This window comes from Gorilla gorilla, chromosome 23 (assembly GCF_029281585.2).
Source record: "Gorilla gorilla gorilla isolate KB3781 chromosome 23, NHGRI_mGorGor1-v2.1_pri, whole genome shotgun sequence".
Taxonomy (NCBI): Eukaryota; Metazoa; Chordata; class Mammalia; order Primates; family Hominidae; genus Gorilla; species Gorilla gorilla.
In genome coordinates, this window is record NC_086018.1 from 7,649,378 (window position 1) to 7,721,466 (window position 72,089).

Here is a 72,089-nt window from a genome sequence, read left to right on the forward strand (position 1 = left end):
GAAGTCACAATGCCCCCTTAGGCAGACCACAGGCAAGGGCTTGTCACCTGGGTGACCAGGGTAGGGATATGATGTCACAATGTCCCTAAGGCAGATCAAAGACAAGTGCCTGTCACCTGGGTACCCAGAGCACAGTTATGATGTCACAATGACCCCTTAGGCAGATCACAGACAAGGGCCTGTCACCTGGCTGACCAGTGCAAAGTTATGAAGTCACAATGCCCCCTTAGGCAGATCACAGACAAGGGTCTGTCACCGGGGTGACCAGTGCAGAGTTATGATGTCACAATGCCCACTTAGGCAGATCACAGACAAGGGTCTGTCACCTGGGTGACCAATGCAGAGCTATGATGTCACAATGCCTCCTTAGGCATATCAGAGACAATGCTCTGTCACCTTGGTGACCAGTGGGGCGTTATGATGTCACAATTCCCCCTAAGGCAGATCACAGACAAGGGTCTTTCACCTGTGTGACCAGTGCAGTTTTAGGATGTCACAATGACCCCTTTGGCAGATCACAGACAAGGGTCTGCCACGTGGGTGACCAGGGCAGAGTTATGATGTCACAATACCCACTTAAGCAGAATAAAGACAAGGGCCAGTCACCAGGGTGTCCCATGCAGTGTTATGATGTCACAATGCACCATTACGCAGATCACAGAGAAGGGTCTTTCAACTGGGTTGCCCCGTGTAGGGTTATGATGACACAATGCCTGCTTAGGCAGATCAAAGACAAGTGTCTGTCACCTGGGTGACCAGTGCAGAGTTATGATGTCACAATGACCCCTTAGGCAGTTCATCATCAAGGATCTATCACCGGGGTGACCAGTGCAGAGTTATGATGTCACAATGACCCCTTAGGGAGATCACAGACAAGGGTCTGTCACCTTGGTTACCCGTGCAGAGTTATGATGTCACAATGCCCCCTTAGGCAGATCAGAGACAAGGGTCTGTCGCCTGGGTGACCAGTGCAGAGTTATGATGTCACAATGCCCCCTTAGGCAGATCACAGACAAGGGTCTGTCACCGGGGTGACCAGTGCAGAGTTATGATGTCACAATTCCCCCTTAGGCAGATCACAGGTAAGGGCCTGTCACCTGGGTGCCCAGTGCAGAGTTTTGATGTCACAATGCCCCCTTAGGCAAATAACAGACAAGGGCTTGTCACCTGGGTGCCCAGTACAGAGTTATAATGTCACAATGCTCCCTTATGCACAACACAGACAAGAGCCTGTCACCTGGATGCCCAGTGCAGAGTTATGATGTCACAATGCCCCTTAGGCAGATAACAAAAGAGGGCCTGTCACCTGGGTGCCCAGTGCAGAGCTATGATGTCTCAATGCACACTTAAGCAGATCAGAGACAGGGGTCTGTCACCAGGGAGACCCGTGCAGACTTATGATGTCACAATGCACCCTTAGGCAAATCACAGACAAGGTTCTGTCACCTGGGTGACCAGTGCAGAGTTATGATGTCACAATGACATCTTAGGCAGATCACAGACAAGTGTCTGTTGCCTGGGTGACGAGTGCAGTGTTATGATGTCACAATGCCACCTTAGGAACATCACAGACAAGGGTCTGTCACCTGGGTGACCTGTGCAGTGTTAGGATGTCACAATATCCCCGTAGGCAGATCACAGACAAGGGTCCTTCACCTGCGAGACCAGTGCAGAGTTATGATGTCACAGTGCCCCCTTAGGCAGATCACAAACAATTGTCTGTCACCTGGGTGACCAGTGCGGAGTTATGATGTCACAATGCCCCCTTAGACAGATCACAGACAAGGGCCTTTCACCACAGTGACCAGCGCAGACTAATGATGTCCCAATGCCCCGTCAGGCAGATCACAGACAAGGGTCTGTCACCTGGGTGACCAGTGCAGAGTCATCATGTCACAATGCCCCCTTAGGCAGATCACAGACAACGGCCTGACACCTGGGTGTCCAGTGCAGAGTTATGATGCTACAAAGCCCCCTTAGGAAGATCACAGACAAGGGCATGTCACCTGGGTGCCTAGTGCAGAGTTATAATATCAAAATGCCCCCTTATGCACATCACAGACAACGGCGTGTCACCTGGGTGCCCAGTGCAGAGTTATCATGTCACAATGCCCCCTTAAGGAGATCACAGACAAGGGCCTCTCACCAGGGGGCCATTGCAGAGTGATGATGTCACAATGCCGGCTTAGGCAGATCACAGACAAGGGGCTTTCACCTGGGTGCCCCGTGTAGAGTTATGATGTCACAATGCCCCCTTAGGCAGATCAAAGACAAGGGTGTGTCATCTGGGTGACCAGTGCAGAGTTATGATGTCACAATGATCCCTTAGTCAGTTCACCGACAAGGGTCTGTCACCGGGGTGACCAGTGCAGGGTTATGATGTCACAATGCCCCTTTAGGGAGATCACAGACAAGGGTTTGTCACCTGGGTGACCCCTGCAGAGTTACGATGTCACAATGCCCCCTTAGGCAGATCAGAAACAAGGGTCTGTCACCTGGGTGACCAGTGCAGAGCTATGATGTCACAATGCCTCCTTAGGCATATCATAGACAATGCTCTGTCACCTTGGTGACCAGTGCGGCGTTATGATGTCACAATTCACCCTAAGGCAGATCACAGACAAGGGTCTTTCACCTGTGTGACCAGTGCAGAGTTATGATGTCACAATGACCCCTTAGGCAGATCAGAGACAAGGGTCTGACACGTGGGTGACCAGAGCAGAGTTATGATGTCACAATACTCACTTAAGCAGAACAAAGGCAAGGGCCAGTCACCAGGGTGCCCCATGCAGTGTTATGATGTCACAATGCGCCCTTACGCAGATCACAGAGAAGGGTCTGTCACCTGGGTGACCAGTGCAGAGTTATGATGTCACAATGCCCCCTTAGGCAGATCACAGACAAGGACCTGACACCTGGGGGCCCAGTGCAGAGTTATGATGTCACAAAGCCCCCTTAGGCAGATCACAGACAAGGGCATGTCACCTGGGTGCCTAGTGTAGAGTTAAAATGTCAAAATGCCCCCTTATGCACATCACAGACAAGGGCGTGTCACGTGGGTGCCCAGTGCAGAGTTATGATGTCACAATGCCCCCTTAAGCAGATCATAGACAAGGGCCTGTCACCTGGGGGACCAGTAGAGAGTGATGATGTCACAATGCCCCCTTAGGCAGATCACAGACAAGGGTCTTTCACCTGGGTGCCCCTTGTAGAGTTATGATGTCACAATGCCGGCTTAGGCAGATGAAACACAATTGTCTGTCACCTGGGTGACCAGTGTAGAGTTATGATGTCACAATGCCCCCGTACGCAGTTCACCGACAAGGATCTATCACTGGCGTGACCAGTGCCGAGGTATGATGTTACAATGCCCCCTTAGGGAGATCACAGACAAGGGTTTGTCACCTGGGTTACCCGTGCAGAGTTATGATGTCACAATGCCCCTTAGGCAGATCACAGACAAGGGTCTGTCTCCTGGGTGAACAGTGCGGAGTTATGATGTCACAATGCCCCTTTAGGCAGATCACAGACAAGGGTCTGACACCTGGGTGACCAGTGCAGAGTTCTGATGTCACAATGCCCCCTTAGGCAGATCACAGACAATGGCCTGACATCTGTGTGCCCGGTGCAGTGTTATGATGTTACAAAGCCCCCTTAGGCAGATCACAGGCAAGGGCATGTCACCTGGGTGCCTAGTGCAGAGTTATAATGTCAAAATGCCCCCTTGAGCACATCACAGACAAGGGCGTGTCTCCTTGGTGCCCAGTGCAGACTTATGATGTCACAGCGCCCCCTTAAGCTGATTTCAAAAAAGGGTCACTAACCTGGGAGACTCGTGCGTTGTTATGATGTCACAATGCCCCTTAGGCTGATCTCAGACAAGGGCCTGTCACCTGGGTGAGCCGTGCAGACTTATGATGTCACAATGACCCCTTAGGCAGATTACAGACAAGGGTGTGTCACCTGAGTGACCAGTGCACAGTTATGAAGTCACAATGCCCCCTTTGGCAGATCACAGAGAAGGGTCTGTCACCTCGATGACCATTGCAGTGTTATGATGTCACCATGTCCCTTTAGGCAGAGCACAGACAAGGGTCTGTCACCGGGGTGACCAGTGCAGAGTTATGATGTCACAATGCCCCCTTAGGTAGATCACAGACAAGGGTCTTTCACCTGGGTGACCAATGCAGAGTTATGATGTCACAGCTCCCCCTTAGGGAGATCACAGTCAAGAGTCTGCCACCTGGTTGACCAGTGCAGAGTTATGATGTCACAATGTCCCTTTAGGCAGACCACAGACAACGGTCTGTCACCATTGTGTCCAGTGCAGAGTTATGATGCCCAATGCCCTCATAGGCAGATCAAAGGCTAGATTCTATCACGTTGGTGAACAGCGCAGAGTTACGATGTAACAATGCCCCCTCAGGCAGATCACAATCAAGAGCCTGTCACCTGCGTGACCAGTGCAGAGTTATGATGTCCCAATACCCACTTAAGCAGATCAGAGACAAGGGTCTGTCTACTGGGTGTCCCGTGAAGTGGTATGATGTCACAATGCCCCCTTAGGCAGATCTGAGAGAAGGGCCTGTCACCACGGTGATCCGAGCAGGGTTATCATGTCACAATGACCCCTTTGGCAGATCACAGACAAGTGTCTGTCAGCTGGGTGACCAGTGCAGGGTTATGAAGTCACAAAGCCCCCTTAGGCAGATCATAGACAAGGGTCTTTCACCTGGGTGACCAGTGCAGAGTTGTGATGTCACAATGCCCCCTTAGGCAGATCAAACACAAGTGTCTGTCACCTGGGTGACCAGTGCTCAGTTATGATGTCACAATGCCCCCTTAGGCAGATCACAGGAAAGGGTCTGCCACCTGGGTGACCAGTGTAGACTTATGATGTCACAATGCCCTCTTATGCAGATCACAGACAAGGGCCTGTTTCCTGGGTGCCCAGTGCACAGTTATGATGTCACAATGCCCCCTTAGGCAGATCACAGACAAGGTTGTGTCACCTGGGTGACCAGTGCAGAGTTATGATGCCACAATTCCCCCTTAGGCAGATCACAGAAAAGGGTCTGTCACCTGGGTGACCAGGGCAGACTTATGATGTCACAATGACCCCTTAGGCAGATCACAGACAAGGATCTGTCACCTGGGTGACCAGTGCACACTTATGATGTCACAATGCCCCCTTAGGCAGATCACAGAGAAGGGTATTACACCACGGTCACCAGTGCAGAGTTACGATGTCACAGTGCCCCCTTAGCAGATCAAAGAAAAGGGTCTGTCTCCTGGGTGACCAGTGCAGAATTATGATGTCACAATGCCCCCTTAGCCAGATCACACACAAGGGTCTTTCACCTGGGTGACCAGTGCAGAGTTATGATGTCACATTTCCCCCTTTGGCAGATCACAGACAAGGGCCTGTCTCCTGGTTACCCAGTGCAGGGTTATGATGTCTCAATGGCCCCATAGAGAGATCACAGGCAAGGGCTTGTCACCTGGGTGCCCAGTGCAGAGTTATGATTTCACAATGCCCCCTTAGTCAGATCAAAGACAAGGGTCTGTCACCTGGGTGACCAGTGCAGAGTGATGATATCACAATGAACACTAAGGCAGATGACAGACTAGGGCCTGGCGCTTGGGTGACCATTGCAGAGTTATGAGGTCACATTTCCCCGTTAGGCAGATCACAGACAAGGGCCTGTCTCCTGGGTACCCAGTGCAGGGTTATGATGTCACAATGTCCCCTTAGGCGGATCAGAGACAAGGGCTTGTCACCTGGGTGCCCAGTGCAGAGTTATGATGTCACAATGCCCCCTTAGGCAGATCATGGACAAGAGCAAGTGACCTGGTTGACCAGTGCAGAGTTATGATGTCACAATGACCCCTTAGGCAGATCACAGACAAGCGCCTGTCACCTGCGTGCCCAGTGCAGATTTATGACGTCACAATGCCCCCTTAGGCAGATCACAGACAAGGGTCTCTCACCTTGGTTACCAGTGCAGTGTTATAATGTCACAATGCCCCCTTAGGAAGATGACAGACAAGGGTCTGTCACCTGGGTGCCCAGTGCAGTGTTATGATGTCACAATGCCCCCTTAGGCAGATGAAACACAAGGGCCTGTCCTCTGGGTCACCAGTGCAGATTTATGAAGTCACAATGCCCCCTTAGGCAGACCACAGGCAAGGGCTTGTCACCTGGGTGACCAGGGTAGGGATATGATGTCACAATGTCCCTAAGGCAGATCAAAGACAAGTGCCTGTCACCTGGGTACCCAGAGCACAGTTATGATGTCACAATGACCCCTTAGGCAGATCACAGACAAGGGCCTGTCACCTGGCTGACCAGTGCAAAGTTATGAAGTCACAATGCCCCCTTAGGCAGATCACAGACAAGGGTCTGTCACCGGGGTGACCAGTGCAGAGTTATGATGTCACAATGCCCACTTAGGCAGATCACAGACAAGGGTCTGTCACCTGGGTGACCAATGCAGAGCTATGATGTCACAATGCCTCCTTAGGCATATCAGAGACAATGCTCTGTCACCTTGGTGACCAGTGGGGCGTTATGATGTCACAATTCCCCCTAAGGCAGATCACAGACAAGGGTCTTTCACCTGTGTGACCAGTGCAGTTTTAGGATGTCACAATGACCCCTTTGGCAGATCACAGACAAGGGTCTGCCACGTGGGTGACCAGGGCAGAGTTATGATGTCACAATACCCACTTAAGCAGAATAAAGACAAGGGCCAGTCACCAGGGTGTCCCATGCAGTGTTATGATGTCACAATGCACCATTACGCAGATCACAGAGAAGGGTCTTTCAACTGGGTTGCCCCGTGTAGGGTTATGATGACACAATGCCTGCTTAGGCAGATCAAAGACAAGTGTCTGTCACCTGGGTGACCAGTGCAGAGTTATGATGTCACAATGACCCCTTAGGCAGTTCATCATCAAGGATCTATCACCGGGGTGACCAGTGCAGAGTTATGATGTCACAATGACCCCTTAGGGAGATCACAGACAAGGGTCTGTCACCTTGGTTACCCGTGCAGAGTTATGATGTCACAATGCCCCCTTAGGCAGATCAGAGACAAGGGTCTGTCGCCTGGGTGACCAGTGCAGAGTTATGATGTCACAATGCCCCCTTAGGCAGATCACAGACAAGGGTCTGTCACCGGGGTGACCAGTGCAGAGTTATGATGTCACAATTCCCCCTTAGGCAGATCACAGGTAAGGGCCTGTCACCTGGGTGCCCAGTGCAGAGTTTTGATGTCACAATGCCCCCTTAGGCAAATAACAGACAAGGGCTTGTCACCTGGGTGCCCAGTACAGAGTTATAATGTCACAATGCTCCCTTATGCACAACACAGACAAGAGCCTGTCACCTGGATGCCCAGTGCAGAGTTATGATGTCACAATGCCCCTTAGGCAGATAACAAAAAAGGGCCTGTCACCTGGGTGCCCAGTGCAGAGCTATGATGTCTCAATGCACACTTAAGCAGATCAGAGACAGGGGTCTGTCACCAGGGAGACCCGTGCAGACTTATGATGTCACAATGCACCCTTAGGCAAATCACAGACAAGGTTCTGTCACCTGGGTGACCAGTGCAGAGTTATGATGTCACAATGACATCTTAGGCAGATCACAGACAAGGGTCTGTTGCCTGGGTGACGAGTGCAGTGTTATGATGTCACAATGCCACCTTAGGAACATCACAGACAAGGGTCTGTCACCTGGGTGACCTGTGCAGTGTTAGGATGTCACAATATCCCCGTAGGCAGATCACAGACAAGGGTCCTTCACCTGCGAGACCAGTGCAGAGTTATGATGTCACAGTGCCCCCTTAGGCAGATCACAAACAATTGTCTGTCACCTGGGTGACCAGTGCGGAGTTATGATGTCACAATGCCCCCTTAGACAGATCACAGACAAGGGCCTTTCACCACAGTGACCAGCGCAGACTAATGATGTCCCAATGCCCCGTCAGGCAGATCACAGACAAGGGTCTGTCACCTGGGTGACCAGTGCAGAGTCATCATGTCACAATGCCCCCTTAGGCAGATCACAGACAACGGCCTGACACCTGGGTGTCCAGTGCAGAGTTATGATGCTACAAAGCCCCCTTAGGAAGATCACAGACAAGGGCATGTCACCTGGGTGCCTAGTGCAGAGTTATAATATCAAAATGCCCCCTTATGCACGTCACAGACAACGGCGTGTCACCTGGGTGCCCAGTGCAGAGTTATCATGTCACAATGCCCCCTTAAGGAGATCACAGACAAGGGCCTCTCACCAGGGGGACCATTGCAGAGTGATGATGTCACAATGCCGGCTTAGGCAGATCACAGACAAGGGGCTTTCACCTGGGTGCCCCGTGTAGAGTTATGATGTCACAATGCCCCCTTAGGCAGATCAAAGACAAGGGTGTGTCATCTGGGTGACCAGTGCAGAGTTATGATGTCACAATGATCCCTTAGTCAGTTCACCGACAAGGGTCTGTCACCGGGGTGACCAGTGCAGGGTTATGATGTCACAATGCCCCTTTAGGGAGATCACAGACAAGGGTTTGTCACCTGGGTGACCCCTGCAGAGTTACGATGTCACAATGCCCCCTTAGGCAGATCAGAAACAAGGGTCTGTCACCTGGGTGACCAGTGCAGAGCTATGATGTCACAATGCCTCCTTAGGCATATCATAGACAATGCTCTGTCACCTTGGTGACCAGTGCGGCGTTATGATGTCACAATTCACCCTAAGGCAGATCACAGACAAGGGTCTTTCACCTGTGTGACCAGTGCAGAGTTATGATGTCACAATGACCCCTTAGGCAGATCAGAGACAAGGGTCTGACACGTGGGTGACCAGAGCAGAGTTATGATGTCACAATACTCACTTAAGCAGAACAAAGGCAAGGGCCAGTCACCAGGGTGCCCCATGCAGTGTTATGATGTCACAATGCGCCCTTACGCAGATCACAGAGAAGGGTCTGTCACCTGGGTGACCAGTGCAGAGTTATGATGTCACAATGCCCCCTTAGGCAGATCACAGACAAGGACCTGACACCTGGGGGCCCAGTGCAGAGTTATGATGTCACAAAGCCCCCTTAGGCAGATCACAGACAAGGGCATGTCACCTGGGTGCCTAGTGTAGAGTTAAAATGTCAAAATGCCCCCTTATGCACATCACAGACAAGGGCGTGTCACGTGGGTGCCCAGTGCAGAGTTATGATGTCACAATGCCCCCTTAAGCAGATCATAGACAAGGGCCTGTCACCTGGGGGACCAGTAGAGAGTGATGATGTCACAATGCCCCCTTAGGCAGATCACAGACAAGGGTCTTTCACCTGGGTGCCCCTTGTAGAGTTATGATGTCACAATGCCGGCTTAGGCAGATGAAACACAATTGTCTGTCACCTGGGTGACCAGTGTAGAGTTATGATGTCACAATGCCCCCGTACGCAGTTCACCGACAAGGATCTATCACTGGCGTGACCAGTGCCGAGGTATGATGTTACAATGCCCCCTTAGGGAGATCACAGACAAGGGTTTGTCACCTGGGTTACCCGTGCAGAGTTATGATGTCACAATGCCCCTTAGGCAGATCACAGACAAGGGTCTGTCTCCTGGGTGAACAGTGCGGAGTTATGATGTCACAATGCCCCTTTAGGCAGATCACAGACAAGGGTCTGACACCAGGGTGACCAGTGCAGAGTTCTGATGTCACAATGCCCCCTTAGGCAGATCACAGACAATGGCCTGACATCTGTGTGCCCGGTGCAGTGTTATGATGTTACAAAGCCCCCTTAGGCAGATCACAGGCAAGGGCATGTCACCTGGGTGCCTAGTGCAGAGTTATAATGTCAAAATGCCCCCTTGAGCACATCACAGACAAGGGCGTGTCTCCTTGGTGCCCAGTGCAGACTTATGATGTCACAGCGCCCCCTTAAGCTGATTTCAAAAAAGGGTCACTAACCTGGGAGACTCGTGCGTTGTTATGATGTCACAATGCCCCTTAGGCTGATCTCAGACAAGGGCCTGTCACCTGGGTGAGCCGTGCAGACTTATGATGTCACAATGACCCCTTAGGCAGATTACAGACAAGGGTGTGTCACCTGAGTGACCAGTGCACAGTTATGAAGTCACAATGCCCCCTTTGGCAGATCACAGAGAAGGGTCTGTCACCTCGATGACCATTGCAGTGTTATGATGTCACCATGTCCCTTTAGGCAGAGCACAGACAAGGGTCTGTCACCGGGGTGACCAGTGCAGAGTTATGATGTCACAATGCCCCCTTAGGCAGATCACAGACAAGGGTCTTTCACCTGGGTGACCAATGCAGAGTTATGATGTCACAGCTCCCCCTTAGGGAGATCACAGTCAAGAGTCTGCCACCTGGTTGACCAGTGCAGAGTTATGATGTCACAATGTCCCTTTAGGCAGACCACAGACAACGGTCTGTCACCATTGTGTCCAGTGCAGAGTTATGATGCCCAATGCCCTCATAGGCAGATCAAAGGCTAGATTCTATCACGTTGGTGAACAGCGCAGAGTTACGATGTAACAATGCCCCCTCAGGCAGATCACAATCAAGAGCCTGTCACCTGCGTGACCAGTGCAGAGTTATGATGTCCCAATACCCACTTAAGCAGATCAGAGACAAGGGTCTGTCTACTGGGTGTCCCGTGAAGTGGTATGATGTCACAATGCCCCCTTAGGCAGATCTGAGAGAAGGGCCTGTCACCACGGTGATCCGAGCAGGGTTATCATGTCACAATGACCCCTTTGGCAGATCACAGACAAGTGTCTGTCAGCTGGGTGACCAGTGCAGGGTTATGAAGTCACAAAGCCCCCTTAGGCAGATCATAGACAAGGGTCTTTCACCTGGGTGACCAGTGCAGAGTTGTGATGTCACAATGCCCCCTTAGGCAGATCAAACACAAGTGTCTGTCACCTGGGTGACCAGTGCTCAGTTATGATGTCACAATGCCCCCTTAGGCAGATCACAGGAAAGGGTCTGCCACCTGGGTGACCAGTGTAGACTTATGATGTCACAATGCCCTCTTATGCAGATCACAGACAAGGGCCTGTTTCCTGGGTGCCCAGTGCACAGTTATGATGTCACAATGCCCCCTTAGGCAGATCACAGACAAGGTTGTGTCACCTGGGTGACCAGTGCAGAGTTATGATGCCACAATTCCCCCTTAGGCAGATCACAGAAAAGGGTCTGTCACCTGGGTGACCAGGGCAGACTTATGATGTCACAATGACCCCTTAGGCAGATCACAGACAAGGATCTGTCACCTGGGTGACCAGTGCACACTTATGATGTCACAATGCCCCCTTAGGCAGATCACAGAGAAGGGTATTACACCACGGTCACCAGTGCAGAGTTACGATGTCACAGTGCCCCCTTAGCAGATCAAAGAAAAGGGTCTGTCTCCTGGGTGACCAGTGCAGAATTATGATGTCACAATGCCCCCTTAGCCAGATCACACACAAGGGTCTTTCACCTGGGTGACCAGTGCAGAGTTATGATGTCACATTGCCCCCTTAGGCAGATCAAACACAAGTGTCTGTCACTTGGGTGACCAGTGCTCAGTTATGATGTCACAATGTCCCCTAAGGCAGATCACAGACAAGGGTCTGCCACCTGGGTGACCAGTGCAGAGTTATGATGTCACAATGCCCTCTTATGCAGATCACAGAGAAGGGCCTGTTTGCTGGCTGCCCAGTGCATAGTTATGACGTCACAATGCCCCCTTAGGCAGATCACAGACAGGTTGTGTCACCTGGGTGCCCAGTGTAGTGTTATGATGTCACAATGCCAACTTAGGCAGGTGACAGACAAAGGCATGTCACCTTGGTGCCCAGTGCAGAGTTATAATGTCACAATGCCCCCTTATACACATCACAGGCAAGGGCCTGTCACCTGGGTGCCCAGTGCAGAGTTATGATGTCACAGTGGCCCCTTAGGCAGATCACAGACAAGGGTCTGTAACCATGGTGACCAGTGCAGAGTTATGATGTTTACAATGCCCACTTAGGCAGATCACATACAAGGGTCTGTCACCTGAGGGACCCGTGCCATGTTACAATGTCACAATGCCCCCGTAGGCAGTTCAGTGACAAGGGCCTGTCACCTGCGTGACCCGTGCAGAGTTATGATGTCACAATGCCCCCTTTGGCAGATCACAGACAATGGTCTGTCACCAGGGTGACCAGTGCAGGGTTTGATGTCACAATGCCCTCATAGGCAGATCACAGAAAAGGGTCTTTCACTTGGGTGACCAGTGCAGAGTTATGGTGTCACAATGCCCCCTTAGGCAGATCAAAGACAAGTGTCAGTCACCTGGGTGACCAGTGCACCGTTATGATGTCACAATGCCCCCTTAGGCAGATGACAGACAAGAGTCTGTCACAACGGTGACCAGTGCAGAGTTATGATGTCACAATGCCCCCTCAGGCAGATCACAGACAAGGGTCTGTCACCTGGGTGACCAGTGCAGAATTATGATGTCAAAATGCCCCCTTAGGCAGACCACACGCAAGGGCCAGTCACCTGGGTGCCCAGGGCACAGATATGATGTCACAATGCCCCCTTATGCAGATCAAAGACAAGGGCCTGTCACCTGGGTTACCAGTGCAAAGTTATGATATCACAATGCCCACTAAGGCAGATGACAGACTAGGGCCTGATGCTTGGGTGACCAGTGCAGAGTTATGATGTCACATTTCCCCCTTTGGCAGATCACAGACAAGTGCCTGTCTCCTGGGTACCCAGTGCAGGGTTATGATGTCTCAATGGCCCCATAGAGAGATCACAGGCAAGGGCTTGTCACCTGGGTGCCCAGTGCAGAGTTATGATTTCACAATGCCCCCTTAGTCAGATCAAAGACAAGGGTCTGTCACCTGGGTGACCAGTGCAGAGTGATGATATCACAATGAACACTAAGGCAGATCAGAGACAAGGGCCTGTCACCTGGGTGACCAGTGCAGAGTTATGATGTCACAATGCCCCCTTAGGCAGATCACAGACAAGGACCTGTCACCTCTGTGCCCAGTGCAGATTTATGACGTCACAATGCCCCCTTAGGCAGATCACAGACAAGGGTCTCTCACCTTGGTTACCAGTGCAGTGTTATAATGTCACAATGCCCCCTTAGGAAGATGACAGACAAGGGTCTGTCACCTGGGTGCCCAGTGCAGTGTTATGATGTCACAATGCCCCGTTAGGAATATCACACACAAGGGCCTGTCACCTGGGTCACCAGTGCAGATTTATGAAGTCACAATGCCCCCTTAGGCAGACCACAGGCAAGGGCTTGTCATCTGGGTGACCAGGGAAGGGATATGATGTCACAATGTCCCTAAAGCAGATCAAAGACAAGTGCCTGTCACCTGGGTACCCAGAGCACAGTTATGATGTCACAATGACCCCTTAGGCAGATCACAGACAAGGGCCTGTCACCTGGCTGACCAGTGCAGAGTTATGAAGTCACAATGCCCCCTTTGGCTGATCACAGGCATGCGCCTGTCACCTGCATGGCCAGTGCAGAGTTATGATGTCACAATGCTCCCTTAGGCAGATCAGAGACAAGGGCCTGTCACCTGGGTGACCAGTGCAGAGTTATGATGTCACAATGCCCCCTTAGGCAGATCACAGACAAGGACCTGTCACCTGGGTGCCCAGTGCAGAGATAGGATGTCACAATAACCCCTAAGGCTGATCAAAGACCAGGGCCTGTCACCTGGGTGCCCAATTCAGAGTTACGATATCACAATTCCACCTTAAGCAGAAAACAGACAAGGGCTTGTCACCTGGGTGCACAGTGCAGACTTACGATGTCACAATTCCCGCGTAAGCAGATAACAAACAAGGGTCTGTCACCTGGGTGACAAGTGCAGAGTTACGAAGTCACAATGCCCCCGTAGGCAGATCACAGACAAGGGCCTGTCTCCTCGGTGACCAGTGCAGAATTATGATATCACAATGCCCCTTAGACAGATCAAAGACAATGGCCTGTCACCTGGGTGACCAGTGCAGGGCTATGATGTGACCATGCCCTCCTAGGCAGATCACAGACAAGGGCCTGTCACCTGCGTGCCCAGTGCAGAGATACGATGTCACAATGCCCCTTAGGGAGATCCAAGAGAAGGACCTGTCACCTGGGTGCCCAGTGCAGAGTTACGATGTCACAATGCCCCCTTAAGCAGATCACAGACAAGGGAATGTCACCTGGGTGACCAGTGCAGATTTATGATGTCACGATGCCCCCGTAGGCAGATCACAGACAAGGGCCTGTCACCTGTGCGCCTAGTGCAGATTTATGATGACACAATGCCCCCTTAGGCAGATCACAGACAAGGGCCTGTCACCTGGGTGACCAGTGCAGAGATATGATGTCACAATGCCCCCTTAGGCAGATCACAGACAAGGGCCTGTCACCTGGCTGACCAGTGCAGTGTTATGATGTCACAATGCCCCCTTAGGCAGATCACAGACACGTGTCTTTCACCTGTGTGACCAGTGCAGAGTTATGATGTCACAATGTCACCTTAGGCAGATCACAGACAAGGGACTGTCACCAGTGTCACCAGTCCAGAGTTATGATGTCACAATGTCCCATTAGGCGGATCACAGACAAGGGCTTGTCACCTGGGTGCCCAGTGCAGAGTTATGTTGTCACAATGCCTCCTTAGGCAGATCATAGACAAGGGCAAGTGACCTGGTTGACCAGTGCAGAGTTATGATGTCACAATGACCCCTTAGGCAGATCACAGACAAGCGCCTGTCACCTGCGTGCCCAGTGCAGATTTATGACGTCACAATGCCCCCTTAGGCAGATCACAGACAAGGGTCTCTCACCTTGGTTACCAGTGCAGTGTTATAATGTCACAATGCCCCCTTAGGAAGATGACAGACAAGGGTCTGTCACCTGGGTGCCCAGTGCAGTGTTATGATGTCACAATGCCCCCTTAGGCAGATCACACACAAGGGCCTGTCACCTGGGTCACCAGTGCAGATTTATGAAGTCACAATGCCCCCTTAGGCAGACCACAGGCAAGGGCTTGTCACCTGGGTGACCAGGGTAGGGATATGATGTCACAATGTCCCTAAGGCAGATCAAAGACAAGTGCCTGTCACCTGGGTACCCAGAGCACAGTTATGATGTCACAATGACCCCTTAGGCAGATCACAGACAAGGGCCTGTCACCTGGCTGACCAGTGCAGAGTTATGAAGTCACAATGCCCCTTAGGCAGATCACAGGCAAGGGTCTGTCCCCTGGGTGAACAGCACAGTTTTATGATGTCACCATGCCCCCTTATGCATATCACAGACAAGGGCATGTCTCCTGGGTGCCCACTGCAGGGTTTCGATGTCACAATGTCCTCTTAGGCAGATCACAGACAACGGCCTGCCCCATGGGTGCCCAGTACAGAGTTATTAAGTCACAGTGCCCTCTTATTCAGATCAAAGACAAGTGTCTGTCACCATGGTGAGCCGTGCAGAGTTATGATGTCACAATGCACCCTTAGGCAGATCACAGACAAGAGTCGGTTACCTGGGTGACCACTGCAGAGTTATGATGTCACAAAGCCCCCTTACGCAGATCACAGACAATGATCTTTCACCAGGGTGACCAGTGCAGAGTTATGATGTCACAACGGTCCCTTAGGCAGATCACAGACAAGGGTCTGTCACCTGTGTTACCCGTGAACAGTTATTATGTCACAATGCCCCGTTAGGGAGATCACAGACAAGGGCATTTCACCTGGGTGCCCAGTGCAGAGTTATGATGTCACAGTGCCCACTTAAGCAGATCAAATGAAAGGGTCTGTCACCAGGGTGACCCGTGCAGAGTTATCATGTCACAATGCACCCTGAGGCAGATCACAGACAAGAGTCTGTCACCTGGGTGACCAGTGCAAAGTTATGATGTCACAATGCACCCTCAGGCAGATCACAGACAATGGTCTGTCACCTGGCTGACCAGTGCAGAGTTATGATGTCACGATGCTCACTTAAGCAGATCAAAGACAAGAGTCTGTCACCAGGGTGACCCGTGCAGAGTTAGGATGTCACAATGCACACTTAGGCAGATAACAGGCAAGGGTCTGTCACCTGGGTGACCCGGGCATAGTTATGATGTCACAATGCCCCCTTAGGCAGATCACGGACAAGGGCCTGTCAACAGGGTGACCAGTGCAGATGTATGATGTCACAATGCCCCCTTAGGCAGATCACAGACAAGGGTCTGTCACCTGGGTGACCAGTGCAGAGTTATGATGTCACAATGCCCCTTAGGCAGATCACGAACAAGGGCCTGTCACCTGGGTGACCAGTGCAGATTCAGATTGTCACCATGCCCCCTTAGGCTGGAAAAAGGCAAGTATCTGTCACCTGGGTGTCCAGTGCAGAGTTATGATGTCTCAATGCCCCCTTAGACGGATCACAGAAAAGGGTCTGTCACCTGGGTGAGCAGCGCAGCTTTACAGTGTCACAATGCCCCCTTAGGCAGATCACAGACAAGGTCTTGTCAACTGGGTGACCAGTGCATATTTATGATGTCACGATGCCCCCGTAGTCCGATCACAGACAAGGATCTGTCACATGGGTGACCAGTGCAGAGTTATGATGTCACAATGCCCCCTTAGGAAGATCAAAGACAACGTCTGTCACCTGGGTGACCAGTACAGGGTTATGATGTCACAATGCCTCCTTAGGCAGATCACAGACAAGGTTCTGTCCCCTGGGTGAACAGCACAGATTTATGATGTCACCATGCCCCCTTATGCACATCACAGACAAGGGCCTGTCTCCTGGGTGCCCACTGCAGGGTTTCGATGTCACAATGTCCTCTTAGGCAGATCACAGACAACGGCCTGCCCAATGGGTGCCCAGTACAGAGTTATTAAGTCACAGTACCCACTTATGCAGATCAAAGACAAGTGTCTGTCACCATGGTGAGCCGTGCAGAGTTATGATGTCACAATGCACCCTTAGGCAGATCACAGACAAGAGTCGGTTACCTGGGTGACCACTGCAGAGTTATGATGTCACAAAGCCCCCTTACACAGATCACAGACAACGATCTTTCACCAGGGTGACCAGTGCAGAGTTATGATGTCACAACGGCCCCTTAGGCAGATCACAGACAAGGGTCTGTCACCTGTGTTACCCGTGAACAGTTATTATGTCACAATGCCCCGTTAGGGAGATCACAGACAAGGGCATTTCACCTGGGTGCCCAGTGCAGAGTTATGATGTCACAGTGCCCACTTAAGCAGATCAAATGAAAGGGTCTGTCACCAGGGTGACCCGTGCGGAGTTATCATGTCACAATGCACCCTGAGGCAGATCACAGACAACAGTCTGTCACCTGGGTGACCAGTGCAGAGAAATGATGTCACAATGCACCCTCAGGCAGATCACAGACAATGGTCTGTCACCTGGCTGACCAGTGCAGAGTTATGATGTCACGATGCTCACTTAAGCAGATCAAAGACAAGAGTCTGTCACCAGGGTGACCCATGCAGAGTTAGGATGTCACAATGCACACTTAGGCAGATAACAGGCAAGGGTCTGTCACCTGGGTGACCCGGGCATAGTTATGATGTCACAATGCCCCCTTAGGCAGATCACAGACAAGGGTCATTCACCTGTTTGACCAGTGCAGAGTTATGATGTCACGATGCTCACTTAAGCAGATCAAAGACAAGAGTCTGTCACCAGGGTGACCAGTGCAGAGTTATGATGACACAATGACCCCTTAGGCTGATCACAGACAAGGGTCTGTCATCTGGGTGACCAGTGCAGAATTATGATGTCACAATGCCCTCTTAGGCAGATCACAGACAAGGGTCTGTCACCCGGGTGACCAGTGCAGACTTATGATGTCACATTGCCCACTCAGGCAGATGAAAGACAAGGGTCAGTCACCTGGGTGACCAGTGCAGGTTTATGATGTCACAATGCCCCCTTAGGCAGATCACAGACAAGGGTCAGTTACCTGGGTGACCAGTGAAGAGTTATAATGTCACATTACCCCCTTATGCAGATGAGAGACAAGGGTCTGTGACCTGGGTGACCAGTGCTGAGTTACGATGTCACAATGCCCCCTTAGGCGGATCACAGACAAGGGTCTGTCACCAGGGTGATCAGTGCAGTATTAGCATGTCACAATGCCCCCTTAGGCTGATCAAAGACAAGGGCGTGTCACCTGGGTAAGCCGTGCACTGTTATGATGTCACAATGGCCCCTTAGGCAGATCAGAGACAAGGCTCTGTCACCTGCGTGACACGTACAGAGTTATGATGTCACAATGTCCCCTTAGGCAGATCACAGTCAAGGGTCTGTCACCTGGTTGTCCCGTGCAGAGTTATGATGTCACAATGCCCCCATAGGGAGATCAAACCAAGGGTCTGTCATCTGGGTGACCCGTGTAAAGTTATGATGTCACAATGCCCCCTTAGGCAGATCACAGACAAGGGCCTGTCACCTGGGTGACCCATGCAGAGTTAGGATGTCACAATGACACCTTAGGCAGATCACAGACAGGGGCCTGTCACCTGGGTGACCCATGCAGGGTTATGATGTCACCATGACCCCTTCAGCAGATCACAGACAAGGGACTGTCACCTGGGTGACCTGTGCAGATTTATGATGTCACAATACCCCCTTAGGCAGATCACAGACAAGGGATTCTCACCTGGGTGACTCGTGCAGAATTATGATGTCAGAATGCCCTCTTAGGCCGATTACTGGCAAGGGCCTGTACAATGGGTGCCCAGCGCAGAGTTATGATGACACAATGCCCCGTGAGGCACATCACAGACAAGGGCCTGTCACGTGGGTGCCAAGTGCAGAGTTATGACGTCACAATGTCACCTTAGGCCGATCACAGACAAGGGCCTGCCACCTGTGTGCCCAGTGCAGAGCTATGATGTCACAATGCCCACTTAAGCAAATCAAAGACAAGTGTCTGTCAGCAGGGTGACCAGTGCAGAGTTAGGATGTCACAATGCACCCTAAGGCAGATCACAGAAAAGGGTCTGTCACCTGGGCGATCAGTGCAGTGTTATGATATCACAGTGCACCCTTAGGAAGATCAGAGACAAGGGTCTTTCACCTGGGTGACCAGGGCAGACGTATGATGTCACAATGCCTCCTTAGGCAGGTCACAGAGAAGGGTCTGTCACCTGGGTGACAAGTGCAGAGTTATGCTGTCATAATGCCCCTTTAGGCAGATCACAGACAAGGGTCTGCCACCACGGCAACCAGTGCAGAGTTATGATATCACAATGTCACCTCAGGAACATCACAGAAAAGGGTCTGTCACCTGGGTGACCAGTGCAGAGTTATGCTGTCACAATGCCCCTTTAGTCAGGTCACACACAAGGGCCTGTCACCTGGGTGAGCAGTGGAGAGTTATGATGTCACAATGCCCCCTTAGGCAGATCAGAGACAAGGGTCTGTCACCTGGGTGACCAGTGCAGAGTTATGATGTCACAAAGCCCCCTTAGGCGGAACTCAGACAAGGGTCTGTCACCTGGGTGACCCGTGCAGTGTGATGTTGTCACAATGCCCCCTTAGGCAGATTTCAGACAGGAGTATGTCACCTGGGTGCCCCGTGCAGAGTTATGATGTCACAGTGCCCCCTTTGGCAGATCACAGACAAGGGGCTGTCACCTGGGTGCCCTGTGCAGACTTATCATGTCACAATGACCCCTTAGGCAGACCAAAGTCATGGGCCTGTCACCTGGCTGAACAGTGCTGAGTTATGATGTCAGAATGCCCCCTAAGGCAGATCACAGTCAAGGACCTGTCACCTGGGTGACCAGTGCAGGGTTATGATGTCACAATGCCCCCTTTGGCAGTTCTAATGCAAGGGCCTGTCACCTGGGTGTCCAGTGCAGAGTTATGATGTCACAATGCCCCCTTAGGCAGATCACAGACAACGGCCTGTCACCTGGGTGACCAGTGCAGAGTTATGATGTCACAATTCCCCGTTAGCCAGATCAAAGGCCAGTGCCTGTCACCTGGGTGACCAGTGAAGAGTTATGTTGTCACAATGCACCCTTTGGCAGATCAAATCCCGGAGCCTGTCACCTGCGTGACCAGTTCGGGGTTATGATGTCACAAAGCCCACTCAGGCAGATCAAAAGCCAGGGCCTGTCACCTGGGTGGCCGGTGCAGAGTTATGATGTCACAATTCTCCCTGAGGTACATCAAAGCCCAGTGCCTGTCACCTGGGTGACCAGTGTAGAGTTATGATGTCACAATGCCCTCTTAGGGAGATCAAAGTCAAGGTCCTGTCACCTGGGTGACCAGCGCAGAGTTATGATGTCACAATGCCCCTTTAGGCAGATCAAAGTCAAGGGCCTGTCACATGGGTGACCTGTGCAGAGTTATGATGTCACAATGCACCCTTAGGCAGATCATAGACAAGGGTCTGTCACCTGGGTGACCCGTGCAGTGTTATGATGTCACAATGCCGCCTTAGGCAGATCACAGCCAAGGGCCAGTCAACTGGGTGCCCAGTGCTGAGTTATGATGTCACAATGCCCCCTTAGGCAGATCAAAGTCAAGGGTCTGTCATGTGAGTTACCCATGCAGAGTTATGATGTCACAATGCCCCCTTAGGCAAATCACAGACAAGAACCTGTCACCTGGGTAACCAGTGCAGCGATATGATGTCACAATGCCCCCTTAGGCAGATCACAGACTAGGGTCTGTCACCTAGCTGAGCGGTGCAGAATTATGATGTCATGATGCTCATTTAAGGAGATCAAAGAGAAGGGTCTGTCACCAGGGTGACCAATGCAGAGTTAGGATGTCACAATGCACCCTTAGGCAGATCACAGGCAAGGGTCTGTCACCTTTGTGACCCGGGCATAGTTATGATGTCACAATGCCCCCTTAGGCATATCACAGACATGGGTCTGTCACCCGGGTGACCAGTGCAGGATTATGATGTCACAATGCCCCCTTAGGCAGATCACAGACAAGGTTCTTTCACCAGTTTGACCAGTGCAGAGTTATGATGTCACAATGACCCCTTAGGCAGATCAAACACAAGGGCCTGTCACCTGGGTGCCCAGTGCAGAGTTATGAAGTCACAATGCCCCCTTAAGGAGATCAAAGACAAGGGCCTCTCACCTGGGTGCCCAATGCAGAGTTATGATCTCACAATGCCTCCTTAAGCAGATGAAAGACAAGGGTCTCTCACCTTTGTGACCAGTGCAGATTTATGATGTCACAAGTCCCCTTTAGGCAGATCTCAGACAAGGGTCTCTCACCTTGGTGACAAGTGCAAAGTTATGATGTCACAATACCCCCTTAGGCAGATCAAAGAAAAGGGTCTGTCACCTGGGTGACCAGTGCAGAGTTATGATGTCACAATGCACCCTTAGGCAGATCACAGGCAAGGGTCTGTCACCTGGATGACCAGTGCAGAGTTATGATGTCACAATGTCCCCTTAGGCAGATCACAGACAAGGGTCTGTCACCTTGGTGACCAGTGCAGACTTATGATTTCACAATGACCCCTTAGGCACATCACAGGCAAGGGCCTGTCTCCTGGGTGCCCAGTGCAGAGTTATGATGTCACAATGCCCCCCTAGGCAGATCACAAACAAGGGTCTCTCACCTAGGTTACCAGTGCAGTGTTATAATGAAACAATCCACCCTTAGGAAGATCACAGACAAGGGTGTGTCAGCTGGGTGTCCAGTGCAGTGTTATGATGCCGCAATGCCCCCTTATGGAGATCACAGACAAGGGCCTGTCACCTGGGTGACCAGTACAGATTTATGAAGTCACAATGTCCCCTTAGGCAGACCACAGACAAGGGCTGGTCACCTGGGTGACCAGTGTAGGGATATGATGTCACAATGCCCCCTTAGGCAGATCAAAGACAAAGGCCTGTCACCTGGGTACCCACAGCTGAGTTATGATGTCACAATGCCCCCTTAGGCAGATCACAGACAAGGGCCTGTCACCAGGGTGACCAGTGCAGAGTTATGAAGTCACAATGCCTCCTTAGGCTGATGACAGGCAAGCGCCTGTCACCTGCATGCCCAGTGCAGAGCTATGATGTCACAATGCACCCTTAGGCAGATCAGAGACAAGGGCCAGTCACCTGGGTGACAAGTGCGGAGTTATGATGTCACAATGTTCCCGTTAGTCAGATGAAAGACATGGGCCTGTCACCTGGGTGCCCAGTGCAGAGTTATGATATCACTATGCCCCCTTAGGCAGATCACAGACAAGGTTATGTCACCTGGGTTACCAGTCCAGATTTATGATGTCACAATGCCCCCTTAGGGAGGTCATAGGCAAGGGTCTATCTTCTGGGTGACCAGTGCAGAGTTATGATGTCACAATGCCCCTTAGGCAGATTAAAGACAAGGGCGTGTCAATTGGGTATGCAGTGCAGAGTTATGATGTCACTATGCCCCCTTAGGCAGATCACAGACAAGGGTCTCTCACCTGGGTGACCTGTGCAGAGTTATGATGTCACAATGCCCCCTTAGGCAGATCGAAGAGAAGGGTCTGTCACCTGGGTGACCATTGCAGAGTTATGATGTCACATTGCCCCCTTAGGCAGATCACAGACAAGGGTCTGTCACCTGGGTGAACAGTGCAGAGTTATGATGTCACAATGACCCCTTAGGCAGATCACAGACAAGCGCCTTTCACCTGTGTGCCCAGTGCAGAGTTATGATGTCACAGTGCACCCTTAGGCAGATCACAGACAAGGCCTGTCACCAGGGTGACCAGTGCAGATTCATGATGTCACAATGCCCCCTTAGGCACATTCCAGACAAGGGCCTGTCACCTGGGATACCAGTGAGGAATTATGATGTCACATTGCACCCTTAGGCAGATCACAGACAAGGGACTGTCACCCGGGTGAAGAGTGCAGAGTTGTGATGTCACAATACCCCCTTAGGCAGATCACAGACAAAGGCCTGTCACCTGGGTTACCAGTGCAGTGTTATGATGTCACAATGCTCCCTTAGGCAGATCACAGACAAGGGCCTGTCTATTGGGTGCACAGTGCAGAGTTATGATGTCACAATGCCCCTTAGGCAGATCACAGACAAGGGTCTGTCACCAGGGTGACAAGTGCAGGGTTATGATATCACTATGCCCCCTTAGGCAGTTCAAAGACAAGGGCCTGTCACCTGGGTGCCCACTGCAGAGATTTGATGTCACAATGCCCCCTCAGTCAGATGAAAGTCAAGGGTCTGTCACCTGTATGCCCAGTGCAGACTTATGATGTCACAATACCCTCTTAGGCAGATCACAGACAAGGGCCTGTCACCTGGGTGACCAGTGCAGAGTTATGATGTCACAATGCCCCCTTATGAATATCAGAGACAAGGGCCTGACCCCAGGGTGCCCAGTTCAGAGTTGTGATGTCACAATGCCCCCTTAGGCAGATCACTGACAGGGGTCTCTCACGTTGGTGACCAGAGCAGACTTATGGTGTCACAATGCCCCCTTAGAGAGATCACAGGCAAGGGTCGATCTCCTGGGTGACCAGTGCAGAGTTCTGATGTCACAATACCCCCTTAGGCAGATCAAAGACAAGGGTGTGTCAATTGGGAACGCAGTGCAGAGTTCTGATGTCACAATGCCCCCTTAGGCAGATCTAAGACAAGGGCGTGTCAATTGGGAACGCAGTGCAGAGTTATGATGTCACAATGCCCCCTTAGGCATATGACAGACAAGGGCGTGTCGCTTGGGTGAGCAGTGCAGAGTTATGATGTCACATTGCCCCCTTTGGCAGATCAGAGACAAAGGCCTGTCACCTGGGTGCCCAGTGCAGAATTACGATGTCACAATGCTCCCTGAGGCAGATCACAGACAAGGGCCTGTCACCAGGGTGCCCCGTGCAGAATTATGATGTCACATTGCCCCCTTAGGCAGATCACAGACAAGGGTCTCTCACTTTGGTGACCAGAGCGGAGTTATGGTGTCACATTGCCCTCTTAGGCAGATCACACACAAGGGTCAGTCACCAGGGTGACCAGTGAAGAGTTATGATGTCACAATGCCCCCATAGGGAGATCACAGCAAAGGCCTGTCACCTGGGTTACCAGTGCAGTGTTATGATGTCACAATGCCCCCTTAGGCAGATCACAGACAAGGGCATGTCTATTGGGTGCCCAGTGCAGAGTTATGTTGTCACAATGCCCCTTAGGCAGATCACAGACAAGGGTCTGTCATCAGGGTGACAAGTGCAGGGTTATGATGTCACTATGCCCCCATAGGCAGTTCAAAGACAAGGGCCTTTCACCTCGGTGGCCAGTGCAGAGTGATGATATCACAATGCCCACTGAGGCAGATGACAGGCTAGGGCCTGGCGCTTGGGTGACCATTGCAGAGTTATGAGGTCACATTGCGCCGTTAGGCAGATCACAGACAAGGGCTTGTCACCTGGGTGCCCAGTGCAGAGTTATGATGTCACAATGCCCCCTTAGGCAGATCATAGACAAGGGCAAGTGTCCTGGCTGACCAGTGCAGAGTTATGATGTCACAATGCCCCCTTAGGCAGATCACAGACAAGGGTCTCTCACCTTGGTTACCAGTGCAGTGTTATAATGTCACAATGCCCCCTTAGGAAGATGACAGACAAGGGTCTGTCACCTGGGTGCCCAGTGCAGTGTTATGATGTCACAATGCCCCCTTAGGCAGATCACACACAAGGGCCTGTCACCTGGGTCACCAGTGCAGATTTATGAAGTCACAATGCCCCCTTAGGCAGACCACAGGCAAGGGCTTGTCACCTGGGTGACCAGGGTAGGGATATGATGTCACAATGTCCCTAAGGCAGATCAAAGACAAGTGCCTGTCACCTGGGTACCCAGAGCACAGTTATGATGTCACAATGACCCCTTAGGCAGATCACAGACAAGGGCCTGTCACCTGGCTGACCAGTGCAGAGTTATGAAGTCACAATGCCCCCTTAGGCTGATCACAGGCATGCGCCTGTCACCTGCATGCCCAGTGCAGAGTTATGATGTCACAATGCTCCCTTAGGCAGATCACAGACAAGGGCCTGTCACCTGGGTGACCAGTGCAGAGTTATGATGTCACAATGCCCCCTTAGGCAGATCACAGACAAGGACCTGTCACCTGGGTGCCCAGTGCAGAGATAGGATGTCACAATAACCCCTAAGGCTGATCAAAGACCAGGGCCTGTCACCTGGGTGCCCAATTCAGAGTTACGATATCACAATTCCACCTTAAGCAGAAAACAGACAAGGGCTTGTCACCTGGGTGCACAGTGCAGACTTACGATGTCACAATTCCCGCGTAAGCAGATAACAAACAAGGGTCTGTCACCTGGGTGACAAGTGCAGAGTGATGAAGTCACAATGCCCCCGCAGGCAGATCACAGACAAGGGCCTGTCTCCTCGGTGACCAGTGCAGAGTTATGATATCACAATGCCCCTTAGACAGATCACAGACAAGGGCCTGTCACCTCGGTGACCAGTGCAGGGTTATGATGTGACCATGCCCTCCTAGGCAGATCACAGACAAGGGCCCGTCACCTGGGTGCCCAGTGCAGAGATACGATGTCACAATGCCCCCTTAGGGAGATCAAAGAGAAGGACCTGTCACCTGGGTGCCCAGTGCAGAGTTTCAATGTCACAATGCCCCCTTAAGCAGATCACAGACAAGGGAATGTCACATGGGTGACCAGTGAAGAGTTATGATGTCACAATGCCCCCTTAGGAAGATCAAAGACAACGTCTGTCACCTGGGTGACCAGTACAGGGTTATGATGTCACAATGCCTCCTTAGGCAGATCACAGGCAACGTTCTGTCCCCTGGGTGAACAGCACAGATTTATGATGTCACCATGCCCCCTTATGCACATCACAGACAAGGGCCTGTCTCCTGGGTGCCCACTGCAGGGTTTCGATGTCACAATGTCCTCTTAGGCAGATAACAGACAACGGCCTGCCCAATGGGTGCCCAGTACAGAGTTATTAAGTCACAGTACCCACTTATGCAGATCAAAGACAAGTGTCTGTCACCATGGTGAGCCGTGCAGAGTTATGATGTCACAATGCACCCTTAGGCAGATCACAGACAAGAGTCGGTTACCTGGGTGACCACTGCAGAGTTATGATGTCACAAAGCCCCCTTACGCAGATCACAGGCAACGATCTTTCACCAGGGTGACCAGTGCAGAGTTATGATGTCACAACGGCCCCTTAGGCAGATCACAGACAAGGGTCTGTCACCTGTGTTACCCGTGAACAGTTATTATGTCACAATGTCCCGTTAGGGAGATCACAGACAAGGGCATTTCACCTGGGTGCCCAGTGCAGAGTTATGATGTCACAGTGCCCACTTAAGCAGATCAAATGAAAGGGTCTGTCACCAGGGTGACCCGTGCAGAGTTATCATGTCACAATGCACCCTGAGGCAGATCACAGACAACAGTCTGTCACCTGGGTGACCAGTGCAGAGTTATGATGTCACAATGCACCCTCAGGCAGATCACAGACAATGGTCTGTCACCTGGCTGACCAGTGCAGAGTTATGATGTCACGATGCTCACTTAAGCAGATCAAAGACAAGAGTCTGTCACCAGGGTGACCCATGCAGAGTTAGGATGTCACAATGCACACTTAGGCAGATAACAGGCAAGGGTCTGTCACCTGGGTGACCCGGGCATAGTTATGATGTCACAATGCCCCCTTAGGCAGATCACAGACAAGGGTCATTCACCTGTTTGGCCAGTGCAGAGTTATGATGTCACAATGCTCCCTTAGGCAGATCAAAGACAAGGATCTGTCGCCTGGGTGACCAGTGCAGAGTTATGATGACACAATGACCCCTTAGGCTGATCACAGACAAGGGTCTGTCACCTGGGTGACCAGTGCAGAATTATGATGTCACAATGCCCTCTTAGGGAGATCACAGACAAGGGTCTGTCACCCGGGTGACCAGTGCAGACTTATGATGTCACATTGCCCACTCAGGCAGATGAAAGACAAGGGTCAGTCACCTGGATGACCAGTGCAGATTTATGATGTCACAATGCCCCCTTAGGCATATCACAGACAAAGGTCAGTTACCTGGGTGACCATGAAGAGTTATAATGTCACATTACCCCCTTAAGCAGATGAGAGACAAGGGTCTGTGACCTGGGTGACCAGTGCCGAGTTACGATGTCACAATGCCCCCTTAGGCGGATCACAGACAAGGGTCTGTCACCAGGGTGACCAGTGCAGTATTAGGATGTCACAATGCCCCCTTAGGCTGATCACAGACAAGGGCGTGTCACCTGGGTAAGCCGTGCACTGTTATGATGTCACAATGGCCCCTTAGGCAGATCAGAGACAAGGCTCTGTCACCTGCGTGACACGTACAGAGTTATGATGTCACAATGTCCCCTTAGGCAGATCACAGTCAAGGGTCTGTCACCTGGTTGTCCCGTGCAGAGTTATGATGTCACAATGCCCCCATAGGGAGATCAAACCAAGGGTCTGTCATCTGGGTGACCCGTGTAAAGTTATGATGTCACAGTGCCCCCTTAGGCAGATCACAGACAAGGGCCTGTCACCTGGGTGACCCATGCAGAGTTAGGATGTCACAATGACACCTTAGGCAGATCACAGACAGGGGCCTGTCACCTGGGTGACCCATGCAGGGTTATGATGTCACCATGACCCCTTCAGCAGATCACAGACAAGGGCCTGTCACCTGGGTGACCTGTGCAGATTTATGATGTCACAATACCCCCTTAGGCAGATCACAGACAAGGGATTCTCACCTGGGTGACTCGTGCAGAATTATGATGTCAGAATGCCCTCTTAGGCCGATTACTGGCAAGGGCCTGTACAATGGGTGCCCAGCGCAGAGTTATGATGACACAATGCCCCGTTAGGCACATCACAGACAAGAGCCTGTCACGTGGGTGCCAAGTGCAGAGTTATGACGTCACAATGTCACCTTAGGCCGATCACAGACAAGGGCCTGCCACCTGTGTGCCCAGTGCAGAGCTATGATGTCACAATGCCCACTTAAGCAAATCAAAGACAAGTGTCTGTCAGCAGGGTGACCAGTGCAGAGTTAGGATGTCACAATGCACCCTAAGGCAGATCACAGAAAAGGGTCTGTCACCTGGGCGATCAGTGCAGTGTTATGATATCACAGTGCCCCCTTAGGAAGATCAGAGACAAGGGTCTTTCACCTGGGTGACCAGGGCAGACGTATGATGTCACAATGCCTCCTTAGGCAGGTCACAGAGAAGGGTCTGTCACCTGGGTGACAAGTGCAGAGTTATGCTGTCATAATGCCCCTTTAGGCAGATCACAGACAAGGGTCTGCCACCACGGCAACCAGTGCAGAGTTATGATATCACAATGTCACCTCAGGATCATCACAGAAAAGGGTCTGTCACCTGGGTGACCAGTGCAGAGTTATGCTGTCACAATGCCCCTTTAGTCAGATCACACACAAGGGCCTGTCACCTGGGTGAGCAGTGGAGAGTTATGATGTCACAATGCCCCCTTAGGCAGATCAGAGACAAGGGTCTGTCACCTGGGTGACCAGTGCAGAGTTATGATGTCACAAAGCCCCCTTAGGCGGAACTCAGACAAGGGTCTGTCACCTGGGTGACCCGTGCAGTGTGATGTTGTCACAATGCCCCCTTAGGCAGATTTCAGACAGGAGTATGTCACCTGGGTGCCCCGTGCAGAGTTATGATGTCACAGTGCCCCCTTTGGCAGATCACAGACAAGGGGCTGTCACCTGGGTGCCCTGTGCAGACTTATCATGTCACAATGACCCCTTAGGCAGACCAAAGTCATGGGCCTGTCACCTGGCTGAACAGTGCTGAGTTATGATGTCAGAATGCCCCCTAAGGCAGATCACAGTCAAGTACCTGTCACCTGGGTGACCAGTGCAGGGTTATGATGTCACAATGCCCCCTTTGGCAGTTCTAATGCAAGGGCCTGTCACCTGGGTGTCCAGTGCAGAGTTATGATGTCACAATGCCCCCTTAGGCAGATCACAGACAACGGCCTGTCACCTGGGTGACCAGTGCAGAGTTATGATGTCACAATTCCCCGTTAGCCAGATCAAAGGCCAGTGCCTGTCACCTGGGTGACCAGTGAAGAGTTATGTTGTCACAATGCACCCTTTGGCAGATCAAATCCCGGAGCCTGTCACCTGCGTGACCAGTTCGGGGTTATGATGTCACAAAGCCCACTCAGGCAGATCAAAAGCCAGGGCCTGTCACCTGGGTGGCCGGTGCAGAGTTATGATGTCACAATTCTCCCTGAGGTACATCAAAGCCCAGTGCCTGTCACCTGGGTGACCAGTGTAGAGTTATGATGTCACAATGCCCTCTTAGGGAGATCAAAGTCAAGGTCCTGTCACCTGGGTGACCAGCGCAGAGTTATGATGTCACAATGCCCCTTTAGGCAGATCAAAGTCAAGGGCCTGTCACATGGGTGACCTGTGCAGAGTTATGATGTCACAATGCACCCTTAGGCAGATCATAGACAAGGGTCTGTCACCTGGGTGACCCGTGCAGTGTTATGATGTCACAATGCCGCCTTAGGCAGATCACAGCCAAGGGCCAGTCAACTGGGTGCCCAGTGCTGAGTTATGATGTCACAATGCCCCCTTAGGCAGATCAAAGTCAAGGGTCTGTCATGTGAGTTACCCATGCAGAGTTATGATGTCACAATGCCCCCTTAGGCAAATCACAGACAAGAACCTGTCACCTGGGTAACCAGTGCAGCGATATGATGTCACAATGCCCCCTTAGGCAGATCACAGACTAGGGTCTGTCACCTAGCTGAGCGGTGCAGAATTATGATGTCATGATGCTCATTTAAGGAGATCAAAGAGAAGTGTCTGTCACCAGGGTGACCAATGCAGAGTTAGGATGTCACAATGCACCCTTAGGCAGATCACAGGCAAGGGTCTGTCACCTTTGTGACCCGGGCATAGTTATGATGTCACAATGCCCCCTTAGGCATATCACAGACATGGGTCTGTCACCCGGGTGACCAGTGCAGGATTATGATGTCACAATGCCCCCTTAGGCAGATCACAGACAAGGTTCTTTCACCAGTTTGACCAGTGCAGAGTTATGATGTCACAATGACCCCTTAGGCAGATCAAACACAAGGGCCTGTCACCTGGGTGCCCAGTGCAGAGTTATGAAGTCACAATGCCCCCTTAAGGAGATCAAAGACAAGGGCCTCTCACCTGGGTGCCCAATGCAGAGTTATGATCTCACAATGCCTCCTTAAGCAGATGAAAGACAAGGGTCTCTCACCTTTGTGACCAGTGCAGATTTAGGATGTCACAAGTCCCCTTTAGGCAGATCTCAGACAAGGGTCTCTCACCTTGGTGACAAGTGCAAAGTTATGATGTCACAATACCCCCTTAGGCAGATCAAAGAAAAGGGTCTGTCACCTGGGTGACCAGTGCAGAGTTATGATGTCACAATGCACCCTTAGGCAGATCACAGGCAAGGGTCTGTCACCTGGATGACCAGTGCAGAGTTATGATGTCACAATGTCCCCTTAGGCAGATCACAGACAAGGGTCTGTCACCTTGGTGACCAGTGCAGACTTATGATTTCACAATGACCCCTTAGGCACATCACAGGCAAGGGCCTGTCTCCTGGGTGCCCAGTGCAGAGTTATGATGTCACAATGCCCCCCTAGGCAGATCACAAACAAGGGTCTCTCACCTAGGTTACCAGTGCAGTGTTATAATGAAACAATCCACCCTTAGGAAGATCACAGACAAGGGTGTGTCAGCTGGGTGTCCAGTGCAGTGTTATGATGCCGCAATGCCCCCTTATGGAGATCACAGACAAGGGCCTGTCACCTGGGTGACCAGTACAGATTTATGAAGTCACAATGTCCCCTTAGGCAGACCACAGACAAGGGCTGGTCACCTGGGTGACCAGTGTAGGGATATGATGTCACAATGCCCCCTTAGGCAGATCAAAGACAAAGGCCTGTCACCTGGGTACCCACAGCTGAGTTATGATGTCACAATGCCCCCTTAGGCAGATCACAGACAAGGGCCTGTCACCAGGGTGACCAGTGCAGAGTTATGAAGTCACAATGCCTCCTTAGGCTGATGACAGGCAAGCGCCTGTCACCTGCATGCCCAGTGCAGAGCTATGATGTCACAATGCACCCTTAGGCAGATCAGAGACAAGGGCCAGTCACCTGGGTGACAAGTGCGGAGTTATGATGTCACAATGTTCCCGTTAGTCAGATGAAAGACATGGGCCTGTCACCTGGGTGCCCAGTGCAGAGTTATGATATCACTATGCCCCCTTAGGCAGATCACAGACAAGGTTATGTCACCTGGGTTACCAGTCCAGATTTATGATGTCACAATGCCCCCTTAGGGAGGTCATAGGCAAGGGTCTATCTTCTGGGTGACCAGTGCAGAGTTATGATGTCACAATGCCCCTTAGGCAGATTAAAGACAAGGGCGTGTCAATTGGGTATGCAGTGCAGAGTTATGATGTCACTATGCCCCCTTAGGCAGATCACAGACAAGGGTCTCTCACCTGGGTGACCTGTGCAGAGTTATGATGTCACAATGCCCCCTTAGGCAGATCGAAGAGAAGGGTCTGTCACCTGGGTGACCATTGCAGAGTTATGATGTCACATTGCCCCCTTAGGCAGATCACAGACAAGGGTCTGTCACCTGGGTGAACAGTGCAGAGTTATGATGTCACAATGACCCCTTAGGCAGATCACAGACAAGCGCCTTTCACCTGTGTGCCCAGTGCAGAGTTATGATGTCACAGTGCACCCTTAGGCAGATCACAGACAAGGCCTGTCACCAGGGTGACCAGTGCAGATTCATGATGTCACAATGCCCCCTTAGGCACATTCCAGACAAGGGCCTGTCACCTGGGATACCAGTGAGGAATTATGATGTCACATTGCACCCTTAGGCAGATCACAGACAAGGGACTGTCACCCGGGTGAAGAGTGCAGAGTTGTGATGTCACAATACCCCCTTAGACAGATCACAGACAAAGGCCTGTCACCTGGGTTACCAGTGCAGTGTTATGATGTCACAATGCTCCCTTAGGCAGATCACAGACAAGGGCCTGTCTATTGGGTGCACAGTGCAGAGTTATGATGTCACAATGCCCCTTAGGCAGATCACAGACAAGGGTCTGTCACCAGGGTGACAAGTGCAGGGTTATGATATCACTATGCCCCCTTAGGCAGTTCAAAGACAAGGGCCTGTCACCTGGGTGCCCACTGCAGAGATTTGATGTCACAATGCCCCCTCAGTCAGATGAAAGTCAAGGGTCTGTCACCTGTATGCCCAGTGCAGACTTATGATGTCACAATACCCTCTTAGGCAGATCACAGACAAGGGCCTGTCACCTGGGTGACCAGTGCAGAGTTATGATGTCACAATGCCCCCTTATGAATATCAGAGACAAGGGCCTGACCCCAGGGTGCCCAGTTCAGAGTTGTGATGTCACAATGCCCCCTTAGGCAGATCACTGACAGGGGTCTCTCACGTTGGTGACCAGAGCAGACTTATGGTGTCACAATGCCCCCTTAGAGAGATCACAGGCAAGGGTCGATCTCCTGGGTGACCAGTGCAGAGTTCTGATGTCACAATACCCCCTTAGGCAGATCAAAGACAAGGGTGTGTCAATTGGGAACGAAGTGCAGAGTTCTGATGTCACAATGCCCCCTTAGGCAGATCTAAGACAAGGGCGTGTCAATTGGGAACGCAGTGCAGAGTTATGATGTCACAATGCCCCCTTAGGCATATGACAGACAAGGGCGTGTCGCTTGGGTGAGCAGTGCAGAGTTATGATGTCACATTGCCCCCTTTGGCAGATCAGAGACAAAGGCCTGTCACCTGGGTGCCCAGTGCAGAATTACGATGTCACAATGCTCCCTGAGGCAGATCACAGACAAGGGCCTGTCACCAGGGTGCCCCGTGCAGAATTATGATGTCACATTGCCCCCTTAGGCAGATCACAGACAAGGGTCTCTCACTTTGGTGACCAGAGCGGAGTTATGGTGTCACATTGCCCTCTTAGGCAGATCACACACAAGGGTCAGTCACCAGGGTGACCAGTGAAGAGTTATGATGTCACAATGCCCCCATAGGGAGATCACAGCAAAGGCCTGTCACCTGGGTTACCAGTGCAGTGTTATGATGTCACAATGCCCCCTTAGGCAGATCACAGACAAGGGCATGTCTATTGGGTGCCCAGTGCAGAGTTATGTTGTCACAATGCCCCTTAGGCAGATCACAGACAAGGGTCTGTCATCAGGGTGACAAGTGCAGGGTTATGATGTCACTATGCCCCCATAGGCAGTTCAAAGACAAGGGCCTTTCACCTCGGTGGCCAGTGCAGAGTGATGATATCACAATGCCCACTGAGGCAGATGACAGGCTAGGGCCTGGCGCTTGGGTGACCATTGCAGAGTTATGAGGTCACATTGCGCCGTTAGGCAGATCACAGACAAGGGCTTGTCACCTGGGTGCCCAGTGCAGAGTTATGATGTCACAATGCCCCCTTAGGCAGATCATAGACAAGGGCAAGTGTCCTGGCTGACCAGTGCAGAGTTATGATGTCACAATGCCCCCTTAGGCAGATCACAGACAAGGGTCTCTCACCTTGGTTACCAGTGCAGTGTTATAATGTCACAATGCCCCCTTAGGAAGATGACAGACAAGGGTCTGTCACCTGGGTGCCCAGTGCAGTGTTATGATGTCACAATGCCCCCTTAGGCAGATCACACACAAGGGCCTGTCACCTGGGTCACCAGTGCAGATTTATGAAGTCACAATGCCCCCTTAGGCAGACCACAGGCAAGGGCTTGTCACCTGGGTGACCAGGGTAGGGATATGATGTCACAATGTCCCTAAGGCAGATCAAAGACAAGTGCCTGTCACCTGGGTACCCAGAGCACAGTTATGATGTCACAATGACCCCTTAGGCAGATCACAGACAAGGGCCTGTCACCTGGCTGACCAGTGCAGAGTTATGAAGTCACAATGCCCCCTTAGGCTGATCACAGGCATGCGCCTGTCACCTGCATGCCCAGTGCAGAGTTATGATGTCACAATGCTCCCTTAGGCAGATCACAGACAAGGGCCTGTCACCTGGGTGACCAGTGCAGAGTTATGATGTCACAATGCACCCTTAGGCAGATCACAGACAAGGACCTGTCACCTGGGTGCCCAGTGCAGAGATAGGATGTCACAATAACCCCTAAGGCTGATCAAAGACCAGGGCCTGTCACCTGGGTGCCCAATTCAGAGTTACGATATCACAATTCCACCTTAAGCAGAAAACAGACAAGGGCTTGTCACCTGGGTGCACAGTGCAGACTTACGATGTCACAATTCCCGCGTAAGCAGATAACAAACAAGGGTCTGTCACCTGGGTGACAAGTGCAGAGTGATGAAGTCACAATGCCCCCGCAGGCAGATCACAGACAAGGGCCTGTCTCCTCGGTGACCAGTGCAGAGTTATGATATCACAATGCCCCTTAGACAGATCACAGACAAGGGCCTGTCACCTCGGTGACCAGTGCAGGGTTATGATGTGACCATGCCCTCCTAGGCAGATCACAGACAAGGGCCCGTCACCTGGGTGCCCAGTGCAGAGATACGATGTCACAATGCCCCCTTAGGGAGATCAAAGAGAAGGACCTGTCACCTGGGTGCCCAGTGCAGAGTTTCAATGTCACAATGCCCCCTTAAGCAGATCACAGACAAGGGAATGTCACATGGGTGACCAGTGAAGAGTTATGATGTCACAATGCCCCCTTAGGAAGATCAAAGACAACGTCTGTCACCTGGGTGACCAGTACAGGGTTATGATGTCACAATGCCTCCTTAGGCAGATCACAGGCAACGTTCTGTCCCCTGGGTGAACAGCACAGATTTATGATGTCACCATGCCCCCTTATGCACATCACAGACAAGGGCCTGTCTCCTGGGTGCCCACTGCAGGGTTTCGATGTCACAATGTCCTCTTAGGCAGATAACAGACAACGGCCTGCCCAATGGGTGCCCAGTACAGAGTTATTAAGTCACAGTACCCACTTATGCAGATCAAAGACAAGTGTCTGTCACCATGGTGAGCCGTGCAGAGTTATGATGTCACAATGCACCCTTAGGCAGATCACAGACAAGAGTCGGTTACCTGGGTGACCACTGCAGAGTTATGATGTCACAAAGCCCCCTTACGCAGATCACAGGCAACGATCTTTCACCAGGGTGACCAGTGCAGAGTTATGATGTCACAACGGCCCCTTAGGCAGATCACAGACAAGGGTCTGTCACCTGTGTTACCCGTGAACAGTTATTATGTCACAATGTCCCGTTAGGGAGATCACAGACAAGGGCATTTCACCTGGGTGCCCAGTGCAGAGTTATGATGTCACAGTGCCCACTTAAGCAGATCAAATGAAAGGGTCTGTCACCAGGGTGACCCGTGCAGAGTTATCATGTCACAATGCACCCTGAGGCAGATCACAGACAACAGTCTGTCACCTGGGTGACCAGTGCAGAGTTATGATGTCACAATGCACCCTCAGGCAGATCACAGACAATGGTCTGTCACCTGGCTGACCAGTGCAGAGTTATGATGTCACGATGCTCACTTAAGCAGATCAAAGACAAGAGTCTGTCACCAGGGTGACCCATGCAGAGTTAGGATGTCACAATGCACACTTAGGCAGATAACAGGCAAGGGTCTGTCACCTGGGTGACCCGGGCATAGTTATGATGTCACAATGCCCCCTTAGGCAGATCACAGACAAGGGTCATTCACCTGTTTGGCCAGTGCAGAGTTATGATGTCACAATGCTCCCTTAGGCAGATCAAAGACAAGGATCTGTCGCCTGGGTGACCAGTGCAGAGTTATGATGACACAATGACCCCTTAGGCTGATCACAGACAAGGGTCTGTCACCTGGGTGACCAGTGCAGAATTATGATGTCACAATGCCCTCTTAGGGAGATCACAGACAAGGGTCTGTCACCCGGGTGACCAGTGCAGACTTATGATGTCACATTGCCCACTCAGGCAGATGAAAGACAAGGGTCAGTCACCTGGATGACCAGTGCAGATTTATGATGTCACAATGCCCCCTTAGGCATATCACAGACAAAGGTCAGTTACCTGGGTGACCATGAAGAGTTATAATGTCACATTACCCCCTTAAGCAGATGAGAGACAAGGGTCTGTGACCTGGGTGACCAGTGCCGAGTTACGATGTCACAATGCCCCCTTAGGCGGATCACAGACAAGGGTCTGTCACCAGGGTGACCAGTGCAGTATTAGGATGTCACAATGCCCCCTTAGGCTGATCACAGACAAGGGCGTGTCACCTGGGTAAGCCGTGCACTGTTATGATGTCACAATGGCCCCTTAGGCAGATCAGAGACAAGGCTCTGTCACCTGCGTGACACGTACAGAGTTATGATGTCACAATGTCCCCTTAGGCAGATCACAGTCAAGGGTCTGTCACCTGGTTGTCCCGTGCAGAGTTATGATGTCACAATGCCCCCATAGGGAGATCAAACCAAGGGTCTGTCATCTGGGTGACCCGTGTAAAGTTATGATGTCACAGTGCCCCCTTAGGCAGATCACAGACAAGGGCCTGTCACCTGGGTGACCCATGCAGAGTTAGGATGTCACAATGACACCTTAGGCAGATCACAGACAGGGGCCTGTCACCTGGGTGACCCATGCAGGGTTATGATGTCACCATGACCCCTTCAGCAGATCACAGACAAGGGCCTGTCACCTGGGTGACCTGTGCAGATTTATGATGTCACAATACCCCCTTAGGCAGATCACAGACAAGGGATTCTCACCTGGGTGACTCGTGCAGAATTATGATGTCAGAATGCCCTCTTAGGCCGATTACTGGCAAGGGCCTGTACAATGGGTGCCCAGCGCAGAGTTATGATGACACAATGCCCCGTTAGGCACATCACAGACAAGAGCCTGTCACGTGGGTGCCAAGTGCAGAGTTATGACGTCACAATGTCACCTTAGGCCGATCACAGACAAGGGCCTGCCACCTGTGTGCCCAGTGCAGAGCTATGATGTCACAATGCCCACTTAAGCAAATCAAAGACAAGTGTCTGTCAGCAGGGTGACCAGTGCAGAGTTAGGATGTCACAATGCACCCTAAGGCAGATCACAGAAAAGGGTCTGTCACCTGGGCGATCAGTGCAGTGTTATGATATCACAGTGCCCCCTTAGGAAGATCAGAGACAAGGGTCTTTCACCTGGGTGACCAGGGCAGACGTATGATGTCACAATGCCTCCTTAGGCAGGTCACAGAGAAGGGTCTGTCACCTGGGTGACAAGTGCAGAGTTATGCTGTCATAATGCCCCTTTAGGCAGATCACAGACAAGGGTCTGCCACCACGGCAACCAGTGCAGAGTTATGATATCACAATGTCACCTCAGGATCATCACAGAAAAGGGTCTGTCACCTGGGTGACCAGTGCAGAGTTATGCTGTCACAATGCCCCTTTAGTCAGATCACACACAAGGGCCTGTCACCTGGGTGAGCAGTGGAGAGTTATGATGTCACAATGCCCCCTTAGGCAGATCAGAGACAAGGGTCTGTCACCTGGGTGACCAGTGCAGAGTTATGATGTCACAAAGCCCCCTTAGGCGGAACTCAGACAAGGGTCTGTCACCTGGGTGACCCGTGCAGTGTGATGTTGTCACAATGCCCCCTTAGGCAGATTTCAGACAGGAGTATGTCACCTGGGTGCCCCGTGCAGAGTTATGATGTCACAGTGCCCCCTTTGGCAGATCACAGACAAGGGGCTGTCACCTGGGTGCCCTGTGCAGACTTATCATGTCACAATGACCCCTTAGGCAGACCAAAGTCATGGGCCTGTCACCTGGCTGAACAGTGCTGAGTTATGATGTCAGAATGCCCCCTAAGGCAGATCACAGTCAAGTACCTGTCACCTGGGTGACCAGTGCAGGGTTATGATGTCACAATGCCCCCTTTGGCAGTTCTAATGCAAGGGCCTGTCACCTGGGTGTCCAGTGCAGAGTTATGATGTCACAATGCCCCCTTAGGCAGATCACAGACAACGGCCTGTCACCTGGGTGACCAGTGCAGAGTTATGATGTCACAATTCCCCGTTAGCCAGATCAAAGGCCAGTGCCTGTCACCTGGGTGACCAGTGAAGAGTTATGTTGTCACAATGCACCCTTTGGCAGATCAAATCCCGGAGCCTGTCACCTGCGTGACCAGTTCGGGGTTATGATGTCACAAAGCCCACTCAGGCAGATCAAAAGCCAGGGCCTGTCACCTGGGTGGCCGGTGCAGAGTTATGATGTCACAATTCTCCCTGAGGTACATCAAAGCCCAGTGCCTGTCACCTGGGTGACCAGTGTAGAGTTATGATGTCACAATGCCCTCTTAGGGAGATCAAAGTCAAGGTCCTGTCACCTGGGTGACCAGCGCAGAGTTATGATGTCACAATGCCCCTTTAGGCAGATCAAAGTCAAGGGCCTGTCACATGGGTGACCTGTGCAGAGTTATGATGTCACAATGCACCCTTAGGCAGATCATAGACAAGGGTCTGTCACCTGGGTGACCCGTGCAGTGTTATGATGTCACAATGCCGCCTTAGGCAGATCACAGCCAAGGGCCAGTCAACTGGGTGCCCAGTGCTGAGTTATGATGTCACAATGCCCCCTTAGGCAGATCAAAGTCAAGGGTCTGTCATGTGAGTTACCCATGCAGAGTTATGATGTCACAATGCCCCCTTAGGCAAATCACAGACAAGAACCTGTCACCTGGGTAACCAGTGCAGCGATATGATGTCACAATGCCCCCTTAGGCAGATCACAGACTAGGGTCTGTCACCTAGCTGAGCGGTGCAGAATTATGATGTCATGATGCTCATTTAAGGAGATCAAAGAGAAGTGTCTGTCACCAGGGTGACCAATGCAGAGTTAGGATGTCACAATGCACCCTTAGGCAGATCACAGGCAAGGGTCTGTCACCTTTGTGACCCGGGCATAGTTATGATGTCACAATGCCCCCTTAGGCATATCACAGACATGGGTCTGTCACCCGGGTGACCAGTGCAGGATTATGATGTCACAATGCCCCCTTAGGCAGATCACAGACAAGGTTCTTTCACCAGTTTGACCAGTGCAGAGTTATGATGTCACAATGACCCCTTAGGCAGATCAAACACAAGGGCCTGTCACCTGGGTGCCCAGTGCAGAGTTATGAAGTCACAATGCCCCCTTAAGGAGATCAAAGACAAGGGCCTCTCACCTGGGTGCCCAATGCAGAGTTATGATCTCACAATGCCTCCTTAAGCAGATGAAAGACAAGGGTCTCTCACCTTTGTGACCAGTGCAGATTTAGGATGTCACAAGTCCCCTTTAGGCAGATCTCAGACAAGGGTCTCTCACCTTGGTGACAAGTGCAAAGTTATGATGTCACAATACCCCCTTAGGCAGATCAAAGAAAAGGGTCTGTCACCTGGGTGACCAGTGCAGAGTTATGATGTCACAATGCACCCTTAGGCAGATCACAGGCAAGGGTCTGTCACCTGGATGACCAGTGCAGAGTTATGATGTCACAATGTCCCCTTAGGCAGATCACAGACAAGGGTCTGTCACCTTGGTGACCAGTGCAGACTTATGATTTCACAATGACCCCTTAGGCACATCACAGGCAAGGGCCTGTCTCCTGGGTGCCCAGTGCAGAGTTATGATGTCACAATGCCCCCCTAGGCAGATCACAAACAAGGGTCTCTCACCTAGGTTACCAGTGCAGTGTTATAATGAAACAATCCACCCTTAGGAAGATCACAGACAAGGGTGTGTCAGCTGGGTGTCCAGTGCAGTGTTATGATGCCGCAATGCCCCCTTATGGAGATCACAGACAAGGGCCTGTCACCTGGGTGACCAGTACAGATTTATGAAGTCACAATGTCCCCTTAGGCAGACCACAGACAAGGGCTGGTCACCTGGGTGACCAGTGTAGGGATATGATGTCACAATGCCCCCTTAGGCAGATCAAAGACAAAGGCCTGTCACCTGGGTACCCACAGCTGAGTTATGATGTCACAATGCCCCCTTAGGCAGATCACAGACAAGGGCCTGTCACCAGGGTGACCAGTGCAGAGTTATGAAGTCACAATGCCTCCTTAGGCTGATGACAGGCAAGCGCCTGTCACCTGCATGCCCAGTGCAGAGCTATGATGTCACAATGCACCCTTAGGCAGATCAGAGACAAGGGCCAGTCACCTGGGTGACAAGTGCGGAGTTATGATGTCACAATGTTCCCGTTAGTCAGATGAAAGACATGGGCCTGTCACCTGGGTGCCCAGTGCAGAGTTATGATATCACTATGCCCCCTTAGGCAGATCACAGACAAGGTTATGTCACCTGGGTTACCAGTCCAGATTTATGATGTCACAATGCCCCCTTAGGGAGGTCATAGGCAAGGGTCTATCTTCTGGGTGACCAGTGCAGAGTTATGATGTCACAATGCCCCTTAGGCAGATTAAAGACAAGGGCGTGTCAATTGGGTATGCAGTGCAGAGTTATGATGTCACTATGCCCCCTTAGGCAGATCACAGACAAGGGTCTCTCACCTGGGTGACCTGTGCAGAGTTATGATGTCACAATGCCCCCTTAGGCAGATCGAAGAGAAGGGTCTGTCACCTGGGTGACCATTGCAGAGTTATGATGTCACATTGCCCCCTTAGGCAGATCACAGACAAGGGTCTGTCACCTGGGTGAACAGTGCAGAGTTATGATGTCACAATGACCCCTTAGGCAGATCACAGACAAGCGCCTTTCACCTGTGTGCCCAGTGCAGAGTTATGATGTCACAGTGCACCCTTAGGCAGATCACAGACAAGGCCTGTCACCAGGGTGACCAGTGCAGATTCATGATGTCACAATGCCCCCTTAGGCACATTCCAGACAAGGGCCTGTCACCTGGGATACCAGTGAGGAATTATGATGTCACATTGCACCCTTAGGCAGATCACAGACAAGGGACTGTCACCCGGGTGAAGAGTGCAGAGTTGTGATGTCACAATACCCCCTTAGACAGATCACAGACAAAGGCCTGTCACCTGGGTTACCAGTGCAGTGTTATGATGTCACAATGCTCCCTTAGGCAGATCACAGACAAGGGCCTGTCTATTGGGTGCACAGTGCAGAGTTATGATGTCACAATGCCCCTTAGGCAGATCACAGACAAGGGTCTGTCACCAGGGTGACAAGTGCAGGGTTATGATATCACTATGCCCCCTTAGGCAGTTCAAAGACAAGGGCCTGTCACCTGGGTGCCCACTGCAGAGATTTGATGTCACAATGCCCCCTCAGTCAGATGAAAGTCAAGGGTCTGTCACCTGTATGCCCAGTGCAGACTTATGATGTCACAATACCCTCTTAGGCAGATCACAGACAAGGGCCTGTCACCTGGGTGACCAGTGCAGAGTTATGATGTCACAATGCCCCCTTATGAATATCAGAGACAAGGGCCTGACCCCAGGGTGCCCAGTTCAGAGTTGTGATGTCACAATGCCCCCTTAGGCAGATCACTGACAGGGGTCTCTCACGTTGGTGACCAGAGCAGACTTATGGTGTCACAATGCCCCCTTAGAGAGATCACAGGCAAGGGTCGATCTCCTGGGTGACCAGTGCAGAGTTCTGATGTCACAATACCCCCTTAGGCAGATCAAAGACAAGGGTGTGTCAATTGGGAACGAAGTGCAGAGTTCTGATGTCACAATGCCCCCTTAGGCAGATCTAAGACAAGGGCGTGTCAATTGGGAACGCAGTGCAGAGTTATGATGTCACAATGCCCCCTTAGGCATATGACAGACAAGGGCGTGTCGCTTGGGTGAGCAGTGCAGAGTTATGATGTCACATTGCCCCCTTTGGCAGATCAGAGACAAAGGCCTGTCACCTGGGTGCCCAGTGCAGAATTACGATGTCACAATGCTCCCTGAGGCAGATCACAGACAAGGGCCTGTCACCAGGGTGCCCCGTGCAGAATTATGATGTCACATTGCCCCCTTAGGCAGATCACAGACAAGGGTCTCTCACTTTGGTGACCAGAGCGGAGTTATGGTGTCACATTGCCCTCTTAGGCAGATCACACACAAGGGTCAGTCACCAGGGTGACCAGTGAAGAGTTATGATGTCACAATGCCCCCATAGGGAGATCACAGCAAAGGCCTGTCACCTGGGTTACCAGTGCAGTGTTATGATGTCACAATGCCCCCTTAGGCAGATCACAGACAAGGGCATGTCTATTGGGTGCCCAGTGCAGAGTTATGTTGTCACAATGCCCCTTAGGCAGATCACAGACAAGGGTCTGTCATCAGGGTGACAAGTGCAGGGTTATGATGTCACTATGCCCCCATAGGCAGTTCAAAGACAAGGGCCTTTCACCTCGGTGGCCAGTGCAGAGTGATGATATCACAATGCCCACTGAGGCAGATGACAGGCTAGGGCCTGGCGCTTGGGTGACCATTGCAGAGTTATGAGGTCACATTGCGCCGTTAGGCAGATCACAGACAAGGGCTTGTCACCTGGGTGCCCAGTGCAGAGTTATGATGTCACAATGCCCCCTTAGGCAGATCATAGACAAGGGCAAGTGTCCTGGCTGACCAGTGCAGAGTTATGATGTCACAATGCCCCCTTAGGCAGATCACAGACAAGGGTCTCTCACCTTGGTTACCAGTGCAGTGTTATAATGTCACAATGCCCCCTTAGGAAGATGACAGACAAGGGTCTGTCACCTGGGTGCCCAGTGCAGTGTTATGATGTCACAATGCCCCCTTAGGCAGATCACACACAAGGGCCTGTCACCTGGGTCACCAGTGCAGATTTATGAAGTCACAATGCCCCCTTAGGCAGACCACAGGCAAGGGCTTGTCACCTGGGTGACCAGGGTAGGGATATGATGTCACAATGTCCCTAAGGCAGATCAAAGACAAGTGCCTGTCACCTGGGTACCCAGAGCACAGTTATGATGTCACAATGACCCCTTAGGCAGATCACAGACAAGGGCCTGTCACCTGGCTGACCAGTGCAGAGTTATGAAGTCACAATGCCCCCTTAGGCTGATCACAGGCATGCGCCTGTCACCTGCATGCCCAGTGCAGAGTTATGATGTCACAATGCTCCCTTAGGCAGATCACAGACAAGGGCCTGTCACCTGGGTGACCAGTGCAGAGTTATGATGTCACAATGCCCCCTTAGGCAGATCACAGACAAGGACCTGTCACCTGGGTGCCCAGTGCAGAGATAGGATGTCACAATAACCCCTAAGGCTGATCAAAGACCAGGGCCTGTCACCTGGGTGCCCAATTCAGAGTTACGATATCACAATTCCACCTTAAGCAGAAAACAGACAAGGGCTTGTCACCTGGGTGCACAGTGCAGACTTACGATGTCACAATTCCCGCGTAAGCAGATAACAAACAAGGGTCTGTCACCTGGGTGACAAGTGCAGAGTGATGAAGTCACAATGCCCCCGCAGGCAGATCACAGACAAGGGCCTGTCTCCTCGGTGACCAGTGCAGAGTTATGATATCACAATGCCCCTTAGACAGATCACAGACAAGGGCCTGTCACCTGGGTGACCAGTGCAGGGTTATGATGTGACCATGCCCTCCTAGACAGATCACAGACAAGGGCCCGTCACCTGGGTGCCCAGTGCAGAGATACGATGTCACAATGCCCCCTTAGGGAGATCAAAGAGAAGGACCTGTCACCTGGGTGCCCAGTGCAGAGTTTCAATGTCACAATGCCCCCTTAAGCAGATCACAGACAAGGGAATGTCACATGGGTGACCAGTGAAGAGTTATGATGTCACAATGCCCCCTTAGGAAGATCAAAGACAACGTCTGTCACCTGGGTGACCAGTACAGGGTTATGATGTCACAATGCCTCCTTAGGCAGATCACAGGCAACGTTCTGTCCCCTGGGTGAACAGCACAGATTTATGATGTCACCATGCCCCCTTATGCACATCACAGACAAGGGCCTGTCTCCTGGGTGCCCACTGCAGGGTTTCGATGTCACAATGTCCTCTTAGGCAGATAACAGACAACGGCCTGCCCAATGGGTGCCCAGTACAGAGTTATTAAGTCACAGTACCCACTTATGCAGATCAAAGACAAGTGTCTGTCACCATGGTGAGCCGTGCAGAGTTATGATGTCACAATGCACCCTTAGGCAGATCACAGACAAGAGTCGGTTACCTGGGTGACCACTGCAGAGTTATGATGTCACAAAGCCCCCTTACGCAGATCACAGGCAACGATCTTTCACCAGGGTGACCAGTGCAGAGTTATGATGTCACAACGGCCCCTTAGGCAGATCACAGACAAGGGTCTGTCACCTGTGTTACCCGTGAACAGTTATTATGTCACAATGTCCCGTTAGGGAGATCACAGACAAGGGCATTTCACCTGGGTGCCCAGTGCAGAGTTATGATGTCACAGTGCCCACTTAAGCAGATCAAATGAAAGGGTCTGTCACCAGGGTGACCCGTGCAGAGTTATCATGTCACAATGCACCCTGAGGCAGATCACAGACAACAGTCTGTCACCTGGGTGACCAGTGCAGAGTTATGATGTCACAATGCACCCTCAGGCAGATCACAGACAATGGTCTGTCACCTGGCTGACCAGTGCAGAGTTATGATGTCACGATGCTCACTTAAGCAGATCAAAGACAAGAGTCTGTCACCAGGGTGACCCATGCAGAGTTAGGATGTCACAATGCACACTTAGGCAGATAACAGGCAAGGGTCTGTCACCTGGGTGACCCGGGCATAGTTATGATGTCACAATGCCCCCTTAGGCAGATCACAGACAAGGGTCATTCACCTGTTTGGCCAGTGCAGAGTTATGATGTCACAATGCTCCCTTAGGCAGATCAAAGACAAGGATCTGTCGCCTGGGTGACCAGTGCAGAGTTATGATGACACAATGACCCCTTAGGCTGATCACAGACAAGGGTCTGTCACCTGGGTGACCAGTGCAGAATTATGATGTCACAATGCCCTCTTAGGGAGATCACAGACAAGGGTCTGTCACCCGGGTGACCAGTGCAGACTTATGATGTCACATTGCCCACTCAGGCAGATGAAAGACAAGGGTCAGTCACCTGGATGACCAGTGCAGATTTATGATGTCACAATGCCCCCTTAGGCATATCACAGACAAAGGTCAGTTACCTGGGTGACCATGAAGAGTTATAATGTCACATTACCCCCTTAAGCAGATGAGAGACAAGGGTCTGTGACCTGGGTGACCAGTGCCGAGTTACGATGTCACAATGCCCCCTTAGGCGGATCACAGACAAGGGTCTGTCACCAGGGTGACCAGTGCAGTATTAGGATGTCACAATGCCCCCTTAGGCTGATCACAGACAAGGGCGTGTCACCTGGGTAAGCCGTGCACTGTTATGATGTCACAATGGCCCCTTAGGCAGATCAGAGACAAGGCTCTGTCACCTGCGTGACACGTACAGAGTTATGATGTCACAATGTCCCCTTAGGCAGATCACAGTCAAGGGTCTGTCACCTGGTTGTCCCGTGCAGAGTTATGATGTCACAATGCCCCCATAGGGAGATCAAACCAAGGGTCTGTCATCTGGGTGACCCGTGTAAAGTTATGATGTCACAGTGCCCCCTTAGGCAGATCACAGACAAGGGCCTGTCACCTGGGTGACCCATGCAGAGTTAGGATGTCACAATGACACCTTAGGCAGATCACAGACAGGGGCCTGTCACCTGGGTGACCCATGCAGGGTTATGATGTCACCATGACCCCTTCAGCAGATCACAGACAAGGGCCTGTCACCTGGGTGACCTGTGCAGATTTATGATGTCACAATACCCCCTTAGGCAGATCACAGACAAGGGATTCTCACCTGGGTGACTCGTGCAGAATTATGATGTCAGAATGCCCTCTTAGGCCGATTACTGGCAAGGGCCTGTACAATGGGTGCCCAGCGCAGAGTTATGATGACACAATGCCCCGTTAGGCACATCACAGACAAGAGCCTGTCACGTGGGTGCCAAGTGCAGAGTTATGACGTCACAATGTCACCTTAGGCCGATCACAGACAAGGGCCTGCCACCTGTGTGCCCAGTGCAGAGCTATGATGTCACAATGCCCACTTAAGCAAATCAAAGACAAGTGTCTGTCAGCAGGGTGACCAGTGCAGAGTTAGGATGTCACAATGCACCCTAAGGCAGATCACAGAAAAGGGTCTGTCACCTGGGCGATCAGTGCAGTGTTATGATATCACAGTGCCCCCTTAGGAAGATCAGAGACAAGGGTCTTTCACCTGGGTGACCAGGGCAGACGTATGATGTCACAATGCCTCCTTAGGCAGGTCACAGAGAAGGGTCTGTCACCTGGGTGACAAGTGCAGAGTTATGCTGTCATAATGCCCCTTTAGGCAGATCACAGACAAGGGTCTGCCACCACGGCAACCAGTGCAGAGTTATGATATCACAATGTCACCTCAGGATCATCACAGAAAAGGGTCTGTCACCTGGGTGACCAGTGCAGAGTTATGCTGTCACAATGCCCCTTTAGTCAGATCACACACAAGGGCCTGTCACCTGGGTGAGCAGTGGAGAGTTATGATGTCACAATGCCCCCTTAGGCAGATCAGAGACAAGGGTCTGTCACCTGGGTGACCAGTGCAGAGTTATGATGTCACAAAGCCCCCTTAGGCGGAACTCAGACAAGGGTCTGTCACCTGGGTGACCCGTGCAGTGTGATGTTGTCACAATGCCCCCTTAGGCAGATTTCAGACAGGAGTATGTCACCTGGGTGCCCCGTGCAGAGTTATGATGTCACAGTGCCCCCTTTGGCAGATCACAGACAAGGGGCTGTCACCTGGGTGCCCTGTGCAGACTTATCATGTCACAATGACCCCTTAGGCAGACCAAAGTCATGGGCCTGTCACCTGGCTGAACAGTGCTGAGTTATGATGTCAGAATGCCCCCTAAGGCAGATCACAGTCAAGTACCTGTCACCTGGGTGACCAGTGCAGGGTTATGATGTCACAATGCCCCCTTTGGCAGTTCTAATGCAAGGGCCTGTCACCTGGGTGTCCAGTGCAGAGTTATGATGTCACAATGCCCCCTTAGGCAGATCACAGACAACGGCCTGTCACCTGGGTGACCAGTGCAGAGTTATGATGTCACAATTCCCCGTTAGCCAGATCAAAGGCCAGTGCCTGTCACCTGGGTGACCAGTGAAGAGTTATGTTGTCACAATGCACCCTTTGGCAGATCAAATCCCGGAGCCTGTCACCTGCGTGACCAGTTCGGGGTTATGATGTCACAAAGCCCACTCAGGCAGATCAAAAGCCAGGGCCTGTCACCTGGGTGGCCGGTGCAGAGTTATGATGTCACAATTCTCCCTGAGGTACATCAAAGCCCAGTGCCTGTCACCTGGGTGACCAGTGTAGAGTTATGATGTCACAATGCCCTCTTAGGGAGATCAAAGTCAAGGTCCTGTCACCTGGGTGACCAGCGCAGAGTTATGATGTCACAATGCCCCTTTAGGCAGATCAAAGTCAAGGGCCTGTCACATGGGTGACCTGTGCAGAGTTATGATGTCACAATGCACCCTTAGGCAGATCATAGACAAGGGTCTGTCACCTGGGTGACCCGTGCAGTGTTATGATGTCACAATGCCGCCTTAGGCAGATCACAGCCAAGGGCCAGTCAACTGGGTGCCCAGTGCTGAGTTATGATGTCACAATGCCCCCTTAGGCAGATCAAAGTCAAGGGTCTGTCATGTGAGTTACCCATGCAGAGTTATGATGTCACAATGCCCCCTTAGGCAAATCACAGACAAGAACCTGTCACCTGGGTAACCAGTGCAGCGATATGATGTCACAATGCCCCCTTAGGCAGATCACAGACTAGGGTCTGTCACCTAGCTGAGCGGTGCAGAATTATGATGTCATGATGCTCATTTAAGGAGATCAAAGAGAAGTGTCTGTCACCAGGGTGACCAATGCAGAGTTAGGATGTCACAATGCACCCTTAGGCAGATCACAGGCAAGGGTCTGTCACCTTTGTGACCCGGGCATAGTTATGATGTCACAATGCCCCCTTAGGCATATCACAGACATGGGTCTGTCACCCGGGTGACCAGTGCAGGATTATGATGTCACAATGCCCCCTTAGGCAGATCACAGACAAGGTTCTTTCACCAGTTTGACCAGTGCAGAGTTATGATGTCACAATGACCCCTTAGGCAGATCAAACACAAGGGCCTGTCACCTGGGTGCCCAGTGCAGAGTTATGAAGTCACAATGCCCCCTTAAGGAGATCAAAGACAAGGGCCTCTCACCTGGGTGCCCAATGCAGAGTTATGATCTCACAATGCCTCCTTAAGCAGATGAAAGACAAGGGTCTCTCACCTTTGTGACCAGTGCAGATTTATGATGTCACAAGTCCCCTTTAGGCAGATCTCAGACAAGGGTCTCTCACCTTGGTGACAAGTGCAAAGTTATGATGTCACAATACCCCCTTAGGCAGATCAAAGAAAAGGGTCTGTCACCTGGGTGACCAGTGCAGAGTTATGATGTCACAATGCACCCTTAGGCAGATCACAGGCAAGGGTCTGTCACCTGGATGACCAGTGCAGAGTTATGATGTCACAATGTCCCCTTAGGCAGATCACAGACAAGGGTCTGTCACCTTGGTGACCAGTGCAGACTTATGATTTCACAATGACCCCTTAGGCACATCACAGGCAAGGGCCTGTCTCCTGGGTGCCCAGTGCAGAGTTATGATGTCACAATGCCCCCCTAGGCAGATCACAAACAAGGGTCTCTCACCTAGGTTACCAGTGCAGTGTTATAATGAAACAATCCACCCTTAGGAAGATCACAGACAAGGGTGTGTCAGCTGGGTGTCCAGTGCAGTGTTATGATGCCGCAATGCCCCCTTATGGAGATCACAGACAAGGGCCTGTCACCTGGGTGACCAGTACAGATTTATGAAGTCACAATGTCCCCTTAGGCAGACCACAGACAAGGGCTGGTCACCTGGGTGACCAGTGTAGGGATATGATGTCACAATGCCCCCTTAGGCAGATCAAAGACAAAGGCCTGTCACCTGGGTACCCACAGCTGAGTTATGATGTCACAATGCCCCCTTAGGCAGATCACAGACAAGGGCCTGTCACCAGGGTGACCAGTGCAGAGTTATGAAGTCACAATGCCTCCTTAGGCTGATGACAGGCAAGCGCCTGTCACCTGCATGCCCAGTGCAGAGCTATGATGTCACAATGCACCCTTAGGCAGATCAGAGACAAGGGCCAGTCACCTGGGTGACAAGTGCGGAGTTATGATGTCACAATGTTCCCGTTAGTCAGATGAAAGACATGGGCCTGTCACCTGGGTGCCCAGTGCAGAGTTATGATATCACTATGCCCCCTTAGGCAGATCACAGACAAGGTTATGTCACCTGGGTTACCAGTCCAGATTTATGATGTCACAATGCCCCCTTAGGGAGGTCATAGGCAAGGGTCTATCTTCTGGGTGACCAGTGCAGAGTTATGATGTCACAATGCCCCTTAGGCAGATTAAAGACAAGGGCGTGTCAATTGGGTATGCAGTGCAGAGTTATGATGTCACTATGCCCCCTTAGGCAGATCACAGACAAGGGTCTCTCACCTGGGTGACCTGTGCAGAGTTATGATGTCACAATGCCCCCTTAGGCAGATCGAAGAGAAGGGTCTGTCACCTGGGTGACCATTGCAGAGTTATGATGTCACATTGCCCCCTTAGGCAGATCACAGACAAGGGTCTGTCACCTGGGTGAACAGTGCAGAGTTATGATGTCACAATGACCCCTTAGGCAGATCACAGACAAGCGCCTTTCACCTGTGTGCCCAGTGCAGAGTTATGATGTCACAGTGCACCCTTAGGCAGATCACAGACAAGGCCTGTCACCAGGGTGACCAGTGCAGATTCATGATGTCACAATGCCCCCTTAGGCACATTCCAGACAAGGGCCTGTCACCTGGGATACCAGTGAGGAATTATGATGTCACATTGCACCCTTAGGCAGATCACAGACAAGGGACTGTCACCCGGGTGAAGAGTGCAGAGTTGTGATGTCACAATACCCCCTTAGACAGATCACAGACAAAGGCCTGTCACCTGGGTTACCAGTGCAGTGTTATGATGTCACAATGCTCCCTTAGGCAGATCACAGACAAGGGCCTGTCTATTGGGTGCACAGTGCAGAGTTATGATGTCACAATGCCCCTTAGGCAGATCACAGACAAGGGTCTGTCACCAGGGTGACAAGTGCAGGGTTATGATATCACTATGCCCCCTTAGGCAGTTCAAAGACAAGGGCCTGTCACCTGGGTGCCCACTGCAGAGATTTGATGTCACAATGCCCCCTCAGTCAGATGAAAGTCAAGGGTCTGTCACCTGTATGCCCAGTGCAGACTTATGATGTCACAATACCCTCTTAGGCAGATCACAGACAAGGGCCTGTCACCTGGGTGACCAGTGCAGAGTTATGATGTCACAATGCCCCCTTATGAATATCAGAGACAAGGGCCTGACCCCAGGGTGCCCAGTTCAGAGTTGTGATGTCACAATGCCCCCTTAGGCAGATCACTGACAGGGGTCTCTCACGTTGGTGACCAGAGCAGACTTATGGTGTCACAATGCCCCCTTAGAGAGATCACAGGCAAGGGTCGATCTCCTGGGTGACCAGTGCAGAGTTCTGATGTCACAATACCCCCTTAGGCAGATCAAAGACAAGGGTGTGTCAATTGGGAACGCAGTGCAGAGTTCTGATGTCACAATGCCCCCTTAGGCAGATCTAAGACAAGGGCGTGTCAATTGGGAACGCAGTGCAGAGTTATGATGTCACAATGCCCCCTTAGGCATATGACAGACAAGGGCGTGTCGCTTGGGTGAGCAGTGCAGAGTTATGATGTCACATAGCCCCCTTTGGCAGATCAGAGACAAAGGCCTGTCACCTGGGTGCCCAGTGCAGAATTACGATGTCACAATGCTCCCTGAGGCAGATCACAGACAAGGGCCTGTCACCAGGGTGCCCCGTGCAGAATTATGATGTCACATTGCCCCCTTAGGCAGATCACAGACAAGGGTCTCTCACTTTGGTGACCAGAGCGGAGTTATGGTGTCACACTGCCCTCTTAGGCAGATCACACACAAGGGTCAGTCACCAGGGTGACCAGTGAAGAGTTATGATGTCACAATGCCCCCGTAGGGAGATCACAGCAAAGGCCTGTCACCTGGGTTACCAGTGCAGTGTTATGATGTCACAATGCCCCCTTAGGCAGATCACAGACAAGGGCATGTCTATTGGGTGCCCAGTGCAGAGTTATGTTGTCACAATGCCCCTTAGGCAGATCACAGACAAGGGTCTGTCATCAGGGTGACAAGTGCAGGGTTATGATGTCACTATGCCCCCATAGGCAGTTCAAAGACAAGGGCCTTTCACCTCGGTGGCCAGTGCAGAGTGATGATATCACAATGCCCACTGAGGCAGATGACAGGCTAGGGCCTGGCGCTTGGGTGACCATTGCAGAGTTATGAGGTCACACTGCGCCGTTAGGCAGATCACAGACAAGGGCTTGTCACCGGGGTGCCCAGTGCAGAGTTATGATGTCACAATGCCCCCTTAGGCAGATCATAGACAAGGGCAAGTGTCCTGGCTGACCAGTGCAGAGTTATGATGTCACAATGCCCCCTTAGGCAGATCACAGACAAGGGTCTCTCACCTTGGTTACCAGTGCAGTGTTATAATGTCACAATGCCCCCTTAGGAAGATGACAGACAAGGGTCTGTCACCTGGGTGCCCAGTGCAGTGTTATGATGTCACAATGCCCCCTTAGGCAGATCACACACAAGGGCCTGTCACCTGGGTCACCAGTGCAGATTTATGAAGTCACAATGCCCCCTTAGGCAGACCACAGGCAAGGGCTTGTCACCTGGGTGACCAGGGTAGGGATATGATGTCACAATGTCCCTAAGGCAGATCAAAGACAAGTGCCTGTCACCTGGGTACCCAGAGCACAGTTATGATGTCACAATGACCCCTTAGGCAGATCACAGACAAGGGCCTGTCACCTGGCTGACCAGTGCAGAGTTATGAAGTCACAATGCCCCCTTAGGCTGATCACAGGCATGCGCCTGTCACCTGCATGCCCAGTGCAGAGTTATGATGTCACAATGCTCCCTTAGGCAGATCACAGACAAGGGCCTGTCACCTGGGTGACCAGTGCAGAGTTATGATGTCACAATGCCCCCTTAGGCAGATCACAGACAAGGACCTGTCACCTGGGTGCCCAGTGCAGAGATAGGATGTCACAATAACCCCTAAGGCTGATCAAAGACCAGGGCCTGTCACCTGGGTGCCCAATTCAGAGTTACGATATCACAATTCCACCTTAAGCAGAAAACAGACAAGGGCTTGTCACCTGGGTGCACAGTGCAGACTTACGATGTCACAATTCCCGCGTAAGCAGATAACAAACAAGGGTCTGTCACCTGGGTGACAAGTGCAGAGTGATGAAGTCACAATGCCCCCGCAGGCAGATCACAGACAAGGGCCTGTCTCCTCGGTGACCAGTGCAGAGTTATGATATCACAATGCCCCTTAGACAGATCACAGACAAGGGCCTGTCACCTCGGTGACCAGTGCAGGGTTATGATGTGACCATGCCCTCCTAGGCAGATCACAGACAAGGGCCCGTCACCTGGGTGCCCAGTGCAGAGATACGATGTCACAATGCCCCCTTAGGGAGATCAAAGAGAAGGACCTGTCACCTGGGTGCCCAGTGCAGAGTTACAATGTCACAATGCCCCCTTAAGCAGATCACAGACAAGGGAATGTCACATGGGTGACCAGTGAAGAGTTATGATGTCACAATGCCCCCTTAGGAAGATCAAAGACAACGTCTGTCACCTGGGTGACCAGTACAGGGTTATGATGTCACAATGCCTCCTTAGGCAGATCACAGGCAAGGTTCTGTCCCCTGGGGGAACAGCACAGATTTATGATGTCACCATGCCCCCTTATGCACATCACAGACAAGGGCCTGTCTCCTGGGTGCCCACTGCAGGGTTTCGATGTCACAATGTCCTCTTAGGCAGATAAGAGACAACGGCCTGCCCAATGGGTGCCCAGTACAGAGTTATTAAGTCACAGTACCCACTTATGCAGATCAAAGACAAGTGTCTGTCACCATGGTGAGCCGTGCAGAGTTATGATGTCACAATGCACCCTTAGGCAGATCACAGACAAGAGTCGGTTACCTGGGTGACCACTGCAGAGTTATGATGTCACAAAGCCCCCTTACGCAGATCACAGGCAACGATCTTTCACCAGGGTGACCAGTGCAGAGTTATGATGTCACAACGGCCCCTTAGGCAGATCACAGACAAGGGTCTGTCACCTGTGTTACCCGTGAACAGTTATTATGTCACAATGTCCCGTTAGGGAGATCACAGACAAGGGCATTTCACCTGGGTGCCCAGTGCAGAGTTATGATGTCACAGTGCCCACTTAAGCAGATCAAATGAAAGGGTCTGTCACCAGGGTGACCCGTGCAGAGTTATCATGTCACAATGCACCCTGAGGCAGATCACAGACAACAGTCTGTCACCTGGGTGACCAGTGCAGAGTTATGATGTCACAATGCACCCTCAGGCAGATCACAGACAATGGTCTGTCACCTGGCTGACCAGTGCAGAGTTATGATGTCACGATGCTCACTTAAGCAGATCAAAGACAAGAGTCTGTCACCAGGGTGACCCATGCAGAGTTAGGATGTCACAATGCACACTTAGGCAGATAACAGGCAAGGGTCTGTCACCTGGGTGACCCGGGCATAGTTATGATGTCACAATGCCCCCTTAGGCAGATCACAGACAAGGGTCATTCACCTGTTTGGCCAGTGCAGAGTTATGATGTCACAATGCTCCCTTAGGCAGATCAAAGACAAGGATATGTCGCCTGGGTGACCAGTGCAGAGTTATGATGACACAATGACCCCTTAGGCTGATCACAGACAAGGGTCTGTCACCTGGGTGACCAGTGCAGAATTATGATGTCACAATGCCCTCTTAGGGAGATCACAGACAAGGGTCTGTCACCCGGGTGACCAGTGCAGACTTATGATGTCACATTGCCCACTCAGGCAGATGAAAGACAAGGGTCAGTCACCTGGATGACCAGTGCAGATTTATGATGTCACAATGCCCCCTTAGGCATATCACAGACAAAGGTCAGTTACCTGGGTGACCATGAAGAGTTATAATGTCACATTACCCCCTTAAGCAGATGAGAGACAAGGGTCTGTGACCTGGGTGACCAGTGCCGAGTTACGATGTCACAATGCCCCCTTAGGCGGATCACAGACAAGGGTCTGTCACCAGGGTGACCAGTGCAGTATTAGGATGTCACAATGCCCCCTTAGGCTGATCACAGACAAGGTCGTGTCACCTGGGTAAGCCGTGTACTGTTATGATGTCACAATGGCCCCTTAGGCAGATCAGAGACAAGGCTCTGTCACCTGCGTGACACGTACAGAGTTATGATGTCACAATGTCCCCTTAGGCAGATCACAGTCAAGGGTCTGTCACCTGGTTGTCCCGTGCAGAGTTATGATGTCACAATGCCCCCATAGGGAGATCAAACCAAGGGTCTGTCATCTGGGTGACCCGTGTAAAGTTATGATGTCACAGTGCCCCCTTAGGCAGATCACAGACAAGGGCCTGTCACCTGGGTGACCCATGCAGAGTTAGGATGTCACAATGACACCTTAGGCAGATCACAGACAGGGGCCTGTCACCTGGGTGACCCATGCAGGGTTATGATGTCACAATACCCCCTTAGGCAGATCACAGACAAGGGATTCTCACCTGGGTGACTCGTGCAGAATTATGATGTCAGAATGCCCTCTTAGGCCGATTACTGGCAAGGGCCTGTACAATGGGTGCCCAGCGCAGCGTTATGATGACACAATGCCCCGTTAGGCACATCACAGACAAGAGCCTGTCACGTGGGTGCCAAGTGCAGAGTTATGACGTCACAATGTCACCTTAGGCCGATCACAGACAAGGGCCTGCCACCTGTGTGCCCAGTGCAGAGCTATGATGTCACAATGCCCACTTAAGCAAATCAAAGACAAGTGTCTGTCAGCAGGGTGACCAGTGCAGAGTTAGGATGTCACAATGCACCCTAAGGCAGATCACAGAAAAGGGTCTGTCACCTGGGCGATCAGTGCAGTGTTATGATATCACAGTGCCCCCTTAGGAAGATCAGAGACAAGGGTCTTTCACCTGGGTGACCAGGGCAGACGTATGATGTCACAATGCCTCCTTAGGCAGGTCACAGAGAAGGGTCTGTCACCTGGGTGACAAGTGCAGAGTTATGCTGTCATAATGCCCCTTTAGGCAGATCACAGACAAGGGTCTGCCACCACGGCAACCAGTGCAGAGTTATGATATCACAATGTCACCTCAGGATCATCACAGAAAAGGGTCTGTCACCTGGGTGACCAGTGCAGAGTTATGCTGTCACAATGCCCCTTTAGTCAGATCACACACAAGGGCCTGTCACCTGGGTGAGCAGTGGAGAGTTATGATGTCACAATGCCCCCTTAGGCAGATCAGAGACAAGGGTCTGTCACCTGGGTGACCAGTGCAGAGTTATGATGTCACAAAGCCCCCTTAGGCGGAACTCAGACAAGGGTCTGTCACCTGGGTGACCCGTGCAGTGTGATGTTGTCACAATGCCCCCTTAGGCAGATTTCAGACAGGAGTATGTCACCTGGGTGCCCCGTGCAGAGTTATGATGTCACAGTGCCCCCTTTGGCAGATCACAGACAAGGGGCTGTCACCTGGGTGCCCTGTGCAGACTTATCATGTCACAATGACCCCTTAGGCAGACCAAAGTCATGGGCCTGTCACCTGGCTGAACAGTGCTGAGTTATGATGTCAGAATGCCCCCTAAGGCAGATCACAGTCAAGGACCAGTCACCTGGGTGACCAGTGCAGGGTTATGATGTCACAATGCCCCCTTTGGCAGTTCTAATGCAAGGGCCTGTCACCTGGGTGTCCAGTGCAGAGTTATGATGTCACAATGCCCCCTTAGGCAGATCACAGACAACGGCCTGTCACCTGGGTGACCAGTGCAGAGTTATGATGTCACAATGCCCCCATAGGGAGATCACAGACAAGGGTCTTTCACCGGTTTGACCAGTGCAGAGTTATGATGTCACAATGACCCCTTAGGCAGATCAAACACAAGGGCCTGTCACCTGGGTGCCCAGTGCAGAGTTAAGAAGTCACAATGCCCCCTTAAGGAGATCAAAGACAAGGGCCTCTCACCTGGGTGCCCAATGCAGAGTTAAGATCTCACAATGCCTCCTTAAGCAGATGAAAGACAAGGGTCTCTCACCTTTGTGACCAGTGCAGATTTATGATGTCACAAGGCCCCTTTAGGCAGATCTCAGACAAGGGTCTCTCACCTTGGTGACAAGTGCAAAGTTATAATTTCACAATACCCCCTTAGGCAGATCAAAGTAAAGGGTCTGTCACCTGGGTGACCAGTGCAGAGTTATGATGTCACAGTGCACCCTTAGGCAGATCACAGGCAAGGGTCTGTCACCTGGATGACCAGTGCAGAGTTATGATGTCACAATGTCCCCTTAGGCAGATCACAGACAAGGGTCTGTCACCTTGGTGACCAGTGCAGACATATGATTTCACAATGACCCCTTAGGCACATCACAGGCAAGGGCCTGTCTCCTGGGTGCCCAGTGCAGAGTTATGATGTCACAATGCCCCCCTAGGCAGATCACAGACAAGGGTCTCTCACCTAGGTTACCAGTGCAGTGTTATAATGAAACAATCCACCCTTAGGAAGATCACAGACAAGGGTGTGTCAGCTGGGTGCCCAGTGCAGTGTTATGATGCCGCAATGCCCCCTTATGGAGATCACAGACAAGGGCCTGTCACCTGGGTGACCAGTACAGATTTATGAAGTCACAATGTCCCCTTAGGCAGACCACAGACAAGGGCTGGTCACCTGGGTGACCAGTGTAGGGATATGATGTCACAATGCCCCCTTAGGCAGATCAAAGACAAGGGCCTGTCACCTGGGTACCCACAGCTGAGTTATGATGTCACAATGCCCCCTTAGGCAGATCACAGACAAGGGCCTGTCACCAGGGTGACCAGTGCAGAGTTATGAAGTCACAATGCCTCCTTAGGCTGATGACAGGCAAGCGCCTGTCACCTGCATGCCCAGTGCAGAGCTATGATGTCACAATGCACCCTTAGGCAGATCAGAGACAAGGGCCTGTCACCTGGGTGACAAGTGCGGAGTTATGATGTCACAATGTTCCCGTTAGTCAGATGAAAGACATGGGCCTGTCACCTGGGTGCCCAGTGCAGAGTTATGATATCACTATGCCCCCTTAGGCAGATCACAGACAAGGTTATGTCACCTGGGTTACCAGTCCAGATTTATGATGTCACAATGACCCCTTAGGGAGGTCATAGGCAAGGGTCTATCTTCTGGGTGACCAGTGCAGAGTTATGATGTCACAATGCCCCCTTAGGCAGATTAAAGACAAGGGCTTGTCAATTGGGTATGCAGTGCAGAGTTATGATGTCACTATGCCCCCTTAGGCAGATCACAGACAAGGGTCTCTCACCTGGGTGACCTGTGCAGAGTTATGATGTCACAATGCCCCCTTAGGCAGATCAAAGAGAACGGTCTGTCACCTGGGTGAACAGTGCAGAGTTATGATGTCACATTGCCCCCTTAGGCAGATCACAGACAAGGGTCTGTCACCAGGGTGACAAGTGCAGGGTTATGATATCACTATGCCCCCTTAGGCAGTTCAAAGACAAGGGCCTGTCACCTGGGTGCCCACTGCAGAGATTTGATGTCACAATGCCCCTCAGTCAGACGAAAGTCAAGGGTCTGTCACCTGTATGCCCAGTGCAGACTTATGATGTCACAATTTCCTCTTAGGCAGATCACAGACAAGGGCCTGTCACCTGGGTGACCAGTGCAGAGTTATGATGTCACAATGCCCCCTTATGAATATCAGAGACAAGGGCCTGACCCCAGGGTGCCCAGTTCAGAGTTGTGATGTCACAATGCCCCCTTAGGCAGATCACTGACAGGGGTCTCTCACGTTGGTGACCAGAGCAGACTTATGGTGTCACAATGCCCCCTTAGAGAGATCACAGGCAAGGGTCGATCTCCTGGGTGACCAGTGCAGAGTTCTGATGTCACAATACCCCCTTAGGCAGATCAAAGACAAGGGTGTGTCAATTGGGAACGCAGTGCCGAGTTCTGATGTCACAATGCCCCCTTAGGCAGATCTAAGACAAGGGCGTGTCAATTGGGAACGCAGTGCAGAGTTATGATGTCACATTGCCCCCTTTGGCAGATCAGAGACAAAGGCCTGTCACCAGGGTGCCCCGTGCAGAATTATGATGTCACATTGCCCCCTTAGGCAGATCACAGACAAGGGTCTCTCACTTTGGTGACCAGAGCGGAGTTATGGTGTCACATTGCCCTCTTAGGCAGATCACACACAAGGGTCTGTCACCAGGGTGACCAGTGAAGAGTTATGATGTCACAATGCCCCCGTAGGGAGATCACAGCAAAGGCCTGTCACCTGGGTTACCAGTGCAGTGTTATGATGTCACAATGCCCCCTTAGGCAGATCACAGACAAGGGCATGTCTATTGGGTGCCCAGTGCAGAGTTATGTTGTCACAATGCCCCTTAGGCAGATCACAGACAAGGGTCTGTCATCAGGGTGACAAGTGCAGGGTTATGATGTCACTATGCCCCCATAGGCAGTTCAAAGACAAGGGCCTTTCACCTCGGTGGCCAGTGCAGAGTGATGATATCACAATGCCCACTGAGGCAGATGACAGGCTAGGGCCTGGGGCTTGGGTGACCATTGCAGAGTTATGAGGTCACATTGCGCCGTTAGGCAGATCACAGACAAGGGCCTGTCTCCTGGGTACCCAGTGCAGGGTTATGATGTCACAATGCCCCCTTAGGCGGATCATAGACAAGGGCAAGTGACCTGGTTGACCAGTGCAGAGTTATGATGTCACAATGACCCCTTAGGCAGATCACAGACAAGCGCCTGTCACCTGCGTGCCTAGTGCAGATTTATGACGTCACAATGCCCCCTTAGGCAGATCACAGACAAGGGTCTCTCACCTTGGTTACCAGTGCAGTGTTATAATGTCACAATGCCCCCTTAGGAAGATGACAGACAAGGGTCTGTCACCTGGGTGCCCAGTGCAGTGTTATGATGTCACAATGCCCCCTTAGGCAGATCACACACAAGGGCCTGTCACCTGGGTGACCAGGGTAGGGATATGATGTCACAATGTCCCTAAGGCAGATCAAAGACAAGTGCCTGTCACCTGGGTACCCAGAGCACAGTTATGATGTCACAATGACCCCTTAGGCAGATCACAGACAAGGGCCTGTCACCTGGCTGACCAGTGCAGAGTTATGAAGTCACAATGCCCCCTTAGGCTGATCACAGGCATGCGCCTGTCACCTGCATGCCCAGTGCAGAGTTATGATGTCACAATGCTCCCTTAGGCAGATCAGAGACAAGGGCCTGTCACCTGGGTGACCAGTGCAGAGTTATGATGTCACAATGCACCCTTAGGCAGATCACAGACAAGGACCTGTCACCTGGGTGCCCAGTGCAGAGATAGGATGTCACAATAACCCCTAAGGCTGATCAAAGACCAGGGCCTGTCACCTGGGTGCCCAATTCAGAGTTACGATATCACAATTCCACCTTAAGCAGAAAACAGACAAGGGCTTGTCACCTGGGTGCACAGTGCAGACTTACGATGTCACAATTCCCGCGTAAGCAGATAACAAACAAGGCTCTGTCACCTGGGTGACAAGTACAGAGTGATGAAGTCACAATGCCCCCGTAGGCAGATCACAGACAAGGGCCTGTCTCCTCGGTGACCAGTGCAGAGTTATGATATCACAATGACCCTTAGACAGATCACAGACAAGGGCCTGTCACCTCGGTGACCAGTGCAGGGTTATGATGTGACCATGCCCTCCTAGGCAGATCACAGACAAGGGCCCGTCATCTGGGTGCCCAGTGCAGAGATACGATGTCATAATTCCCCCTTAGGGAGATCAAAGAGAAGGACCTGTCACCTGGGTGCCCAGTGCAGTGTTACAATGTCACAATGCCCCCTTAAGCAGATCACAGACAAGGGAATGTCACCTGGGTGACCAGTGCAGATTTATGATGTCACGATGCCCCCGTAGGCAGATCACAGACAAGGGCCTGTCACCTGTGTGCCTTGTGCAGAGTTATGATGTCACAATGCCCCCTTAGGCAGATCACAGACAAGGGCCTGTCACCTGGGTGACCAGTGCAGAGATATGATGTCACAATGCCCCCTTAGGCAGATCACAGACAAGGGCCTGTCACCTGGCTGACCAGTGCAGTTTTATGATGTCACAATGCCCCCTTAGGCAGATCACAGACACGGGTCTTTCACCTGTGTGACCAGTGCAGAGTTATGATGTCACAATGTCACCTTAGGCAGATCACAGACAAGGGACTGTCACCAGTGTCACCAGTACAGAGTTATGATGTCACAATGCCCCCTTAGGCAGATCACAGACAAGGGCATGCCAACTTGGAGACCAGTGCAGAGTTATGGTGTCACAATTCCCCCTTAGGCAGGTCAAAGTCAGGGGCCTGACACCTGGGTGCCCAGTGCAGAGGTTTGATGTCACAATGCCCCCTTAGTAGGATGAAAGACATGGGCCTGTCACCTGGGAGCACAGTGCGGAGTTATGAAGTCACAATGCCCCCTTAGGCAGATCACAGACAAGGGCCTGTCACATGGGTGCCCAGTGCAGGGTTATGATGTCACAATGCCCCCTTAGGCAGATCACAGACATGGGTCTTCCACCTGCGTGACCAGAGCAGAGTTATGATGTCACAATTCCCCCTTTGGCGGATCAGAGACTAGGGTCTGTCACCTGGGTGCCCAGTGCAGTGTTATGATGTCACAATGACCCCTTAGGCAGATCACAGAAAAGGGCCTCTCACCTGGGTGACCAGTGCAGACTTATGAAGTCACAATACCCGTTAAGCAGATCACAGACAAGGGAATGTCACCTGGGTGACCAGTGCAGATTTATGATGTCACGATGCCCCCGTAGGCAGATCACAGACAAGGGCCTGTCACCTGTGTGCCTAGTGCAGAGTTATGATGTCACAATGCCCCCTTAGGCAGATCACAGACAAGGGCATGCCAACTTGGAGCCCAGTGCAGAGTTATGGTGTCACAATTCCCCGTTAGGCAGGTCAAAGTCAGGGACATGACACCTGGGTGCCCAGTGCAGAGGTTTGATGTCACAATGCCCCTTAGTCTGATGAAAGACATGGGCCTGTCACCTGGGTGCCCAGTGCGGAGTTAAGATGTCACAATGCCACCTTTGTAGGATGAAAGACATGGGCTTGTCACCTGGGTGCACAGTGCGGAGTTATGAAGTCACAATGCCCCCTTAGGCAGATCACAGACAAGGGCCTGTCACATGGTTGCCCAGTGCAGGGTTATGATGTCACAATGACCCCTTAGGCAGATCACAGAAAAGGGCCTCTCACCTGGGTGACCAGTGCAGACTTATGAAGTCACAATACCCCCTTAGGCAGACCACACACAAGGGCCTGTCACCTGGGTGACCAGGGCAGAAATATGATGTCACAATGCCCCCTTGGGCAGATCACAGTCAAAGGCCTGTCACCTGGGTACCGAGACCAGTGTTATGATGTCACAATGCCCCTTGGACAGATCAGAGGCAAGGACCTGTCACCTGGGTGACCAGTACAGAGATATGATGTCACACTGCCCCCTTAGGCAGATCACAGACAAGCGCCTATCACCTGCGTGCCCAGTGCAGAGTTAGGATGTCACAACGCACCCTGAGGCAGATCACAGACAAGGGCCTGTCACCTGGGTGACCAGTGCAGAGTTATGATATCACTATGCCCCCTTAGGCAGTTCACAGACAGGGGCTTGTCACCTGGGTGACCAGTGCAGAGTTATGATTTTGCAATGCCCCCTTACGCAGATCAAAGACCAGGGTCTTTCACCAGGGTGACCAGTGCAGAGTTATGATGTCACAATGCCCCCTTAGGCAGTTCACAGACAAGGGTCTGTCACCAGGGGGAACAGTGCAGAGTTGTGATGTCACAATGCCCCCTTAGGCAGATCACAGACAGGGGTCTCTCACGTTGGTGACCAGAGTAGAATTATTATGTCACAATGCACCCTTAGGCGGATCACAGACAAGGGTCTGTCACCTGGGTGACCAGTGCAGATTTATGATGTCACAATGCCCCCTTAGTGTGATCACAGACAAGGGTCTCTCACCTGGGTGTCCAGTGCAGGGTTATGATGTCACAATTACCCGTTAGGCAGATCAAAGACAAGGGCATGTCACCTGGGTGCCCAGTGCAGAGATATGATGTCACAATGCCCCTTTGGTGGATCAAAGACTGGGGTCTGTCGCCTGGGTGCTCAGTGCAGAGTTATGATGTCGCAATGCCACCTTAGGCAGATCACAGACAAGGGTCTGTCACCAGGGTGACAAGTGCAGAGTTATGATGTCACTTTGCCCCAATAGGCAGTTCACAGACAAGGGCCTGTCACCTGGGTGACCAGTGCAGAGATTTGATGTCACAATGCCCCCTCAGTCAGATCAAAGACAAAGGTCTGTCACCTGGGTGACCAGTGCAGAGTCATGATTTAGCAATGCCCCCTTATGCAGATCAAAGACAAGGGTCTTTCACCAGGGTGACCAGTGCAGAGTTATGATGTCACAATGCCCCCTTAGGCAGTTCACAGACAAGGGTCTGTCACCAGGGGGAACAGTGCAGAGTTGTGATGTCACAATGCCCCCTTAGGCAGATCACAGACAGGGGTCTCTCGCGTTGGTGACCAGAGTAGAATTATTATGTCACAATGCACCCTTAGGCGGATCACAGACAAGGGTCTGTCACCTGGGTGACCAGTACAGAGTTATGATGTAACATTGCCCCCTTAGGCAGATCACAGACCAGCGCCTATCACCTGCGTGCCCAGTGCAGAGTTAGGATGTCACAATGCACCCTGAGGCAGATCACAGACATGGGCCTGTCACCTGGGTGACCAGTGCAGAGTTATGATGTCACTATGCCCTCTTAGGCAGATCACAGACAAGGGCATGCCAACTTGGAGTCCAGTGTAGAGTTATGGTGTCACAATTCCCCCTTAGGCAGGTCAAAGTCAGGGGCCTGACACCTGGGTGCCCAGTGCAGAGGTTTGATGTCACAATGCCCCCTTAGTCTCATGAAAGACATGGGCCTGTCACCTGGGTGCCCAGTGCGGAGTTAAGATGTCACAATGCCCCCTTAGTAGGATGAAAGACATGGGCCTGTCACCTGGTTGCACAGTGCGGAGTTATGAAGTCACAATGCCCCCTTAGGCAGATCACAGACAAGGGCCTGTCACATGGGTGCCCAGTGCAGTGTTATGATGTCACAATGCCCCCTTAGGCAGATCACAGACAAGGGTCTTCCACCTGCGTGACCAGAGCAGAGTTATGATGTCACAATTCCCCCTTAGGAGGATCAGAGACAAGGGTCTGTCACCTGGGTGCCCAGTGCAGTGTTATGATGTCACAATGACCCCTTAGGCAGATCACAGAAAAGGGCCTCTCACCTGGGTGACCAGTGCAGACTTATGAAGTCACATTACCCCATTAGGCAGACCACAGACAAGGGCCTGTCACCAGGGTGACCAGTACAGAGATATGATGTCACATTGCCCCCTTAGGCAAATCACAGACAAGCGCCTATCACCTGCGTGCCCAGTGCAGAGTTAGGATGTCACAATGCACCCTGAGGCAGATCACAGACAAGGGCCTGTCACCTGGGTGACCAGTGCAGAGTTATGATGTCACTATGCCCCCTTAGGCAGTTCACAGACAAGGGCCTGTCACCTGGGTGCCCAGTGAAGAGTTATGATTTTGCAATGCCCCCTTACGCAGATCAAAGACAAGGGTCTTTCACCAGGGTGACCAGTGCAGAGTTATGATGTCACAATGCCCCTTTAGGCAGTTCACAGACAAGGTTGTGTCACCAGGGGGAACAGTGCAGAGTTGTGATGTCACAATGCCCCCTTAGGCAGATCACAGACAGTGGTCTCTCACGTTGGTGACCAGAGTAGAATTATTATGTCACAATGCACCCTTAGGCGGATCACAGACAAGGGTCTGTCACCTGGGTGACCAGTGCAGATTTATGATGTCACAATGCCCCCTTAGTGTGATCACAGACAAGGGTCTCTCACCTGGGTGTCCACTGCAGGGTTATGATGTCCCAATGCCCCCATAGGCAGATCACAGACACGGGTCTTTCACCTGTGTGACCAGTGCAGAGTTATGATGTCACAATGTCACCTAAGCCAGGTCACAGACAAGGGACTGTCACCAGTGTCACCAGTACAGAGTTATGATGTCACAATGCCCCCTTAGGCAGATCACAGACAAGGGCATGCCAACTTGGAGCCCAGTGCAGAGTTATGGTGTCACAATTCCCCCTTAGGCAGGTCAAAGTCAGGGGCCTGACACCTGGGTGCCCAGTGCAGAGGTTTGATGTCACAATGCCCCCTTAGTCTGATGAAAGACATGGGCCTGTCACCTGGTTGCCCAGTGCGGTGTTAAGATGTCACAATGCCCCCTTAGTAGGATGAAAGACATGGGCCTGTCACCTGGTTGCACAGTGCGGAGTTATGAAGTCACAATGCCCCCTTAGGCAGATCACAGACAAGGGCCTGTCACATGGGTGCCCAGTGCAGTGTTATGATGTCACAATGCCCCCTTAGGCAGATCACAGACAAGGGTCTTCCACCTGCGTGACCAGAGCAGAGTTATGATGTCACAATTCCCCCTTAGGAGGATCAGAGACAAGGGTCTGTCACCTGGGTGCCCAGTGCAGTGTTATGATGTCACAATGACCCCTTAGGCAGATCACAGAAAAGGGCCTCTCACCTGGGTGACCAGTGCAGACTTATGAAGTCACATTACCCCATTAGGCAGACCACAGACAAGGGCCTGTCACCAGGGTGACCAGTACAGAGATATGATGTCACATTGCCCCCTTAGGCAAATCACAGACAAGCGCCTATCACCTGCGTGCCCAGTGCAGAGTTAGGATGTCACAATGCACCCTGAGGCAGATCACAGACAAGGGCCTGTCACCTGGGTGACCAGTGCAGAGTTATGATGTCACTATGCCCCCTTAGGCAGTTCACAGACAAGGGCCTGTCACCTGGGTGCCCAGTGAAGAGTTATGATTTTGCAATGCCCCCTTACGCAGATCAAAGACAAGGGTCTTTCACCAGGGTGACCAGTGCAGAGTTATGATGTCACAATGCCCCTTTAGGCAGTTCACAGACAAGGTTGTGTCACCAGGGGGAACAGTGCAGAGTTGTGATGTCACAATGCCCCCTTAGGCAGATCACAGACAGTGGTCTCTCACGTTGGTGACCAGAGTAGAATTATTATGTCACAATGCACCCTTAGGCGGATCACAGACAAGGGTCTGTCACCTGGGTGACCAGTGCAGATTTATGATGTCACAATGCCCCCTTAGTGTGATCACAGACAAGGGTCTCTCACCTGGGTGTCCACTGCAGGGTTATGATGTCCCAATGCCCCCTTAGGCAGATCACAGACACGGGTCTTTCACCTGTGTGACCAGTGCAGAGTTATGATGTCACAATGTCACCTAAGCCAGGTCACAGACAAGGGACTGTCACCAGTGTCACCAGTACAGAGTTATGATGTCACAATGCCCCCTTAGGCAGATCACAGACAAGGGCATGCCAACTTGGAGCCCAGTGCAGAGTTATGGTGTCACAATTCCCCCTTAGGCAGGTCAAAGTCAGGGGCCTGACACCTGGGTGCCCAGTGCAGAGGTTTGATGTCACAATGCCCCCTTAGTCTGATGAAAGACATGGGCCTGTCACCTGGTTGCCCAGTGCGGAGTTAAGATGTCACAATGCCCCCTTAGTAGGATGAAAGACATGGGCCTGTCACCTGGGTGCACAGTGCGGAGTTATGAAGTCACAATGCCCCCTTAGGCAGAACACAGACAAGGGCCTGTCACATGGGTGCCCAGTGCAGGGTTATGATGTCACAATGCCCCCTTAGGCAGATCACAGACAAGGGTCTTCCACCTGCGTGACCAAAGCAGAGTTATGATGTCACAATTCCCCCTTTGGCGGATCAGAGACTAGGGTCTGTCACCTGGTTGACCAGTGCAGTGTTATGATGTCACAATGACCCCTTAGGCAGATCCCAGAAAAGGGCCTCTCACCTGGGTGACCAGTGCAGACTTATGAAGTCACAATACCCCCTTAGGCAGACAACAGACAACGGCCTGTCACCAGGGTGACCAGTGCAGAAATATGATGTCACAATGCCCCCTTCGGCAGATCACAGTCAACGGCCTGTCACCGGGGTACCCAGACCAGTGTTATGATGTCACAATGCCCCCTTGGACAGATCACAGACAAGGACCCGTCACCTGGGTGACCAGCACAGAGATATGATGTCACATTGCCTCCTTAGTGTGATCACAGACAAGCGCCTATCACCTGCGTGCCCTGTGCAGACTTAGGATGTCACAATGCACCCTGAGGCAAATCACAGACAAGGGCCTGTCACCTGGGTGACCAGTGCAGTGTTATGATGTCACTATGCCCCCTTAGGCAGTTCACAGACAAGGGCCTGTCAACTGGATGACCAGTGCAGAGTTATGATTTTGCAATGCCCCCTTACGCAGATCAAAGACCAGGGTCTTTCACCAGGGTGACCAGTGCAGAGTTATGATGTCTCAATGCCCCCTTAGGCAGTTCACAGACAAGGGTCTGTCACCAGGGGGAACAGTGCAGAGATTTGATGTCACAATGCCCCCTCAGTCAGAAGAAAGACAAGGGCCTGTCACCTGGGTGCTCAGTGCAGAGTTATGATGTCACAATGCACCCTTAGGCAGATCAAAGACAAGGGTATGTCACCTGAGTTACCAGTGCAGAGTTATGATATGACAATGACTACTGAGGCAGATAACAGACTAGGGCCTGGCGCTTGGGTGACCATTGCAGAACTTTGAGGTCACATTTCCCCGTTAGTCAGATCACAGACAAGGGCCTGTCTCCTGGGTACCTAGTGCAGGGTTATGATGTCACAATGTCCCCTTAGGAGGACCACAGACAGGGGCTTGTCACCTGGGTGCCCAGTGCAGAGTTATGATGTCAGAATGCCCCCTTAGGCAGATCATAGACAAGGGCAAGTGACCTGGTTGACCAGTGCAGAGTTATGATGTCACAATGACCCCTTAGGCAGATCACAGACAAGCGCCTGTCACCTGCGTGCCCAGTGCAGATTTATGACGTCACAATGCCCCCTTAGGCAGATCACAGACAAGGGTCTCTCACCTTGGTTACCAGTGCAGTGTTATAATGTCACAATGCCCCCTTAGGAAGATGACAGACAAGGGTCTGTCACCTGGGTGACCAGTGCAGTGTTATGATGTCACAATGCCCCCTTAGGCAGATCACACACAAGGGCCTGTCACCTGGGTCACCAGTGCAGATTTATGAAGTCACAATGCCCCCTTAGGCAGACCACAGGCAAGGGCTTGTCACCTGGGTGACCAGGGTAGGGATATGATGTTACAATGTCCCTAAGGTAGATCCATGACAAGTGCCAGTCACCTGGGTACCCAGAGCACAGTTATGATGTCACAATGATCCCTTAGGCAGATCGCAGACAAGGGCCTGTCACCTGGCTGACCAGTGCAGAGTTATGAAGTCACAATGCCCCTTAGGCTGATCACAGGCATGCGCCTGTCACCTGCATGCCCAGTGCAGAGTTATGATGTCACAATGCTCCCTTAGGCAGATCAGAGACAAGGGCCTGTCACCTGGGTGACCAGTGCAGAGTTATGATGTCACAATGCCCCCTTAGGCAGATCACAGACAAGGACCTGTCACCTGGGTGCCCAGTGCAGAGATAGGATGTCACAATAACCCCTAAGGCTGATCAAAGACCAGGGCCTGTCACCTGGGTGCCCAATTCAGAGTTACGATATCACAATTCCACCTTAAGCAGAAAACAGACAAGGGCTTGTCACCTGGGTGCACAGTGCAGACTTACGATGTCACAATTCCCGCGTAAGCAGAAAACAAACAAGGGTCTGTCACCTGGGTGACAAGTGCAGAGTGATGAAGTCACAATGTCCCCGTAGGCAGATCACAGACAAGGGCCTGTCTCCTCGGTGACCAGTGCAGAGTTATGATATCACAATGCCCCTTAGACAGATCACAGACAAGGGAATGTCACCTGGGTGACCAGTGGAGAATTATGATGTCAAAATGCCCCCTTAGGCAGACCACACCCAAGGGCCAGTCACCTGGGTGCCCAGGGCACAGATATGATGTCACAATGTCCCCTTATGCAGATCAAAGACAATGGCCTGTCACCTGGGTGACCAGTGCAAAGTTATGATATCACAATGCCCACTAAGGCAGATGACAGACTAGGGCCTGGAGCTTGCGTGACCAGTGCAGAGTTATGATGTCACATTTCCCCCTTTGGCAGATCACAGGCAAGGGCCTGTCTCCTGGGTACCCAGTGTAGGGTTATGATGTCTCAATGGCCCCATAGAGAGATCACAGGCAAGGGCTTGTCATTTGGGTGCCCAGTGCAGAGTTATGATTTCACAATGCCCCCTTAGTCAGATCAAAGACAAGGGTCTGTCACCTGGGTGACCAGTGCAGAGTGATGATATCACAATGAACACTAAGGAAGATGACAGACTAGGGCCTGGCGCTTGGGTGACCATTGCAGAGTTATGAGGTCACATTTTCCCGTAAGGCAGATCACAGAGAAGGGCCTGTCTCCTGGGTATCCAGTGCAGGGTTATGATGTCACAATGTCCCCTTAGGCGGATCACAGACAAGGGCTTGTCACCTGGGTGCCCTGTGCAGAGTTATGATGTCACAATGCCCCCTTAGGCAAATCATAGACAAGGGCAAGTGACCTGGATGACCAGTGCAGAGTTATGATGTCACAATGACCCCTTAGGCAGATCACAGACAAGCGCCTGTCAGCTGCGTGCCCAGTGCAGATTTATGACGTCACAATGCCCCCTTAGGCAGATCACAGACAAGGGTCTCTCATCTTGGTTACCAGTGCAGTGTTATAATGTCACAATGCCCCCTTAGGAAGATGACAGACAAGGGTCTGTCACCTGGGTGCCCAGGGCAGTGTTATGATGTCACAATGCCCCCTTAGGCAGATCACACACAAGGGCCTGTCACCTGGGTCACCAGTGCAGATTTATGAAGTCACAATGCCCCCTTAGGTAGACCACAGGCAAGGGCTTGTCACCTGGGTGACCAGGGTAGGGATATGATGTCACAATGTCCCTAAGGCAGATCAAAGACAAGTGCCTGTCACCTGGGTACCCAGAGCACAGTTATGATGTCACAATGCCCCCTTAGGCAAATCATAGACAAGGGCAAGTGACCTGGATGACCAGTGCAGGGTTATGATGTGACCATGCCCTCCTAGGCAGATCACAGACAAGGGCCTGTCACCTGGGTGCCCAGTGCAGAGATACGATGTCACAATGCCCCCTTAGGGAGATCAAAGAGAAGGACCTGTCACCTGGGTGCCCAGTGCAGAGTTACAATGTCACAATGCCCCCTTAAGCAGATCACAGACAAGGGAATGTCACCTGAGTGACCAGTGCAGATTTATGATGTCACGATGCCCCCGTAGGCAGATCACAGACAAGGGCCTGTCACCTGTGTGCCTAGTGCAGAGTTATGATGTCACAATGCCCCCTTAGGCAGATCACAGACAAGGGCCTGTCACCTGCGTGACCAGTGCAGAGATATGATGTCACAATGCCCCCTTAGGCAGATCACAGACAAGGGCCTGTCACCTGGCTGACCAGTGCAGTGTAATGATGTCACAATGCCCCCTTAGGCAGATCACAGACACGGGTCTTTCACCTGTGTGACCAGTGCAGAGTTATGATGTCACAATGTCACCTTAGGCAGATCACACACAAGGGACTGTCACCAGTGTCACCAGTACAGAGTTATGATGTCACAATGCCCCCTTAGGCAGATCACAGACAAGGGCATGCCAACTTGGAGACCAGTGCAGAGTTATGGTGTCACAATTCCCCCTTAGGCAGGTCAAAGTCAGGGACCTGACACCTGGGTGCCCAGAGCAGAGGTTTGATGTCACAATGCCCCCTTAGTATGATGAAAGACATGGGCCTGTCACCCGGGTGCCCAGTGCGGAGTTAAGATGTCACAATGCCCCCTTAGTAGGATGAAAGACATGGGCCTGTCACCTGGGTGCACAGTGCGGAGTTATGAAGTCACAATGCCCCCTTAGGCAGATCACCGACAAGAGCCTGTCACATGGGTGCCCTGTGCAGGGTTATGATGTCACAATGCCCCCTTAGGCAGATCACAGACAAGGGTCTTCCACCTGCGTGACCAGAGCAGAGTTATGATGTCACAATTCCCCCTTAGGAGGATCAGAGACTAGGGTCTGTCACCTGGGTGCCCAGTGCAGTGTTATGATGTCACAATGACCCCTTAGGCAGATCACAGAAAAGGGCCTCTCACCTGGGTGACCAGTGCAGACTTATGAAGTCACAATACCCCTTACGCAGACCACAGACAAGGGCCTGTCACCCGGGTGACCAGTGCAGAAATATGATGTCACAATGCCCCCTTGGGCAGATCACAGTCAACGGCCTGTCACCTGGGTACCCAGACCAGTGTTGTGATGTCACAATGCCCCCTTGGACAGATCACAGACAAGGACCTGTCACCTGGGTGACCAGTACAGAGATATGATGTCACATTGCTCCCTTAGGCAGATCACAGACAAGCGCCTATCACCTGCGTGCCCAGTGCAGAGTTAGGATGTCACAATGCACCCTGAGGCAGATCACAGACAAGGGCCTGTCACCTGGGTGACCAGTGCAGAGTTATGGTGTCACTATGCCCCCTTAGGCAGTTCACAGACAAGGGCCTGACACCTGGGTGACCAGTGCAGAGTTATGATTTTGCAATGCCCCCTTACGCGGATCGAAGACCAGGGTCTTTCACCAGGGTGACCAGTGCAGAGTTATGATGTCACAATGCCCCCTTAGGCAGTTCACAGACAAGGGTCTGTCACCAGGGGGAACAGTGCAGAGTTGTGATGTCACAATGCCCCCTTAGGCAGATCACAGACAGGGGTCTCTCACGTTGGTGACCAGAGTAGAATTATTATGTCACAATGCACCCTTAGGCGGATCACAGGCAAGGGTCTGTCACCTGGGTGACCAGTGCAGATTTATGATGTCACAATGCCCCCTTAGTGTGATCACAGACAAGGGTCTCTCACGTGGGTGTCCAGTGCAGGGTTATGATGTCACAATTACCCCTTAGGCAGATCAAAGACAAGGGCCTGTCACCTGGGTGCCCAGGGCACAGATATGATGTCACAATGCCCCTTTGGTGGATCAAAGACTGGGGCCTGTCACCTGGGTGCTCAGTGCAGAGTTATGATGTCGCAATGCCACCTTAGGCAGATCACAGACAAGGGTCTGTCACCAGGGTGACAGGTGCAGAGTTATGATGTCACTATGCCCCCATTGGCAGTTCAAAGACAAGGACCTGTCACCTGGGTGACCAGTGCAGAGATTTGATGTCACAATGCCCCCTCAGTCAGATGAAAGACAAGGGCCTGTCACCTGGGTGCTCTGTGTAGAGTTATGATGTCACAATGCACCCTTAGGCAGATCAAAGACAAGGGTCTGTCACCTGGGTGACCAG